The sequence below is a fragment of the Amia ocellicauda genome, chromosome 7 (assembly GCF_036373705.1).
Source record: "Amia ocellicauda isolate fAmiCal2 chromosome 7, fAmiCal2.hap1, whole genome shotgun sequence".
Taxonomy (NCBI): domain Eukaryota; kingdom Metazoa; phylum Chordata; class Actinopteri; order Amiiformes; family Amiidae; genus Amia; species Amia ocellicauda.
The window spans coordinates 19,292,871-19,364,959 of record NC_089856.1 but is presented as its reverse complement, the minus strand read 5'-3'; the positions used below and the strand labels follow the sequence as shown (position 1 = coordinate 19,364,959).

General features: G+C 39.4%; 1 protein-coding gene across 1 annotated transcript; it reads left to right on the top strand.

Moving 5' to 3' along the window:
- Positions 1-17,685: 17,685 nt before the first annotated feature.
- LOC136753035 (sarcoplasmic reticulum histidine-rich calcium-binding protein) lies at positions 17,686-46,067 on the top strand. The gene is made up of 6 exons (XM_066708829.1): positions 17,686-18,798; positions 25,330-25,415; positions 27,513-27,581; positions 28,323-28,377; positions 30,763-30,799; positions 45,660-46,067. Exons 1-6 carry the CDS (start codon positions 18,231-18,233, stop codon positions 45,694-45,696), a joined length of 852 nt encoding a protein of 283 aa, XP_066564926.1. The 5' UTR covers positions 17,686-18,230; the 3' UTR covers positions 45,697-46,067.
- The last annotated feature ends 26,022 nt before the right edge of the window (positions 46,068-72,089 follow it).

Below are 72,089 nucleotides of genomic sequence, written 5' to 3'. Positions count from 1 at the left end.
ATATTAACAAACCTAAAGGCCAAACACCCTTCTGTGAAACTAGCAATGACAGAAAAGGAAAGAGGAGCAACAAACAAACTAATATTATTAAAACACACACAGCCAGCTATTGCTAAATATTTTGTTTTCACTGGAGCTTGAATGTACAGGTATGTTTCCGAATTTATTTAATAAAGTTGTGTTAGATGAGTATTATAAAATAATATAATTTGCAAAAATGTTCACCTTGCATTATTTTGCATTTAATGTATTTTTTGTTAATGCGTTTCCAAAATATTGTAGCAGAGTCCTGGCGAGCTCATTTCCCACCACTCGACATTTTGGAGTTGCAAGTTATTATGTATTCCGTACCCCATATAAACTGCTGTGTACTTCTCCCTGACTATCCTCTATTCTGATTGGCCATGACTGGATATGGAAGAATCCAATAACCGAGACCCAATTTCTCTTGTGAAACATGACATGACAGTACAGTTTGTTTTTAATGTGTGTAAGTATAGAAAAAATCATTTCACAGAGATAGGTCGATGCAAAAGATATCAGTTTATCCAATGCGATTTCAGCGGGGTGGCAACCAGCAGTTGTTAGATCCCCTCGTGGATTATTTTGTATCTCGTCTTGACTTTTTACCTGTTCAGCTCTTTCACACCATTAAACACACGCATAATGTGTTCCCAAACTTTTTCTGCCCAAGGATGCCTTTGCCAAACTGATTCTGGCTGAGGACCCCGACCTACAAAAAATGTTGTAACTGCCTCATTATACTACGTTAATAAAAGGAAAAATTGATAACATAGAACCTTATTCTTAGCTGACAAGTTCAGATTCAAAGAATAGTTCAACTCACTCCTAATGAAATGGATGGGCTTGTACGTTCTTTCATAATTTATCAACTAAAATATATATACATTTTTTTTTATTAATGACATTTCTTTTTTCTGGGGGGATTTTAATTTTTAAGATTTTGCCACAGACCCCCTAGCACCCCCTCACAGACCCCTGGGGGGTCATGGACCCCAGTTTGGGAACCTCTGATGTAACGCACATTACTCATTTACTCACAGACATGCACACATACTGAAACACACATTTACACACATACACGATCCCTCTACACTTTCTCTCTCCCTTCCTATTTCTCTCATCATCTCCACGTTCCCATTCACCCCTCTTTCTCCTTTCTTCTCTTGCACCTCTTCTCCACACCTCTCTCTCTCATCCTCTCCCCTCTCCCTCTCCTCCTCCTCCTCTCCCCCTCTTCTTCTCTTCCTCTCTCCTTCTCCCTCTCCCCTCTTTCCCTACCACTTTCTACCTCTCTCTCTCTCCCTCAGGTTCTCCCTCTTCTTCTCCACCTCTCCTGCTCTCTCTTTCCCTCTGTGTGAATTCCTGAGACAGATTAGACTGTGAGTTTCGAGTTTCTCTTTCTCCAGCAGTTTTTTCTCCCCCTTTCCCTCCCCCGTCCAAGAAGATGACGAGAAAGGGAGAGAGAGAGAGAGAGAGAGAGAGAGAGAAGGAGGAGGAAAGTAAAATGCTTCTCTCCCCTTTTTCCTCCCTCTCTCAGCACATTCCCTCCCTCAGCTGCAAAACCCACTGTCAGATTTTGTGCTCCAGTGTGCTGGTCATGAAGCTCTCCTCCATTCTGATGTACTGAGAAAAGCCTACACACTGATAACTGCAGTAGCTGTAGAGTCTGGGAGGGATAAGAAGAAGACAATAATTTAAATAAGGCCTAGCAGGGGCTTTAAAGCTCAGCATTTGATAATGATAATGATAACGATAATGATGACACATACACATTCACATAAGCATACACACGCACACAATCACAAAAACACACCAATGAATAATGACAACTTAATCTGCAACCCAAACTTATCCTGTGAATCACAGAATGTGTTGAGATCTTCCTTCCTACAGCTTAGAAACATTGCTAAGTTAAGACAATTCCTTTCATTGCATGACACTGGGAAATTTATACATTTGTAACATTTGTTGCATCTAGATTGGATTACTGTAATACCATTCCATCAGATTGCTCAAATAGAGATATTTCTGCACAAAATAAATAAACATTAATATATCACCCCGGTTTTATCTTCTCTTCACTGTTTCCCATTGTGCTACAGCAGGGGTTTTCAAACCGGTCCTGGAGTAACCCCTGCCCTGCTGGTAATTGGATGGTAAATATTGGAACCCGTATGTTGAGTATATATAAGGTATAGACTTTTCTGGAAGAGTGCAGTAAAACGGTAGCTGTGAACAGCATACACTACGTCCTGCTGATGCCTTTTTGAAGTCCGAATAAAGCAGTTCATTCTTTGGAAGTTTTTGTCTCTTTTATTTTATTTTCACTTTTGCCTACTATTGGTTGTTAACAAATGACTGACATCTCTGAACACGTCAACAGATAATTGGGGAGGTCTTATTTTGTTGGGGAATTCAACATTTGCAACAAAAAAATGTTGTGCGACCTGAAGGGAGGGTTTAGGATTAAAATGACAGCAAATGGGGACGTAATGCGAAGGGCGAGTGACAGTGATGGGTCACAGAACATTGCCACAGAAATAAAAGCACATCAGTTAAGATTATTTATATTTTACTGTAATAGTTTTGTAAATGAGTTATTCAGTTGTGGCACTGAATGTACACACACATATCAGAAGTGGGAATAAAATATAACAACTAGAGAGGGGGCTGAAAAAAGCAGAAGGGGGTAAAATCCCCATCATCCCCAGCAGCAAATCACACCAACCTGATCACACTTGTTGGTATAGCAAAGGATCACATGAGCACGTTGAACTTCATTGCCATTGCTCAACACTACTTTTTGTTTGTACTATTGCAAAGGTCACAATGAATACACAGAGCTGCCTCCAAATGCCTATAAATACAGTTGATTTTTTTTTTTTTCTGTCAAGTGCAGGTACAGTTAGGTCCATAAATATTTGGACAGTGACAAAATTGTCATAATTGTGGCTCTGTACACCACCACAATGGATTTGAAAGGAAAGAATTGAGATGTGTTTTAAGTGTAGACTTTCATCTTTAATTTGAGGGTAGATACATCCAAATTGGGTGATCGGTGTAGGAATTACATCAATATATGTTCCCCCCAGTTTTAGGGGTTCAATTAAATTGTGAGTGTCAATACTTGGTTGCAAATCCTTTGCAGTGAATGATTACCTGAAGTCTGGAACCCATAGACATCACCAGAAGTTGGGTTTCTTCGATGGTGATGCTCTGCCAATCCTGTACTGCAGCTTTCTTTAGTTCCTGCTTTTTCTTGGGGCAGTTTGCCATATATATATATATATATACACTCACCTAAAGGATTATTAGGAACACCTGTTCAATTTCTCATTAATGCAATTATCTAACCAACCAATCACATGGCAGTTCCTTCAATGCATTTAGGGGTGTGGTCCTGGTCAAGACAATCTCCTGAACTCCAAACTGAATGTCTGAATGGGAAAGAAAGGTGATTTAAGCAATTTTGAGCATGGCATGGTTGTTGGTGCCAGACGGGCCGGTCTGAGTATTTCACAATCTGCTCAGTTACTGGGATTTTCACGCACAACCATTTCTAGGGTTTACAAAGAATGGTGTGAAAAGGGAAAAACATCCAGTATGCGGCAGTCCTGTGGGCGAAAATGCCTTGTTGATGCTAGAGGTCAGAGGAGAATGGGCCGACTGATTCAAGCTGATAGAAGAGCAACTTTGACTGAAATAACCACTCGTTACAACCGAGGTATGCAGCAAAGCATTTGTGAAGCCACAACATGTACAACCTTGAGGCGGATGGGCTACAACAGCAGAAGACCCCACCGGGTACCACTCATCTCCACTACAAATAGGAAAAAGAGGCTACAATTTGCACAAGCTCTCCAAAATTGGACAGTTGAGACTGGAAAAATGTTGCCTGGTCTGATGAGTCTCGATTTCTGTTGAGACATTCAGATGGTAGAGTCAGAATTTGGCGTAAACAGAATGAGAACATGGATCCATCATGCCTTGTTACCACTGTGCAGGCTGGTGGTGGTGGTGTAATGGTGTGGGGGATGTTTTCTTGGCACACTTTAGGCCCCTTAGTGCCAATTGGGCATCGTTTAAATGCCACAGCCTACCTGAGCATTGTTTCTGACCATGTCCATCCCTTTATGACCACCATGTACCCATCCTCTGATGGCTACTTCCAGCAGGATAATGCACCATGTCACAAAGGTCGAATCATTTCAAATTGGTTTCTTGAACATGACAATGAGTTCACTGTACTAAACTGGCCCCCACAGTCACCAGATCTCAACCCAATAGAGTATCTTTGGGATGTGGTGGAACGGGAGCTTCGTGCCCTGGATGTGCATCCCACAAATCTCCATCAACTGCAAGATGCTATCCTATCAATATGGGCCAACATTTCTAAAGAATGCTTTCAGCACCTTGTTGAATCAATGCCACGTAGAATTAAGGCAGTTCTGAAGGCGAAAGGGGGTCAAACACAGTATTAGTATGGTGTTCCTAATAATCCTTTAGGTGAGTGTATATATTGTGATAAACCAAGGGGCAGGGTCATACATGGCAGATATGTCAGGCCAGGTCTGCTGCAAGGTCTGTACTCTAGGGTAGAATACCGACCCTAGACAACTACACTTCCCAGAAACCCTCAGGCAGCCATTCTACCACCTAATGTGGTCACCTGGTGCTACTTCCTCAATTATTCACCAGGTATATAAGGCGGGCCTGAGAGAGAGAGAAGAGAGAGACAATAGAGTGAGTGATCTGGAAAACAGAGGTAGTGCATAAGGAGAAAGCCAAGACATATTTATTCCAGACTTTGTTTAAAATAGAACGATTATGTAAGATTAGTTACAACTCCAGTGGGAGTTAGGTTTTGTTTTCTGATTTGTTTTGTTTGAAGTAAACATACAGGCACAGCCCTGTTTTTGCAACCTCCTCCCTGGGTCATGACTTGTTTTTACTCCTAAGAAGATCACAGAGAAGACCCGCACATGTGTACAGCCAAGGCGGTTTGTCACAATATATATATATACTGCTGGTAAAATTTTTTGAACACCCCAAGTTTTCCAGTTTATATTGAAATTAAAGCAGTTCAAGTACAGTGAATAACCTGAAATGGTACAAAGGTAAGTGGTAAACTGCTAGAGGTTAAAAAAAAAAAATCAGAGTTTTTCAGGAACAAGTAATGGATTAACAATTTACAGCTGTTCTGCAGCAGTGGAAATAAATTAAGCCTTGAAAGTTGATACTAACAAGTATCCTACAGGTGTCCCAACTTTTAGGAGTATAAAAGTCTGTATAAAAGCAGTGTTGGAACAGATTGTGTTTCTATACCCTCTTAAGCATTATTTGGACAGTATTGTACTGCAGGTAGTAGTATATTGCTATCATAATGGCAAGAAAAAGACAATTGACAAAGGAAGACAGACAGACCATTATAACCCTTAAAAGTGTAGCTCTTTCCTTTAGAGAAATTGCAAAGAAAGCCAAGGTGTCAGTGAGTACAGTTTCCTACACCATCAAAAGGCACTAGGAAACTGGTGGAAACTCTGACAAGAAGAAGTCTGGCAGACCCAAAGCCACAACAGAATCAGAAGACAAGTTTCTGAGAGTCAACAGCTTGTGTGATAGGCGGCTAACAGGACAACAGCTTCAAGCACAGCTTAACACTGGTCGGAGTAAGCAAATCTCAGTTTCAGAAAGATATTGCTAAGATGGCAAAATAAGAAAAAGAGGCTTGCCTGGGCCATGAAGCACCACCAGTAAACTACTGAAGACTGGAAGAAGGTCTTATGAACCAATTAATCAAAATGAATCAACACGCAGGGTTTTTGTACACCGTCAAGTAGACAAAAGGATCGTTCCTCAGTGTATGTCACCAACTGTCAAACGTGGAGGAGGAAGTGTGATGGTCTGGGGCTCTTTTGCTGGATCCAGAGTTGGCGACTTGCACAGACTGAGTGGCACCCTGAACCAAAACGGCTACCACAGCATTTTGCAGTGCCATGCAATACCCTCTGGTATATGCCTAGCTGGTCAGGGGTTCATCCTACAGCAAGATAATGACCCAAAACATACCTCCAGGCTATGTCAGAACTACCTTAGAAGAAAAGAACAAGACTTTAAAGGCTTACAAGGCTTTAAATCATGGAATGGCAGGCACAGTCTCCAGACAAACACCATCGAGCTATTTTGGGATGAACTGGACAGAAGGGTGAAAGCAAAGCAACATACGCATAAGTGCAACACATTTTTGGGCACTTCTGCAACAGTGTTGGGAAGAACTTTCTGAACAATATTTGATTTCCATTGTAGAAAGAATGCCACAAGTGTGTTTGGCTGTTATATCTGCAAAAGGTGGCCACTTCGATGAATCAAAAAAATTGATAAAAGTTTGTTAAATGATTCCAATGATTTATTTTTTATCTCCAATTATACATTTGTTCTATGCTTTAATTTCAGAGTACATTGAGGTGTTCTAAAACTTTTGAACAGTAGTGTATATATACACCGATCAGCCATAACATTATGACCACTGGGTCATAGGCAGCCAAGGCTCATTGATGCATGTGGGGAGTGAAGGCTGGCCCGTGTGGTCCGATCCAACAGACGAGCTACTGTAGCTCAAATTGCTGAAAAAGTTAATGCTGGTTCTGATAGAAAGGTGTCAGAACACACAGTGCATCGCAGTTTGTTGCGTATGGGGCTGCGTAGCCGCAGACCAGTCAGGGTGCCCATGCTGACCCCTGTCCACTGCCGAAAGCGCCTACAATGGGCATGTGAGCATCAGAACTGGACCATGGAGCAATGGAAGAAGGTGGCCTGGTCTGATGAATCACGAGTTCAAGGTGTTGAATTTCCCAGATCTCAATCCAATCGAGCATCTGTGGGATGTGCTGGACAAACAAGTCCGATCCATGGAGGCCCCACCTTGTAACTTACAGGACTTAAAGGATCTGCTGCTAACGTCTTGGTGCCAGATTTACTTCAATTAAGGCAAAGCTAAAACAAGATTAGGAATGCTAAGGCTTTCTCAAAGTAAAAACATAACAAAATGACTTGCTCTATCTCACCTGTCCTGTGACTGACTTGGGTAACTCCTGAACACTTATTTTTTTCTTACTAGGTGTTGATATTACAGTATAACAACACCGAAAGGGAATGTTAAAAAAAAAACACAAAATAATTAAGAACATAAGAACATAACAAACTTCACAAACAAGAGGATGCCATTGTGCTTGTTTGGTGTCCATTAATAACTAAGTGATCCAAGGATCCTATCCTGTCTATTTTTTAATGTTCCCAAGTTTCAGCTTCAACCACAACGCTGGGGAGTTTGTTCCAGATTGTAACGATTCTCTGCCTGAAGAAGTGTCTACTGTTTTCTGTCTTGAATGCCTTGAAGCCCAGTTTCTATTTATGTCGCCAGGTTCATGTGTCCCTGCTGATCTGGAAAAGCTCCTCTGGTTTCATGTGGTCGATGCCTTTCATGAAGGTCCCCACTTAGTCTCCTCTGTTCCAGGGTGAAAAGGTTCAGTTCCCTCAGTCTCTCCGAGTAGGACATTCCCTTCAAACCTGGAATAAGTCTGGTTGCTCTCCTCTGAACTGCCTCTAGAGCAGTGATATCTTTCTTGAAATGTGCCCAGAACTGTATACAGTATTCCAGATGAGGGGCCGGATTAAATCAAAACTTTGCTAATAGCAAACTACAGAACTGTACTCAGTTGCGGCTGCATTTTTAGTAAGTTGCCACTTTCTTCTAATCATAAATGTAACCGCTATGATGTACAGGTTTGAAAGTTTGCTATTAGTTTTGATTTAATCCGGCCTGAGGTCTAACCAGTGCAATGCAGTCTTAACATTACTTTAACATAACATTCCCTTGTTTTAAATTCTACACTTTTGACAATATACCCTAGCATTTTGTTTGCCTTTTTTATTGCTTCCCTACATTGTTTGGATGGGGAAAGTGAGGAGCCCACATAAACTCCTAGGTCTTTCTCATGTGTTCTTCTTCAAGTTCTATTCCTCCCATAGTGTAATTACAGTGGACATTTTTTATTGCCTGCATGTTATACCTTGCACTTGTCCACATTGAATTTCAAGTCCCTTTGAATAACCTGTGCTGCCGAGATTGTATGCTTTCACATGATATACAGCTGCAGTTGCATGTTCAAAAAACTCTAATAGATTACTAAGATATGATCTGCCTCATCTAAACCCATGTTGACTATCACCAAGAATATGGTTTTCATTAAGATGCTCCTCTATTTTCTGTCTAATCATTTTTTCCAACATTTTACAAGTAATGCAGGTGAGACTGATTGGTCTGTAATTTCCTGGCTCAGTTTTGTCCCCTCTTCTGTGGATTGGTATGACATTTGCCGTCTTCCAGTCAGTTGGCACATCCCCCGTGTCATTTGGAATATTTGAGTTAGCGGCCTATAATTTCCCTCATTCTTTAAGTACTATTGGAAATATACCATCTGGCCCAAGTGATTTGTTTGTTTTTAATTCTGCTAGTCCCTTTAGTACCTCCTTCTCATTTATTCTGATCTCTCTCTTAGGGTTTGACTGGACTGATTGTTAACCTATGGCATGTTATCAATTTTTTCTTTTGTACAAACCTCTGTGAAATTCTCATTTAGAACATTTGCCACATCTTGTTCATTTTCCAAGATACTTCTATTTTGCCCTTTATCTGTTCAACTCCCTCCTTTAGTGCCCTCTTGCTGTTGTAGTATTGAAAAAAGCATTAGTATTAGTAAAGCTAGCAAAGCATTTGCATTAGTTTTAGCTCCAATGGCTATGTTTCTTATTATTTCCCTCTTTGCTTTCCTGATCCCTTTCTTAACATCTCTTTGGAGTTCTATATATTCTTTGTATTTTTTTCTCTATTTTTTCTATGCACTACACAACATTTTCTTTCTCTTTATATTTTTTTGTATACTTCTAATGAACCATTTTGGCCACTGTTTTGTGGTCCTCAGTATGCCACGTTTTGGCACACATTTCTCCTGGGGCTCTAGTAGTATATTCTTAGTATATCATTTTTCTAATGTGGTTGACTTTGCTATTGAAATGATCAATAAAGTCATTGCAGGTGATTTTGGGGCGGATAACCTCTGAAGGCTTTACCTGCTGATTAGTAAGTTTTGCTATTGTGTTAAAAAGAAAACATGGGTTATTCTTATGTGTCAACAATCTAATAAAAGTTAATATTAATATTCTGTTAATATAACAGAAATTACCTGCTCACACTACTTCTCCTATATATAAGCTTGCAGTCTTAAATATCCGCTCACTACCTAGCAAGCCAGCCTTAATAAATGTCACAATAACTGACACACACATAGATGTACTCATCAGTCATGTACTTGACTGAAACCTGGTTAAGACCAGACAACACTATTCCATTAGTAGAAGCCTCCCCTAATTACTTCTCTTACTGCCAGAAGGTCGGTACAACAGGCCATGGGGGGTGGTGTATTTTTAATATCAAGAATACAATTGTTGATATCAACACATTTATTTTTGATATCAAAAATTGTATTCTTGATATCAGAAATTGAACTTTTGATATCAAAAATGCATACTACATAGATTAAATTCAATGTGGACAAGTGCAAGGTATTACATGCAGGTAACAAAAATGTCCACTATAATTACACTCTGGGAGGAACAGAACTAAAGGGAGTAATGCATGAGAAAGACCTAGGAGTTTATGTGGACTCCTCACTTTCTCCATCCAAACAATGGAAAAGTGGGGAAGCAATAAAAAAGGTAAACAGAATGTTAGGCTATATTGTCAAAAGTGTAGAATTTAAATCAAGGGGATTAATGCTAAGACTGTACAATGCACTAGTTAGACCTCATCTGGAATAGTGTGTACTGTGCTGTGCTCCACACTTCAAGAAAGATATCGCTGCTTTAGAGGCAGATGTGATGAGGGGGCACAGGGAGCGAGTGCAGAGAGAACAGGAGGGGGCTCAGGACAGAACCTTGGGGTAAGCCTGTGAGGAGAGGTTAGGGGTGGATGAAAAACCTCGCCATGTCACTTGGTAGAAGTAAGAGGAGATCCAGGTGAGAGCAGTCCCAGAGATTCCAAGGTCAGTGAGGCAGGAGAGGAGGATGGAGTGTTCGATGGTGTCAAATGCTGCGGAGATCAAGGATGATGAGGACTGAGGAGAGGGAGGCCATCCGAGCACTGCTGAGGGAGTCAGTGACTGCTAGGAGAGCAGTCTTGGTTGAGTGAGCTGGTTGAGTGAGCTGTTCAGAGGATCAAGAAGTGAGTGATGGGAAAGAAATGCAGAGAGCTGACGGTGGACAGGGCGGTAGTTCTGAGGAGAGGTAGGGTCAAGGGTAGGTTTCTTGAGGAGTGGGATGATGGCAGCTTGTTTAAAAGCAGAGGGAAAACAGCCACAGAGGAGTGAGGAGTTGAGGAGGGAGGAGATGAAGGGGAGTAGATCAGGAGCAATCGCTTTGAGGAAGCGAGTGAGGAGAGGGTCCAGTGCACAGGTTGTGGGTTTGTGACCTAGTAGAAGAGAGGAAAGTTTCGAGTCCAAGAGAGGTGAGAATGAAGAAAAGGATGCTTGATCGGTGGGAGACTTGGGCAGGATGGGAGAGAAGGGGGAAGTTGAAGAGTTTGCGGATGTCTGTGATCTTGGAGGAGAAGAAGGAGGCAAAATTATCAGCAGAGATGAGGGAGGTAGGGCGAAGAGGGAGGGGAGGAGAAGGTGGAGTTGAGTTTGCAGGGGTTGTTGACAGAGGATTCAAAGAGTGAGGAAGTGAGTGAAGAGGAGAATGTGGACAGTAGAGAGTTCGATGGCAGCTGGGAGTTTGGACCTCTTCCACTTCTGTTCAGCGGCACACAGAGTGGAGCGGATTGAGCAGAGAACGGAAGAAATCCAAGGCTGAGGAGGGGAGGGACGTACATGATGAGACGTGAGAGGGCAGAGAATCAACTTATCGACTTATCAACTTATCGAAGGGAGGAGGTGCGGGAGGAGAAAAAAGAGGAGGTAGCACAGTTAACAGACAGATGGAAAAACAGTCAATGGAAGGTAAGAGAGTGAGAGCAGTGGAGGCAAGGGTGGAGGGGGAGATGGAGTGAAGGAGAAAGAAAGAGCGAAAGAGATGAAGTGGTGGTCTGAGATGTCCAGGGGTGTCACGGAGAGGATCAAATGGGAGCAGCCTCTAGAGAAGATGAAATCTAGCTGGCAGCATGTCCTGTGGGTTGGGGGAGTTGGGGAGAGAGAGATGTTAAGAGTGGAGGGGGGAAGTAATCCGGCAGAGTGGGAGGGGTTGGAGAGGTGGATGTTGAAATCTCCCAGGAGGATTGTAGGTGAGGACAGTGAGTGGAGGGAGGAGAGAAGAAAGTAAAGTTCATCCAGGAATGAGGTGAGTGGACTGGGAGGGCGATAGAGAACTAGAAGGAAGAGGTGAGAGGGAGATGTGAGTTCTACTGTGTGGAATTCAAAGCTGTTAGTTGTGATAGAGTAGAGAAAGGGGGACAAAGAAGAGGAGAGAAGGGGAGAGCAGGGGCCCTGTTCCTCCTCCCTGCTCGGTAAAACGAGGGGAGTGGGACAGGACAAACAGAGAGGACCGCTGGGCACTCGGGCTGGGTGGTGGAGGCGGCGACCACTAGGTACTTGGGCTGGGCGGCAGCAGCGGCGGCGGCGACCACTGGGCACTCATGACGAGAAAGATCCAATCATTTCTTGTTAGCACAATTCTCCCTAATTGATTACTGTTCAATGATTAAGGATAGGCAGGGCCACCTATAATCTAGTGTCTATAATGTGTGTCAATTTCAGACTAAACAGTTAAACAGGAATGAGAAGATATTTCTCGGCATTGACACATTTTATTTCTAAAATTGTCAAACAAAACAGTTTAATGCAGCACTCATTTTTATTTAAGAGAATACAAAATGATATTACCCTTTATAAAGTTTATGACTCACAGAATAACATTTCTAATTGATTTCTCAAATGTCATGAATAATAAACTCCAAACTGTTAAACTTATCTGAACTTCATCGCAGAGTGGCCTCTCTGTCTTCGGGATCAGATAAAAACACGGCACGAGGTCCGTGTGGTTTGGAACAAAGGCAGTCCAGTTCGGCTTAGTCCAATAACTTCCACTTCGATGCTCCTGGAAGTTGGGGTTTCGGATTTTCCAAACAGATTTTCCACTGGTTTGAAGGCTCCAAGGTTGTGCACAGGATGTCTTCTTGGCAAGTAGGGTTTTCCACCGTAGTTACTTGAAGACAAAGTCTTTGAGGAAAGCAGGGCCCTGTTTGTTTCCAAGGGTCGAGTTTCTTTAGACTCAATAGCTATTTAAATGACTGAACACTTCTGTATTACAGTCAACTTAGTCAATTGTCCTGCTGTAGTAACTCCACTGATCAGATGGGTACAGGCGGGCAGGCGCAGTTTCTAAAGTTCTTTACTTAATTAAGTTCTTTAAAGAATTCTTCGTACGGCTCAATCTCCTTCTCCCAGTTCAACTCTTCTGTTGCCGGCAAAGACTTGGTTTCTGGTTTTGGTTCTGGCAACAGAGCTACAGGTTGAGCTGTGGCAGCGAGTTACTGGTTCAGGTGAGAGAGAGAGAGAGATAGATGCGGTGCTACCCTTTATACCTGTCAGATCAATAGACAATTGGTTTTTGAGTTTGAGATTGGATTTCGGTTATGACTGATGTCAATCCATGCCATCTTTTGGAAATGCCGGTTGGCCTGGGTTCGTAGCTCTGTGTCGGGATTTCAGCTCTCGCCTGCTTCAAAGGGTTTTTATTACCTATAGGCCCTATTCCCCAGACATTTCACAGCAGGGATTCCAAGCCATTTGGCCCATTCTCGGTGCCATCCTCCCAAGACTGCCACTTTGATATAGAACAGTTCACGTGCCAATGAGCTCAGGAAATCTGATAACTTTGGGGGAGAGGTCTTCTTAAGATCAGAGCTTCAGCTCAGAGCTAGAATGCTCTATCAAAATACACCCCCACTTAACACTACATATATATGTATATAACGATAGGTTGCGTATGCAACCCCGGTTATCTGAAAATGGAAGCACTGCCCAAGGGGGAGGGGTTTCTGCGCACTTCTGTAAGAACCCGATCGAAATGTCTGCCATTGGCCCCTGCGCTCGTCACTCAGAACAGGTCCTTTCCCACTTCCTGTTCTATATAACGTGACGTCAGCACAGGTTCATCCTCTTTTCCGGGAGCCAGGACTCCCGCGAGACCTTGCAACCCTTGGGCAGTGCTTCCTTTTTCAGATAACCTGGGTTACTGTATAAGGGGGAGGGGTTACTGTATAACAAAACCATCACTAGGGAGGAGGCAGCGAGCTGATAAGGGAGCCTGCCCCGAGGTGCCTCAGCAACACAACTCCAGACAGTAACCTCAGGAGCCCCATAGGGCCGCACCTGAGCCACCCAGGAGCGAGGACCGTAGTCACGCTCTTACCGGGAACTGTCTGCAATCAGCATATACAAAGCGGGGCTACAGAGGTAAACTCTTACGCCCTACGCTTACAAGAGCAAAACCGTCTGCTCTACTAGTGCAACTAGGAGCGAGGCCGTAATCTACTTGCACAATGTCTGGCGTGGGCAATCAAGCACCTGTGTGGCCTCTGCGTAATATGATGGCAGTGGACCCCTGACCCAATAGGAGCGGGGCCACAGACCCAATGAGAAAAATACAATATAATACATAGCTGTTTTTTCAACAGAGTAGCCGAGCTGAACAATATATAATATAAACGTATCGCGTGACAGCAAGACCTCCATGCTGTCAGCGCGCAGCACAAGAGCATCCAACTCAACTAAATAGTACAGAGTGGAAGAGCTCCATTGTGCTGACAATTTAGATTTCGTACAAACTAACTATATACACCACGGGGCGCAGGAACGAACTCATGCACCACCCAAAGAACACAGGAGCAGTCGCCGCCTGCTGGTTAGACCATCTAACGCAGGGCAACATTAGCTCTACTGTGTTAACAAAGGAACTATATACACAGCGAGGCAGCGAAACTCAAGCACCATCAGCTGGGAACAGCGGCAGTGAACTCCATTCTACAATTTTAGAACGGAGCCACAGTCCTGCTGTTTAACACATACTACATATATACACATATATACATCACAGGGTGCAGGAGCTGGCTCATGACCCACACGTGGAACACAGGAGCAGTTGACACCTGTCGAATACCACAGCTAACACAGGGCAACTACAGCTCTTACCGTGTGAATAAATTAACTATGTACACAGCGGGGCACTGGAGAACTCAAGTGCCCTCCGCTGGAGGACAACAGCAGCGGTCCCCTGCTCTATGGCGTAATACAACCAGAACGGGCCACAGACCTGCTGACCAATATACAGAGCTGGGTACAGGCCAATGCCTGCACCACCGCAACACAATTATAATGAACGAACTACATACAGGGCGGCCTCGTAAGGCAACATGCCTGTAGGCCGCATGACAAGCCCTGGGAATACATCGACAGGGCTGTCCGTACATCCAGGAGCAGCTCATGTGGGTGCTCGACTGGAAGGCATAGTCCGGTGGAAGGGAAAAACACGGTTCACTAGCTCCCTCAGGATGCACTTACAGGGGCAGACTGGGAGAGGAAAGGCAGGAGCCAGAGCCCATAGGCTACTGGGGCTCGACTGCAGCCAACACCGGGTTCCCAATGGAAGGGACCGGATCCCGTCACATCCAAACTGTAGAACCGGGCAAATGTAAGCGGCGAAGCCCAAGCTGCAGCCGCACAAATGTCTGCCAAGGGGGCACCTTGAAAAAGGGCCCACGATGTGGCAACGCCTCGAGTCGAGTGGGCCACCAGGCGATCAGGCACCAGGGTCCCGGTGGACTCGTAGGCCGTGGTAATGGTGTCCACAATCCAATGCGAGAGGCGCTGCTTTGAAAGCGCCTGGCCCTGTGTCCACGCTCCATAAGACACAAACAGTTGATCTGAAGCCGACTTTCTTGCTCTGAAGCGAAGGGAGGAGGATGAAAAGCCATCAACTCAATAGGCCTGTTGACATGAAATGGAGACAGCACTTTCAGGAGGAAAAAACGCAATCTTAAGTGACACCAGCTTCAGCTCAGCTGAGTTCAGTGGCTCAAATGGAGCTTGGGAAAGTGTGTCCAGCACTACATCAAGGCGCCATGCGGGCAGTGAAAGGGCTCGAGGAGGCCGTAGCTGTCGAGCTCCCTTTAAAAACTGCACAGCCAGAAAATGAGACCCAGGAGGCTCGCCATCAATACGGACATGACATGCGGAGATGGCTGCCAGATACACTTTGAGCATGGACGGGGACTTGCCCTGTTCCAACAGCTCTTGTAGAAATTGCAATATGACCCCGATGGGGCAATTAATTGGGTCTTGACCGCCGTCTTGGCACCAGGTGCTAAATGTCCACCAGCGGTAGGCATACTGCGACCTCGTAGAGGGAGCTCTCGCCGACTGAATAGTGGCAACTACCGCGTCCGACAGACCCCAGGCAATCAATCGCTCCCACTCAGGGGCCAGGCCCAGAGCTGGAGGAGGCCTGGATTGGGGTGCCAAAGCGTGCCCTGCACCTGGGACAACAAGTCCGTTCTCACTGGGAGCTGCCAAGGCTCTCCTTGCAGGAGGGCGATCAGGTCCACGAACCAGAATCTGCGAGGCCACCGTGGGGCTATTAGCAGAACTGTCGCTCGTTCTCTCTTGACCTTCTCCAGGACCACCGGGAGAAGGGGGAACGGTGGGAACACGTAAAGGAGACAGCGCGGCCATGTGTGGGCTAGCATGTCGATCCCTAGGGTTCCTGAGCGGTCTCGGATGGAGAACCATAGTGGGCAGAGTGTGGACTCTGCCGAGGCAAAGAGATCCACGTCCGCCCTGCCGAACCGGCTCCACAGTTGTTGTACCACAAAGGGGTGGAGGCACCATTCCGAGACCCGGGGGCCTCCCCGAGAGAGGAGGTCCACTGCCATGTTGGACAGGCCTGGAAGGTGAACTGCTCTGATGGAGCGGAACTGCGGCTGCGCCCACAGAAGCATGTTTTATAGAACAGGAAGTGGGAAGGGACCTGTTCTGAGTGACGAGCGCAGGGGCCAATGGCAGCTTTGATAGAGTGACGTTTCGATCGGGTTCCTACGGAAGTGCACAGAAACCCCTCCCCCTTTGGCAGTGCTTCCGACTTGAAAGATAACATTGTATTTTTATTGAAAATCATTCGGTTGTGAAAAGTAAATGGCTTGTTATTTTATGAAAGCAAAACATAGAATAATTCAGAATAAGATAAAACAAAAGTTTTTGATATAGCTCTTTGTTCTAAAGCATTAATTTAATAAATACATATATTAAACTGCTGATAGTTCATTCTGATCAAATTGCAGTGTAGATACCACTGATCCTGATCAAATGTAGTGATGCATTCAATCCGGATTAGAAATGGCAGTGTAAAAAAGCCTTCTGTCTCTCTCTCTCTCTTTCCCTCCCTTCTCCATTTGTATATTTCAAGTGTCATTCTTGAGGTGTTCATATCATTTTAAAGTGGGACACTTTGTTGTTATTATTATTATTATTATTATTAGTAGTAGTAGTAGTAGTAGTAGTAGTAGTAGTAGTAGTAGTAGTATTTTATTTTTGTTAATAATAATAATATATTTTTTTTAAAAACAAGTTGTTATTATTATTATTTGCATTGTACTGTTTATGTAAATAAGTATTCAGACACACAGGATTTTCATTAGGATGATTATGAAATTGAATTACTGTATGGAAATCATACAGCACATACAATTCAATTGACTCTGTCCCAGATGTCTGTAAATCCCAGATTGAATTATTGTGCCAAACTCATTTTAACAAGTTTGTCATACATCACAGAATGGGTTATTTCAGTGCTTATCAACTATTATTATTATTATTATTATTATTATTATTATTATTATTATTATTATTATTATTATTATTAACATTTGCTTATTTATGCTATGTGAAAGCAAGGGAAGACAGAATCATAACAGGATGAGGAAATTACATTTCTGCTCAGTACTTTAACATTGCCTGCAATAATGAAGAGCTGTAGCTCTGAGTCTATTTGTCTGAAAAAAAATATATAGAAAAAAGTTACAGATGAAGGAGAAGAAAGAAATGTGTGGGGGGAGGGGGGGAGAGAGGAGAGAGACAGAAAGAGAGAGGGGAGAGAGAACCTTGTAGACAGAGAGGGCTGGAAGTCAAATGAGCAGGCCAGAGAGGGAGGGTAGGAGGGCAAGGTCACATTACACTGAGCTGGAGAATCTAAGTGAGAGAGAGAGAGAAAGAGAGGGGGCGAGCGTGTTGAAATACTCTTTAAATAGCCCACACCGCAATGACACATGTTTCTATTAAAACTTCAACCTACACTCCTGTGCGTGTTGCTCCCCAGGCTCAAATATGGGCAACAGGGACCTGCAACAGGTCCTCCTCCTACTCTGCTAACCCCCCACACACACTCCCCTCCTCCTCTATGTCCTCCTGACTTTTGATGAGTCGGAGAAAATGAAAAAAGCCAAACTCAATTTACTGCCGGGCTGCCATTGGCTGTGTGTTAAGGGATGGGCACCACAGCGACAGGTGGGGTTGTCAATCATGGGGCTGCTACTCCATGGAAGATCAAACAGCCCAAAGCTGCTCAGTTCTCTCTGGGAGACCCTGGCAGCCAGTCTGCTCTTTCAGTCCTTCTTAGTTTGGGGGAATATATCATTCCATTCCTGACAAGAGAGATCCCTGAGGGAGCTTACTTGCCTGGTGGGAAAATATCATTTTTTTCTTGGTGGTTGTTCTTCAGTTTTATTACATTTGTGGCTTTTTTTCTTTTTTCCTTATTCTTGGACAAAAAAAAAAAACTCTAAACAGTCAACACTAAGTTTCTTGGAGCGTGGAGCTTCGTCTTTTGGCTTTTTTTTATTTCTTGGGGTGCTTTTGTTCCTTGCAATTATCTCTGCTTTTTCCTGGACCAGGACACAAGTGACATAGTCTGACACTGTGGATTTTTTTTTTCGCCCCTCGCCCGCCCCTGCTAGCACATTGTTTCGGGGCCTGCCTTGACCTGAGGATCGGCTTTCTCATTGCATTCTAGTTTTTTGCTGGGATTCGTCTTTCCATCTCTCTCTGTTTCTTGCTCTCTTTCTCTCCCTGCTTCCCTCCCTTTCCCCCATCTCTCTCCCAGCAATGGCTTCTCAGAAGACATGGTTGCTAGGGCTCCTGTTGGCCCTGCTATGCTCCTTCCACACACCCCTGGTCCTGGGGGTGCAGGCACAAGAGCACAATGATGATGACAATGATGATGAGAATCATGTAGAGTATGATAACGATGATGATAGTAAAGAGAATGATGACAACGATGACAATGACGATGACGACGATGATGACGACGATAAAGATGATGACGACGATGAAGACAATGACGACGACGATGAGGATGACGACGATGATGATGACGATGACGATGAAGACAATGATGACGACGATGATGATGAAGGCAATGACGACGATGATGATGATGATGATGATGATGATGACGACGATGATGACGACGACGACGATGATGATGATGATGAAGGCAATGACGACAACGATGATGATGACGATGATGAAGGCGATGATGACGACGACGACGATGATGATAAAAATGATGATGATGACAAAGACAATGATAATGATGACGACGACGACGATAATGATGATGACGATGATGACAACAATGATGACAGTAAAGAGGACAATGACGATGGAGAAGGTAATTAACCGCTCTTACTCCTCTGGTTAAGACTAAACTAGGGATCAGTTTGTGTTGTTTGAGCCTTCCACAAAACTCCCCCCCAGCCCCTCCAAAAACTCCCAGCAGCCCTTGGACCAGAACACACACAACTCAGAGTTCCTGTGCACTGGGTGACATGGGACTGTGCTAAATGCACCTCCCGTGCTCTCTCTCTGCCTCCCTCCCCCCCTTCATCCCTCTCTCTCTCTGTCTTTCTCCCCCTCCCTTTAAAACAATCTCTGGCTCCTAACCCCTTGACAAGAGCACAGTTCTTGGAGGAACATGGGGGAGGTGATTTTTTTTTTTTCCTCCTCCTCCTCCTCTCCCTCCCATTCTCCCTCTCTCTTTCCCTCTCTCTTTCTCTCTCTCTCATTTTGGATTACAAAGTTGGCTTTTTGCAAGCTGGATGAGACTGTTTCCACTGGGCATGATCTGGTTGCAGCGGGTATGAACTGAGACTTGGGCAAAGCAAAGACAACCAAAACTAAACCATAAAACACCAACCACCCAAAAGAAATCATTGAGACAACTATTTAACTTTGCATTGGTTTTATTTGGCATCTCTCTGTCTCTATTTCTCTCTATATATCTCTGTGCCTCTGTCCCTCTCTCTCTCTCGGTCTGTGTGTGTGTCTTGCTCTCTCTCACAATATGTGCAAATTCAGTGTGTATTGAAGTATGGACAATGCTGGAAGAATTCTGCCAACTTCTGTCAACTGATGTCCCCTATCTTTTGGCCTTAATCTCTCTGAAAAAGAAAAATTAACTTTCACAAAATCAGACAATCCATCAATTTGCCACACTCAATTATTAAGAAAAAAGCCACAAACAAGAATGTAAATGAGAAAACTAAAAATTGTGTGGACTATGATTATTTTGTAATTTTCTTCATTTTTGTTTTAGTATTTTTTTCCCCTGCTTGGAAAGTGACTCTTATCAGGACTTCTTATATTTCTCCTGAGTATGTTTGCAGTCCTGCTTAAGTCCAGTTCACACCTCTTGTGCTGTTATTGCGATGACCAATTCACCACCAGTAGGGAACAGTAATCAGACCTGTCAAGAATTTCAACACATCCATCCCTCCCTCTCTCTTGCTTTTGCATTCATTTTTTGGGTTATTATTATTATTATTATTAACAATAATAATAATAATAATAATAATAATAATAATAATAATAATAATAATAATAATAACAATATTGTTTAAATATCCATTGGAATCCTCCCCCTTCTCTTTCCTTCTGTCCTGAATCTCTCTCTCTTTCTATATATATTTTTTTCCTTTTTAATATCTGTTTTGGCTTCAAGTAAAACTCAGAAACTCTACTGTGCTGAGACACAGATACACTAGACACACTGAACACATGGGGCATCCATTTTTATAAGTTAATATATAAACTGTTTCGGGATAGTGTTAGTTTTCATACTGAGCACTAAAACAGTTATTGGCAGCAGAGAGTACACCTTGACATGACTGGATATACTTTGAATGGCACATGCATGTATTTTCAATATGTGGTAAAAGAGTGTGATCCTTATGTTAGTCAAGTGGCACCTTTGTGTATACATTCTTAATGTATTATAGTCTGCAATCCATATATGTATTTTATCTGTTCGGAATAGATGATGAGGTACCATATAATTTCAATGTGAAAAAATACATGCATGGAATACCGACTGAATATATAGTTGAAACGTACCCCATGTGTTCTTGTTATAATTAATTATTAATAATAAAAATAATATATTATTTCAAATATTTAAACTGTTAAATATATACGGATTATATGGATCTATTATATATTAAAATATATGAGTGTATCTCATAAGGGTTATACGTTTAATTGGTTAAATAAAAGAAGCCTATAATTATATGTATTATTATTATTATTATTATTATTATTATTATTATGCTGCCACAGTGTTATATTTTGTAATACTTTGTGTGGCTGCACTGTATGTATGTAACTCACTTTATGTATGAGGATGTGCAAACGGCTAAATTAATTAATAGGTAGACTGAATCAGTCAATCTCTAGTGTGTAGCAAAGACCAGTTTTAGAAAGCACTGAGAACTGACTTAAACCAAAGGAGAGTATTCCCCTGACAATCTGACCCACAGAGAATAGTGCATTTGGAATTTTACCAGTCTTTAAATACCCCAGAAACATATCAGAGATTAAGCAGATTAACAAAAAACATTTTAAAAGTAATTAAAATAGACTGTTGTCAATTCCCATATGGAAAACTCCCATATGTCTACTATCTATTATTTGGAATATATTTAGAATACTATACAAATGTGTAAAGACGTATCATGAATCAGTGAGTTTGCTGACCTGTATATATTTATATGTCGGTAAAAGCATATAGATAAATAGCATTGTCCTGGATTAAAACAAAAACTGATCTCCTGTACTATGTGATGGGTTGATTTCTGAAACAGCTAGATTCCAATCCAGTCACTTCTAACACTAAAACAAATTCACAACTGATGGACTTAACTCTCAGTGTGCCAGGTCCATCACATCACATCTGTCACTGACCCATTCTGTGCCCTGGCTGTTCTATTCCCATCACACCCCATTAAATGTAAGAATAAGAATAATTAAAATTATCATCATCACAGTCTCTGCCTTCAAAAGCCTGCCACTGTTCCTAATGAACATGACGGTTTGCTCACTGGCGCCCACTAATGGTGGTGGTGGTGCTGGTACTGTTAATGAACTGCCTAGTTCGTTGCTGTCTAGCCTTTGACACGGTTTGTCAATGTGCTTTCCTTTTGATGCAGACAATGCTATAACAAACATCCTCTGAATAAATGTGTAATTAACACTGACTGGACTCGACTCTAGCATGGATCTGTGTGTATGTGTGCACATATGTGCGTGTGTGTGTGTGTGTGTGGAGGGGGGGTAATTCCTGTCTCTGTATTGGTCAACTGTAAATTGTGTATGGACTCCAGGCATCCAGATGTCAAATCTATCATCAGTGGTCATCTCCACAACTATTTGTGGTCTCTTCCACTTTCCCACAGATATCAGCTTGTGTCATTGATTCAGTTGCCAATAAACTTGAAATGCGTCAACACAACACTGTTGCAAATAGCAGCCCTTCTGAATTCCATGTAGACACTTCATAGGACTTAATGTCCAGATGCATGAATGTTAAACTATTCAAACAGACTTAACAGATTTGTTCCCCTGTCTAAATAGACAGATACCTGAAACTCTCCTGATCAGTACTGGCTGTTTTATGGATTTTGTTTTTATATCATACCATACTGCTGGGGAGGACAGACAGGGTTCAGGTTTGGTCGACAGAGCCTCAGTGCTACAATTGCATGACATTAAGTGGTGACAAATGACAACTGTGACACATGCTTTTTATTTATTATTATTATTATTATTATTATTATTATTATTATTATTATTATTATTATTAATAATAATAATAATAATAATAATAATAATAATATGATGATGATGATGATGATGATTATTATTATTACCTTGCTGCCCTTACATTCAAAAAGGAAATTATCTATCATGATAAGATTTCATATGCAGTGATATACCACATCTTAATAATAATAATACTAGTTAGCAATTCAGAGCATTTTTATGTAATATGATCTGCTTTTATTAGTAGTAAAATGTAGTAATAGTATCAGTATTAGTAGAAGTACTAATAGTAGTTCATAGTAGTAGTATTTAGAATACAGTAGACCATGAAAATGACTCATTAACTCATTAATCATGGGTTCAATTAAGGATTCAGTTAATGAAGTGCATAAGAGCTCAGTTGGGTCAGAATATTGCAGGAGAGAGCCACTGATTTGGGGAAGAGAGCTGGGTTGGTTGGTTGGAGGGGGCTGAAAGGAGAGAGAGAGAGAGAGAGAGAGAGAGAGAGAGAGAGAGAGAGAGAGAGAGAGAGAGAGAGAGAGAGAGAGAGAGAGAGAGAGAGAGAGAGAGAGAGAGCTTGTGTTAAAAGGTAGTGGAATTCTCCCACTCTGCTGAACCACTGAACATGTCTCATGGAGTCACAGAGAGATGGGAAACTTTCAAATCTCCAGAGTCTAGACAACTCTTGCCCTCCCTGAAAGGAGCTAAACTGACACAGGATGTGACCTTCAGATAAGCACAAACAGTCATATTACACTGAAAATATGTTCCTTAGTTACTTTTATTGTTAAAAGTAGTAGTAGAATGAATTGTAATTGTAGTAGTAGTATAATAAATAGTTGTGGTAGTAGTATTAAATATGGCGCAAATTTAAACAAAGGTATTATAATCTCAACCATCATTATGTCTTGGCACAGACTCAGGAATGCTGTAGTGAACATCTTTAAAAAACCTGCACTATTGTTACTGTAACTGTATAAATTATTTATTTATTAGCAGACACCCTTAGCGACTTACAAAATATAAGAGCATTACAAAAGTGAAATAATATAGTACAGATCAAAACATAATACAATTACAATCAAAATTGCACAAGTGCATAGGAAAATATACAGTTAATACAAAACACAAGTTTTACATCCTAGAATGTAATAGCAAATAAGTGCAGAGAAGATGTGAAGTCATAGTTAAGAGCTAATGGGAAGGGGGCATAGGGGAAATCCAAATAAATAACATGATTACTAGCAATGTAAAAATAAGTAGTATGATGAAAAACCATATAGTGTCACAGTGTTTTCCTATTGGGTTCAGCTCCATTTGCCTTCACTGTGCTGTACTACACTGGCCTCCTGTGTGAACCCCAGTATATAGTCCCCCATAGTCAGCACAATTTAGAAACACTGATACTAGTAAAATTGTGGTTTAAAAATCATATTAAAATACTAATTGCTCAGTAAATTAATTATAAAACATTCCAGGAACAATTATTTACCATTACTACTTCTACTACAACTACTACTAATAATAATAATACAAAAACTCTCAGCACCTTTCTCGCTCTGTGGATGCAAAATCCTCTCACTTTAAGACTCTGCATCCTCCTCCATGTCTGCAATCAGGGTCTGAGGTCTGACCCCACCACCCTTCAACACAGGGCAGGGGAGTAATGGTTAGAGCTCTGCACTCTAGAGCACAGGGTTGTGGGTTCAATCCCAGTTGTAGGCATTGCTGTTGTACCCTTGAGCAAGGTACTTTACCTACATTGCTCCAGCTCTATAAATGGGTAAATAAAAAAAACAGAATGTGATATCTAGTAACAATTGTAAGTCACCCTGGATAAGGGTGTCTACTAAGAAATTGAGTGATAATATTAAGACATCATAGCCAGATACTATTGTGTCTTACATTTCAGGTGGCTAGAGGCATACTTTTGCCACAGTGCTTACCCAGGATTTGGGACCACTGATGCATTCCCGCCCCACTCCCCACCACCACCATCTGCCCAAATCAGTCTTCAGTCTGCTTCCATTTATGACTACCGTTGCATGCTATTTAAGTAGCTGGGTTTTAAACTCTTAGGCAGTCAATCTGCAAAGTCCTTTAAATAGCAGAGAAGCAGAGACACACACACACACACTCTTACACTCCCACCCTCACACATACACACTTCTGGATGTTATTTATAAAGTGCCCTCCCCCCTATAAGTGCCAAGCTGACTCTTGGTACATTCTTCAGGGTGATGTTTCCAAACCTTACTGACTGACTGACTGACTGACTGAATTAATGATACATTGACTGATTCACTGATTGAGACACTGACTGACTCCCAGTCAGTCAAAATTATCAAAGGGCTAAAATGTCAATATATAACATGCCAGTGACCAGTCCAGTTTGATTTTGTTGCTTTTTACTCCCCCTGCACTGTTAAGGCTTTTGAAAGCCTTTAATTTGCAACACGCTGCATTACACAGTCAGCACTGAGGAGTCAGAGGGGCAGGGGGGACATGATGCCACCTCATTGGCTTTATTCAGTGTTGTCACCTCACTGAATTGGGTCAATTTCCTAAAGTAATTATGCCATCTGATGAGGATGGACCCAGGGACAGTTCAGGGATCTCTACTTGATCTATATTTGGTCTAGAACAGTTCCACCAATGACAGTCTCTGATGGAGATGCATGGAAGTGGATTCTCAGAATCCACTGGTTGTTCATCCACATGACCTTTGACCTCAGACATGAACAATAACCAAGATCTGGACCTGCTGGAGTGTGGTGGGACACATTGTTTTGACAGAAGAGAAGGGAATATAGTACTAGGCATTGCTATAGTATTTTTGATTGTTTGGTACATGTTTACACAGAATTGAATACAATTCATTGGACAGGATTAAAAGTGAGGGTGTAAGAACAGGTTTTAAGACAGGATTTTAAAACAGAAAAGGCTGGCTGTCTTGCTTGATAATAATTCTGCATAATTCTGCAGCCTGGCAGCAAAAGCACAGAAAACACCCAGGGTACTTGGATTTGGCCCTGTAAGACGTCCAGAGTCCAAGAAGGGCTAATGGCTGGTATGGCAAATAAACAGACTATGCGGTCTCTTTCAGATGATGATGACAATATTGATGATGATGATGACGATGATGATGAATACCATTTGGGCTCAATCTGCAGCTACTGCTCTTTCTGTGAGGTAAAGTAATCCCAACCCCCCCCCCCACCCCCAGGCGACCACATAACATTAACAGCGAATGCCTCGTTAAAAATGCATTTCCAGGTGCATTTGCATTAGGTACAGCTGCCCCAGGGTGTGAATGTGAGACACCAAAGGTCAAAACATATTATGGGACACTTGGCATTCTTGGATTTAGTGTTCAAAAACTGGAAGCTGAAAACTATTCATACCTTAAACATTAGAATGTAATAAACTGAACCGAGATGTTTTTTGCAATATCTAAGATACAGTGAGGGAAAAAAGTATTTGTTCCCCTGCTGATTTTGTACATTTGCCCACTGACAAAGAAATGATCAGTCTATAATTTTAATGGTAGGTGTATTTTAACAGTGAGAGACAGAATAACAGCAAAAAAATCCAGAAAAACGCATTTCAAAAAAGTTATAAATTGATTTGCATGTTAATGAGGGAAATAAGTATTTGATCCCCTATCAATCAGCAAGATTTCTGGCTCCCAGGTGTCTTTTATACAGGTAACGAGCTGAGATTAGGAGCACTCTCTTAAAGGGAGAGCTCCTAATCTCAGCTTGTTACCTGTATAAAAGACACCTGTCCACAGAAGGAATCAAACAATCAGATTCCAAACTCTCCATGGCCAAGACCAAAGAGCTGTCCAAGGTTGTCAGGGACAAGATTGTAGACCTACACAAGGCTGGAATGGGCTACAAGACCATCGCCAAGCAGCTTGGTGAGAAGGTGACAACAGTTGGTGCGATTATTCGCAAATGGAAGAAACACAAAATAACTGTCAGTCTCCCTCGGTCTGGGGCTCCATGCAAGATCTCACCTCGTGGAGTTTCAATGATCATGAGAATGGTGAGGAATCAGCCCAGAACTACACATATTGTTAATGATCTCAAGGCAGCTGGGACCATAGTCACCAAGAAAACAATTGGTAACACACTATGCCATGAAGGACTGAAATCCTGCAGCGCCCGCAAGGTCCCCCTGCTCAAGAAAGCACATGTACAGCCCCGTCTAAAGTTTGCCAATATCTGAATGATTCAGAGGAGAACTAGGTGAAAGTGTTGTGGTCAGATGAGACCAAAATCAAGCTCTTTGGCATCAACTCAACTCACCGTGTTTGGAGGAGGAGGAATGACCCCAAGAACACCAACCCCACCGTCAAACATGGAGGTGGAAACCTTATGCTTTGGGGGTGTTTTTCTGCTAAGGGGACAGGACAACTGCACCACATCAAAGGGACGATGGACTGGGCCATGTACCATCAAATCTTGGGTGAGAACCTCCTTCCCTCAGCCAGGGCATTGAAAATGGGTCGTGGATGGGTATTCCAGCATGACAATGACCCAAAACACACAGCCAAGGCAACAAAGGAGTGGCTCAAGAAGAAGCACATTAAGGTCCTGGAGTGGCCTAGCCAGTCTCCAGACCTTAATCCCATAGAAAATCTGTGGAGGGAGCTGAAAGTTTGAGTTGCCAAACGTCAGCCTCGAAACCTTAATGACTTGGAGAGGATCTGCAAAGAGGAGTGGGACAAAATCCCTCCAGAGATGTGTGCAAACCTGGTGGCCAACTACAAGAAACGTCTGACCTCTGTGATTGCCAACAAGGGTTTTGCCACCAAGTACTAAGTCGAAGGGGTCAAATACTTATTTCCCTCATTAACATGCAAATCAATGTATAACTTTTTTGAAATGCGTTTTTTCTGGATTTTTTTGTTGTTATTCTGTCTCTCACTGCTAAAATACACCTACCATTAAAATTATAGAGTGATCATTTCTTTGTCAGTGGGCAAACGTACAAAATCAGCAGGGGATCAAATACTTTTTTCCCCCACTGTACTTCTAAACAATTTTTTGCCAATGTTTTTTGGTCCTCAATTTGCTACGTTTTGGTACAAATTTCTTCTGAGCCTCAAGTAGTATATTCTTAAAATATAACCATCAATTTTCAACTGACTCTGTATCCAGTGTGCTCCAGTCTAACTCTTCTAAGTGCCACCTCATACCTTCAAGGTTTGCTTTTCTAAAATTGTAGACCATTGTTTAAACTTGGTCCACCTGAATCTCTCTCTCTCTGTCCTCCCCACAGTACTGTGACAAATGTGACAAGTGTCCCTGTCCAGAGGGGGCCAAGTCTGCGCACTGTGAACACTGTGATGTGAGTCCCCAATTTATTTAACATATTAGATTGGATTATGTTTAAAATTGTGTTTGAATGTTGGGGTCAGCCTGGTGCAAGTTTACCTTATTATTATTATTATTATTATTATTATTATTATTATTATTATTATTATTATTATTATTATTATTATATTAGTATTTATTAACAGACACCCTTGTCCAGGGTGAATTACAAAATATAAGGGCAATACAAAGTGCAATAATGCAGTGCAGTTCAGGCATAATACATTTTACACATTTTGAATTTACGCAAGTGTATATGAGATACAGTAAGCAATATATAAGTTTTTACATCCTAGATTGTAACAGCTGATAAGTGCAGACAAGATGTTAAGTCAAAGTTAAGAACTAAGGGAGAGGGAGCATATGGGAAATCAAAATAAACAATACAAGTGCTATTAATGCAATGGCAAGAGTATGACAAAACAATGTGTAAGTGCAATCTTACAGGAGAATTAAAGACTAAATTACAAGTACAGTCTGAAAAGATGTCTTGAGTAAATTAATAAATCACTACAAACTTCGGGGGAAAAGTGTCCAGTGCAATTTAATTGGAAATCCTGACCAGTAAGGACACTTATCTTATTGTTAATATTATAGAATAATGTAATTGATTGTTTGACTTTGATCAATAACTTCAGTCACTCTACAGACCAATTAATAATACTGTCAGTAAAATATTTTCATTAATCCTCTTTCTCTCTCTCCTTCTCCCCAGGTGTGCAATTTCTGTTATGTCTGTCCGGTAATATGCGAGACAGTCTGTAAACCAGGTGAGATCTTATAAACATATTCAATCAGTCTTCACCTATATTTTATTTATAATACAGGGGGATTTTCTAAAGTGACCACAGGACAATATGGCCACATTGTAATAAAGTGACCCCAGGACAATATAATGTTGTCTGGACTGGGTTAGACTGGATGGTAAGTGAGTGTTGAAGACTTTACTCTCAGACCACTACTGCAAAGTTATTTATATCAGCCATTTCACAATGACACAGTCAACACTAATCTTGAGCATCAGTATGACATGGTCAGGCCTGAGTACTTGTGCTCTTCATCTTCTTCTGCTTGTTTGTAAATAAGTGTAAATAGTCAAACATTTCACCCCAACACGAGCTATATTCATGTTCTCTGAGTGACTCATATCCAGATGACCAAAGTAGAATGACTTTCACTCAACAGCCCAAGAAAATTGGACAAAATGTTTTATTTTACTAATTTACAGTAGCACTCCTGATAAATTGAATGATGCTGGAAATTACAGTACACATAAATCAAGTCCACTGAAGATAAATACAAAACACATTTGCCTCAAGAGAAACACAAAATGAACATGGATAGCCATTCTACCTGTCTGCAAGTAAATATTGTAAGGAAATCCTTTACTGTAATGAACCCTTACCTGTACAGACTGGTACCTAATCTCCTTCACTCGGTAACTATTCCTGTCAAAAGGTACCTGTACAGCTGTTTCATCCTTAGTTGGTGTCGATTCAAGACCTGGTCAGTAGTCGCCAGACTGACAATATGTAATGTATGTATCCAGTCACCTGCAGTTCAGTGTTGAAGATTCTTCTTATACCACCAGAACGAGGTTGTCCTTCAGTTCTATAAATCAATATAATTAAATGGTCAAGGAAGATGATGGAAAAACTCCTTAAATGTGTATTGCTTAGTATTGTAATACAGTGAAGTAATATATGGTTTCTTGCCTATTCTCATTGCTGAATACTATATTATGAATTGCTTTTTGATTGAATAATTGAGCAATGAGGATTTGCAGATGTGCAGTAGAGATTCACAGTTGTGGGAGTACACCGATCAGCCATAAAATTATGACCACTGACAGGTGAAGTGAATAACACTAATAATCTTGTTATCATGGCATCTGTCATTGGGTGGGATATATTAGGCAGCAAGTGAACATTTTGTCCTCGAAGTTGATGTGTTAGAAGCAGGAAAAATGGGCAAGCGTAAGGATCTGAGTGACTTTGACAAGGGCCAAATTGTGATGGCTAGACGACTGGGTCAGAGCATCTCCAAAACTGCAGATCTCGTGGGGTGTTCCCGGTCTGTAGTTGTCAGTACCTATCAAAAGTGGTCCAAGGAAGGACAAATCTCTGATAGAAAGGTGTCAGAACACAGTGCATCGCAGTTTGTTGCGTATGGGGCTACGTAGCCGCAGACCAGTCAGGGTGCCCATGCTGACCCCTGTCCACTGCATAAAGCACCTACAATGGGCACGTGGGCATCAGAACTGGACCACGGAGCAATGGAAGAAGGTGGTCTTGTCTGATGAAATCATGAGTTCAAGGTGTTCACTTGGCCTCCAAATTCCCCAGATCTCAATCCAATCGAGCATCTGTGGGATGTGCTGGACAAACAAGTCAGATCCATGGACCATCCTCGCAACTTACAGGACTTAAAGGATCTGCTGCTAACGTCTTGGTGCCAGATACCACAGCCCACCTTCAGAGGTCTAGTGGAGTCCATGCCTCGACAGGTCAGGGCTGTTTTGGCGGTCAATGGGGGACCTACACAAAATTAGGCAGGTGGTCATAATGTTATGGCTGATTGGTGTATGTGTTATCTGCTGTGAACAGATTATCTAATTTTGTTTCACAAGACCCAATTGATTTTTGTGTAATGTGTAGAGAGTTGTGAGTTGAGTTTGCACTGTTGTTCACAAATGTGCTTCGCATTTACATTTTGTCTGAAAGCAACCAAAAATGACTTACTATTTTGCAAAAATGTATACTGTTCTGCTTATTTAGGTTACGGTCTTGGTCATGTGGACCACAGTTTCATTCACTTTGACTTGTAATATCTGTAATAACTGTAATATCTATTAGAAATTTTCTATGTCACAAATCACCCCTTTTATGATATTTAAATCATATGGGATGCATTTGAAATCTGTTGTAGTCTGTAACCCATACACTTCTTGGATAGGTTGAACAATATATCAGAGAAATTAACGTGGCCATATATTTTGAGCATAGAAAATGAATAGATGAATTGCAGGCTAAAATATAGTCCAGATACATCTCACATTAAACAGATGGCATAGGGAGAGACAGGTAGTTGGAAATGCAGCTTTGGTGTCTCAACACTACTGATATGATCATCTCTCTGTTCATCTGTTCCTTCAGGTGGATATGTAGATGAGCTGACTGCCACACTCTATCAGTAAGGCTTTCTGACATTTAAATATTTATATTTGCATGCAATATGTGCCTGTGCATGTCTGCATGTCGTGTGTGCCTCAGTCTGTTTGTATGTGTTTGTGTGTGAGTCTGTTTGTCTGTGTGTGAGAGAGAGAGTTTGTGTGTGTATTTGCAAATGTATTTTCTGAGATTAGGACACTCATTATACAGAGATCTCCTGAATGGAGTTACTACGTGTGACACTAAAGTGATGTGAAGGCTACATCTATTGTAGCACATAAGCCATCTATATACAATTTATTGTAGTTCAGAAAACGTGTAGATCAAATCCAAACAGGATTATTAACCACCTCAGGTAGCTGGCTGCATTGGACTAAATATCACTTTATGCAGGCCAGAATATGAAGCCTAATAAAATTGCAGCACAGTGTATACATTGGTTTGCTTCTTTCTCAACTAACACCATTAACTATAATATTCATATTCACACACAACAACACAGTGGCGCTATTTAGTCAATCGTTATTTTAATTAAAAGACCCCAGTCAAAACAATAGAGAAATCTGCTCCCTGCTGGTAAAACTTATTTTATTTAATGTTACGTGTTGGGCTCTTGGTGAAAAGCTCTGAAGAAGGTCAATATGCTGAGATGCATAATGTTTTAATAAAATAAGAAATCAGTTGTATCCACAAACTACAAATTTAAGTGCAAAAATTAAGTACTCTGGAAATATAACAAAGGGGATGTGTAATGTAGATAATGAGAAAAATAAAAAATGATCACTTTTGCTTGTTTGATTTTTATTTGAGATGATTACTGTTATAATAACTCTGCAACATCTTCTATTAGACTCAGATAATTATATGTATACATGTACACTACCAGTCAAAAGTTTTAGAACACCCCCATTTTTCCAGTTTTTATTGAAATGTAAGCAGTTCAAGTCCAGCAAATAACCTGAAATGGTACAAAGGTAAGCTGCCTGAGGTTAAATCATTTAATCACTGTATTCCTACAATGTGCACATCGTTTGACAGCTTATTATATTGGCTACCAGGGCATTTCACTCTCAAACACATCTGATTTACTGTTCCCATGTCACCCGCCGTCATTCAGAGCCCAGGGGGGAGACGCGCTGTCTGCTGGGGGGGGTTCATTCACAGATCACTCAGTTTCAATTTGATTTCTTTGCAAATAGGCTTGTTTTGTTCAGAACACCCTAACAATTAATATATATTAATTTATATAAAGTATATCAATCAACCAATCCATTTTTATTTGTATAGCGCCCTTCGCAGGGTAGCCACAGAGCGATTTACAGACTGGTAAACATACAACAAAGTACAGCAAAATAAAATACATAAATACAATTAAGTAAAAAATATATATAAAGACCTGTAAACAGTTTACATGATCTAAAATAAAGTAAGTGAACATTTAAATAAATAAACCATTTAGGTACGGAGGAGAGAAAAACAAAAATACTCCTATGGATGGCATGTAGGAGAAAAATAAATCTCTGGGGGTCCACATCTTAGGGCCTAGGCAGTATAGTTGTTACAGCAGCAAGGAGATCAGAAAGTTCTTAATCGGTGCTGCTGGCTGTGGTCTTCCCTCTGGTGGGGGGCTCTAGCCGACCATCGGGGGTGGGGGGGTTGGACCATCAACAAGCCTTTGGGTGGCGATGGCTCATCAGACCTTGGGTGTGGATGCCCAATTTGCCTTCCGTGATGGGGTGCAACAGAGTAGGGTTGTGCCTTGTCAGACTTCCATGGAGGAGGACGAGGCGCCTCATAGGCCTCTCAGAGTGGGGTGTTGCTGGAAGACAAGAAGACAGTTGTGCTCAGATACTGGTCATGCAATGCAGGACATTTCCAGTTGTGCATTGCATGTCCATGGCACACCAGCAGCACTATGGGCTAGAAAAACAGAGAATAAACAGATGAGTCTTCAGTCGTGATTTAAAGGCTAGGACAGAGGAGGCATCTCTTACGTTGGCTGGAAGATCGTTCCACAGTTTTGGGGCCCAATAACTGAATGCTCTACCACCTGCGGTTTTTCTTGTGTATTTTAGGGACCACTAAGTAACCGGCTTGCTGTGATCTCAATGGCCGACCTGGAGTGTAATCGATAAGGAGATCTTTTAAGTAGAGGGGTACCAGTCCCTTTAGTGCTTTAAATGTTAGTAAGAGAACTTTAAAGTCTATCATGTAGGGCACGGGCAGCCTGTGAAGAGAAGCCAATACTGGAGTGATGTGTTCATGTTTTTTGGTTTTAGTAAGAATTCTTGCAGCAGCATTTTGGACAGAATGGCATTACAGTAATCCAATCTAGATGTAACAAATGCGTGTATCAATTTCTCAGTGTCCTGTGATGGGAGGAATTGTCTCAGTCTAGCAATGTTTCTAAGCTGGAGAAATGAAGATCGTGACACATTCTGGATATGTGGTTCAAAGGATAGATTCAGATCACAGATGACACCCAGGTTTCGTGCCATCTCCTTAGGGGAGAAATTAAATTATTATTAAGTTATCATTACTCAGATTTGTTAGTGCATGATGAACAGGTTTGATTTTTGTCCCCTTAAATTAGGACTTCTGTTTTGTCAGAATTAAGCATAAGAACATTTCTTGTCATCCAATGTTTTAATCTCGGACAGACAGCAGATTAGTTTTTCTAGGTCTATGGTATTGTTAGGATGTACTGACAAATATAATTGTGTGTCGTCTGTGTAACTGTGAAAGTTAGTATTATGTCGTCGAATGATATCACCTAAAGGGAGCATGTACAGTGAAAAAAGTATAGGTCCGAGGACTGAACCTTGTGGCACTCCGTACTTAACCTCACTTACGTTTGAGTGGTTCTCATTAATCTGTAACATATTGGAGTCTGTTTGACAGATATGATTTAAACCATGACAGCACATTGTGAGACAGGCCAACAAGGTTTTCTAAGTGGTGTAAAAAGATTTTGTGGTCGATTGTGTCAAAACCCGCACTTAAGTCTAATAAAATAATAACAGTGGTGTGCCCAGTCGGTGGACTGAAACGCATCAATTAATACTTTTAACAGGGCCGTTTCTGTACTATGGCCGGAACGGAAGCCTGATTTAAATTTTTCATAAAGATGATTGTCAGTTAAAAAAGCTTGCAATTGGTTTGCAACTACTTTCTCTAGAACCTTAGAAAGGAAGGGAAGGTAGGAAGGGAAGGAAGGGAGATAGTCGATAGTGTTTTAGTAGGTTAGGGTCTGCACTGGATTTCTTAAGAAGTGGTTTAATTACAGCTATTTTATATGATTCGGGAACAGATCCTGAGGATAAAGAGGCATTAATAATATTGTGTATTAGGTGAATAATTAATTTCAGAGATTGTTTTAGCAGTTTAGTGGGTATAGGGTCTAGTGCGCAGGTTGTAGTTTTCATTTTAGTAATTACGGAGACCAATTCCTGGTGATTTACTGCATTAAACGAGTCCAAGGTAGGCAGGGGCTGAGAAGGACTGCAGGCATCGGCTATAGTATTTGTGTATGTTTCCAGTTCTATCTGTTTTCTAATGCCGTTAACTTTGCTATTGAAATGATCCATGAAGTCATTGCAGGTGATATTGGGGGGGATGACCACTGAAGGCTTTACCTGCTGATTAGTAAGTGTTGTGGGTTATTCTTATGCATCTCTATTAAATTAGAGTAGTAGGCAGTCCTAGCAGAGGACAGGGCCTGCTTGTATCTTATTATACTGTCATTCCATGCCATATGGAAAACCTCTAGTTTTGTTGCTCTCCATTTACGTTCATATCTACGGCATTCTGTTTTAAGTGAGGGAGTGTGCTCGTTAAACCATGGTGAGTGTTTCGTTGGTTTAATTTGTCGTGTCCTTAATGGAGCTACTGTATCTAAAGCAGTGCTTAGTGTATTGTTGAAATTATTTAATAATTCATCTACAGATCCTGTTTTGATAAAGCTAACATTAGGCAACAGAGTAGTACATTTATGAATGCCAGTAGGATTTAGGCAACGAGTTTCTATGTTCCTCTCCTGTGCATCTGATTCTACTCCAGTCAGCTCAAATGTAATAAGGCAGTGGTCAGAAATCAGTGGTTTTGTGGTGATATTATTACGTTGTGAATCTGTACCCCACGGGTAATAACTAGATCTAGTGTGTGATTGTGATAATGTGTGGGTCCTGACAAATGCTGAGTGAAGCCTACAGACTCCAATAGGGACAAGAAACTAACAGTGAGGGGGTCGTCTTTAATGCCAATATGTATGTTAAAGTCCCCCAAACTAATGAGTTTATCATAGTGTATGGCTAAGTTAGATAAGAGATCGCTAAATTTGGTCATAAAGATGGAATAGGGGCCTGGTGGCCTATAAACAGCCTAAATTCTACCTGGGTGAATTTCAAAAGATGTGAAGCTGTCTAATGGCTTAAAAGATAGGCGCAGGTCTGTGTGGTAGATGGTGGCTAGCCCCCCCACCAAGGCCTGTTGTACGGGCCTTCTGGCAGTAAGAGAAGTCAATAGGGGAGGCTTCTACTGTCGTCTGGTCTTAACCAGGTCTCAGTCAAGGTGAGCATATCTATTTGTGTGTCAATTATGGTGTCATTTAATTAAGGTTGCTTTGCTAGGTAGTGAGCAGCGTCACGATTTTAAACAACTAGCTTTATTATAAGATAACATTAGGGCTCCTCTCCAGCTGGGATGGAGCCCATCTGTATAAGCCAGGCCTTTCCCAAAAACAATCCCAATTGTTCACAAAAGTTTGATTTGATACACACCAGCTTGTCAACCAGCAATTTAGAGAGCACAGCCTGCTAAAGGCCTCATCCCCTCTGTGCAATGTTGGTAGCGGGCCAGAGACAATTATATTCTGACATCGTTTTTTCGCTGTTTTGCAGAGTGATGTAAAGTTTATTTTTAAAATCTCTGATTATCTATGTCTAATATCATTAGTGCCAGTGTGAATGACCAGAGTAGAAACTTTACTGCTGGGCAGTTCATCTAATTTAGCTTCGATGTCAGAGACTCTGGCTCCCGGGAGGCATTTTACTTCTACTGCTGGTGACACACTACTGCTGAGAGGCTCGAATCTGTTTGCAACCCGAATGGACTATATCATTTGATGTTCTGTCAAACACAGAGTTCAGATCCAATTATAAACAGGGTTTATATTGACATTTTGTGCTCTCTATGGGTGTGTGTTGCTTCTACCAAAACGTGGATGGTCTTGTTTTAATCAGAATTTAATTAGAATCAGAATATTACCTGATTATGACATAAAATTAACACCCGCCACCCGCCAAATGCAGGTAGATTTAGCCAGTGGCAGGCAAATCTGTCACTTTGGCGGGTGGCCAACAAGTGTACGCGACTCAACTTTTAGTTTCTGATAGAGTATTTGTCGGTATGTTTCAAAATACGAATTAATTTGTTGATGTTACTAATTACTGACTTTTTAATTACCTGGATCAAAGTGTCTTAGAATTATAATATGACAGAAAAGGAAAGAGGAGCAACAAACATATGAATACACACACAGCCAGCTATTGCTGTTTATTCTGTATTCGCTGGAACTCGAGCGCACACTTATGTTTCTGAACGCAGAGCGGCAGTCTGAGTGTGGTGTGGAGAGGGAAAGTCAATCGTTTAGTCAAGTAGATTGTATAAATTAGCTAGCTAGATAGGTCTTATACATTTTGTATTTCGCTGTTGTGACCGGAAAACATTGCCACAAGGACGCTAATGTTAAGGTATTTTCATTGCAGCTCACATTGCTAAACTGGCAAATGAATGAAAATGTATAAAAAAATTAAAATAAAAACATATTGGTAGGTCAATTACAACTGTAATTGCAAAATATTCCATTATAAACAAATAGTCACAACCTTTATAGTTAATTTGAAATTGTGACAATAAAAAGTTGTGATAATGTCGGGAAACAATATATCTAGCCAATCCAATGATATCCTTTAATGACGTGCAGAGACCCAGAGAAGGGAGTAGCACTGAAGAGGAAGAGGAGTATGAAGAGCAATAATGTGTCACCATATAACACCCCTTCTCATGTGTTAGTTTAGTGTGTTATACAGATCCCCATTAGCTGCCATGTTATTGCATATGTGATTGATTCATGTGAAAAAGATGCTCCCGCACTGTCTCTACTAGCAAGTGTTATAATTCAATAGAATGCAGTGTTTTGATCAGAGACCTTATAACACTTGCAAGTAGAAACTGTGTGGGAGCATATTTTTCTATCCAGATCCTTTTGCACCTATGCACCTGTGTGCACATATGCACCTGTCTAGTCTATACAGGTGTGCAATTAGCTTTTGTTATAGTGATTGATAAATTACCTGAATAAATGCCACGTCTTAACATGTTCACCACACATGTACGCAACCTCATGCATTTTTGGTGATGTTTGCCTTTGGCTGGTAAAAATACCAAGTGGCTGGTAACTTTTTTCCTTCTACCAGACACAGTGGCTAGTGGCCAAAAAAGCTAATTTTATCTGGTCATAATTGTCAATATTTTCTGAGAATTTATATTCCTACTGAGACCAAGAATCCCCCCACCCCCCATTTCAAAACGTGGAGGGGGGGTGTATGAAAAACAGATTTTTCACATCATTAGAAAGCTGAGTGTCTCAGCTTTAGTGGGATACCAGACACTTAGCAAACAACACAACAGTGAAGAGTACACATGGGATTAAAGTGAAGCACACTGATTTGGTGCCCTTTTAAGGGTACAAGAGGGGTTTGTCAGCTTAAGGGGTTACATTTTGTTAAACAGAACAATTCCATGATTTTTTTTTTATCTCCAATTGTGTATTTGTTGTATGCTTTAATTTCAGAGTACATTGAGATATTAAACTGTGTAAATTTCAATAAAAACTGGAAAAAGTGAGGTGTTCTAAAACATTTGACCGGTAGAGCACTCAAAAAAATTAAACATTGACTTTAATTACATTTATTTTGTCAACAGGTTCCACAAAATTGTATTAGGTTATTTAAAAGCAAAAATGTTAAGTTCATCTAACTTAATGAACTTGTGTTAAAGTAACACAATGATTGTGAAGTGAGCAAACTAAAAAAAAATAACTTCTGATCAACAAGAGATATTTAAGCTTACCCAAATTAAGTCAGTTATGTTATATGGACTTAAAGAATAGATTTACAGGCTACATATTTTACATTTGTCTTTTCAACATGTATCTTATTTGTACATTCAAGTTCAATTAATTAAAACATTAGGTTTTCATCCAATTTATTTTTTACTAATTAGTTTGACATAATTCTAGTTTGTCAACAGGTTCCACACAAATTAATTTGGTACACCCAACATATTTTTGTTATTTCCTTTATTCACCAACACAGCACTGATTCAGTTAACAATTTTGGTGCACTTGGTAACATTTTTGGCACCATAAGTGTAACGCATATAATTGGAGCTGCAACTATTAGTCGATTAATCGATTAGTCAATTGACAGAAAATTAATCGCCAACTATTTTCATTTACCAATTGATTTGAGCCATTTTTAAAGAAGAAACAAAAAGGTACAATTTTCTGGTTCCAGTTTCGTAAATGTCAATATTTTCTGATTTATTTAGTCCTCTTTGACAGTAAACTGAATATCTTTGGTTTGTGGACTGTTGGTCGGGACAAAATAAGATACTTTAGGTTGCACCTTGGTGTATAAAAATTCAGAAAATGGTCAACAATGTCAATCACAGCTTCCCAAACCCCAAACGACTAATCAATTAAAAAAAAAAAAATCAACAGATTTATTGATAATGAAAACAATCCTTAGTTGCAGCTCTACATATAATAAACCATACTTCTAGTTGGCAACATTATGGTGCAGCATGGTCCAACACTAACAGTTGTAAACTGCCATGATGCAGCAATGAAATCCAACAAAACATCCCTTTGTCAATATTATCGTCTTAACAATACGGCTTGCCGTTTTCAATTTTTTTGTAACAGCATAATGGTCTAAACATCTATCGATGCACTTGCCACTTTCAACATTTATTTTAGCATTGTGTGGGAAAAAAAACCTGAGATGTAAACATTTGAACAAACATGTCAACTCGTGTTGCAGCATTCTGTTAAAGTAGTGTTTGTTGTCAGTATATGCGAGATGGTCTGACAATCCAACTTCCTTGCAGTTGTTTTGGTGCAGCTTGGTGTTAAAAAGTCTGCAAAATATCCATTCAGTTGTCAACAATTTTGGTGCAGCATGGTCTCTCAATTCAATATCCTTTCACTTGTCAATTAGTAATACCACTAGACTACCACTTTTCACTTCACAGTTTTCCAAAAGTTTTCCAAATCATCATTTTTTTCAGTTTCGGCCCAAAATATAATTTTGCCTATTCCACAGAATATTCAGCATCCAAATCAATGGTTGGCTCATTCATACAGTTTGTTCTTGAGCATCTGTACCTTGGTTGAGAGTCTGCAAGCATCCATTTAAAGGAAGAGCTTCTGAAGTACTTCAAAGATGCTTTCAGTTCCTGAGGATAACTGAGGTTCAGTGCATATATTACACCCATTAAGCGATGTCTCCCAAGTCATGCAGAACTTCAACACCCTTGATCACTATTCCATCATCGGCTGGAGGAGTGGTGGCATCCCCTCCCTCAACATTGATGTTGTAGATGCCAAGGATAACTTGTTGAAGCTCCCTCTCAACAGCTGTAGAATCGGAATCCTTTACATAAGAGAGAAAGAAAGGACAAAACCAAACTATGAAATCACAAACAGATTTTGCATAATTCCAAAGAGTAACTTTTGCATTTCAGGTTTCCTTTATATAATAATTTAATGAAAATATCATGATACTTCAAACAGTGCTATGTGTATTAAAATAACAAGATGAAGTAGTATTGGGTGATTCTATTAAACTATAGAGATATAATTTTATATTATTTAATATCCTCACCAAGCACTTTATTAGCAACACCTGTGCTATCTAATGCAGTCCAATACATAATGCCATACATTTTTACTTTTACTAAGCTTAGACATTTTCAGTTTTTGTTTACATTGTGTCAACAAGTGTTCCTAATATTTTCCCCCCCTCATGTATGTTAATGGGGTAGACACATAATTAGGAACACTTTGCAATATAATGCACTCCACAATGACCAATTAATCATCACATGGACATTAATGTTTACCTTGTCAAACAAGGTTACCACCACTTTATAGATGTCCACATTAAGCAGGGAAGGGAAAGAAAAACCAGTAAAGCATTTTCCTTCTTTGTTTTAACATCTCGTTCACATCCAAAAAATTAGATTTTCAAGCCTAACTTTTCACAACACTCACTAATGGATAAACCTGAAAACAGAGGCCTCAAATTTTTGTGTGGATCAGGGAAATGTCATCGTGCAGTATGTCGAGATGCAACCTTTCTGTTGCTCATTCCAAATGTCAATACATCCGATCACTAAACACAGCTACGGACACTGATCTGTGTTTAAAATGTGAGGTGACTGCAAATAAAAAATAGCAATTTGTTTGAAATAAGCACAGGTGTTGCTGTTTAGGCTTTGTGAGCAACAATCAAGTCAATTCTAACAATAGCAAAACATACCTGTGTAATTGGGGACAAAATGATGCAAATTTTTCTCCCTGCAGAGCCTCCTTTCTTCTTGAACACTTTGATGAGCTGGGAAGTGTGTTGGTCATGTTGTGCAAGGAACTCTGAGACCAGAGGGGTGTACTACGAAGCGAGTTTAACCTACTCAGAGTTAACTCGGGGTTATCAAGGAAAGTCAGGGTTGACAAACTCTGATTGCCTACACTGGTGTTAAACAGTACTACGAAGGTGATTAAGATGTCGGTTAGTTGACTCTGTGTTAACTTAACTGGAGTTAGTGTGCGTTCGCGTGAAGTGGGTGCACATGCTCAGTGTGTGCACAGTGTCTGTGTACCGGACTGTCCCCGGAATAATGCAGCTGATAATGTCAGGATATGAGAGTTTAAAGAAAGGTTAGCACCTAAATGTAACACTGTGGAGGCCAACAAAGCCAGGGAGGCTTGCTGGCAGCGCATTGCTGACAGCGTAAATTCGTAAGAACAGTATTCTTGTCATATGTTCTCTATTTTGTCTTACGGATTCTTCTTTCATTTGTAATATGATTGAGATGAAAGGACACGTAATATAGTCTATCTAAATATGTGACAACAATTAGGATAATTCAATTATAGCCTACACATGGGCTACATCTCTGAAATTTACCCGTTACTCACTGTTAATGAATTAAGATCTACTAAAGCACTAGGCTGTAGGGCTGCCTGTATGAATTGAATGCTATTGCGTTCAGAATAACTTCATTCTAACAATCATTTCAGCTGCAGCCCCAGTGGAAAGCGCACCTGCAACAAGTCCGGATGAAATATAAAAATACTCTATCAAGTGGTGTGTATTAATACTTCTTATCAGTAATACACAGTACAGATGTGCTGTGTAGCTTTAGTAGCCTATTCATGTGTTCACAACACAACAGAAAAAGGCATAGAGTGAAAACTGGACATGATTCACACATATTTCAGGAATCCACTCTTGGTCGTGGCTCACCACCTAATGTATCTTTAAAAGTTTTAAGGAGAAAATAATGTAGACTAGCCTACATGTCAGATCAAATATGATATGATCAAATACCTAAACACTGATGCTGTGAAATGACTTCCTATTCACTTAATCCCCCTCATGTTCACCCAGGGGTGCTCTAATGGGGATGTGCATGCAGTCAATTGCACCAATCACCGTCGGGATTCCAATGGAAAACATGTGTTCTGCATATAGGCCCAGCATATGCATATTAAAAATAGACCAAGTATTTTTATATTGTGAATTCTTGCGATCGCATAAAAAGCCTCTTTGATCTTTAGAAGGCTTATATGGCTAGGGAACACAACACAGGCATCCAGCAGTTTAGAGAGAACAAGTGCCACCTTGCAAACTGCACGGCACACAGTATTCCTGCTCAGAGGTTCAGCATCACAGATGGAATACATGAAGCTGGCAAAATACCGCACAGCAAGGCACACTGTCTGCTCAACAGTGAGGGCATCACTCCGGCGAGTGGCATTGAGACGTCTGGCCCTAGAAGCCGGCAAAGACACTGAATTCCCGCAGATGTGAATCGATATCTTTCATAGAGAGCATCATCAGGGTAAGATAGAGGATTTGCACGATCTCTAAACACCTCGCCCTGCGGAGTGAGCCTCTCACAACCCATGCCCAATGTCGTTTGCGTATCGCAAATGTGCCAGCATTTTTCTCGACCAGATTGTGGGCGGAGAGGCGTTGCTTATACAGGGTAACACCGAGTTAACCACGAACATAACCTGCTCGGAGGAGTGTAGAGATTCCGCGTATATTGCCATGACAACATACCTCGGGTAAAACGTATCCACCTTCGTAGTACGGGTTAACCGGGAAGTTACTCCCAACCTCGCAAAGTTACCCCTGAACTTACCTGGATAAGCCAGTTACCTTGCTTCGTAGTACAGCCCTCAGGGGAGCAGTAGTAATCCTCACAAATTCTGCTTCCACCTGAAAACATAATGTCCACAAACACAACATATTATTGGTACCTACTAACACATTCAACGTTTTTCTACAGCACTTGATTTCTGCAGCTGTAACTAATAAACTAAAATCATAACAATGGTGAACTGTGGCAATACCTATTTCTAATCTTCACTGACAGCACAACATTGCAGGACCACAATACATAGCTTCTCATTAGGCCTATGGCATTAACTGTCCATGTCACACTTGAAAAATAAGCCTAAAGCCCCTTTAGCTAAGCATGGTGTAAAAAAAACAACAACCTTGTAATACAAAAACAAAACGGTTAGTTTACAGTTAATATACTTACATATAACGTTAAAGCCAGACATGTGCTTAAAAATAAATACAAGGTTGAAGAGCAGACTTAAGTTCTATCCTTCACCTGCAAAAGGGAGGAGTTGCGATTAACTTTTTGAAATTCAGAGAGGGAAAAAGAGGCACATTAAATATCGTAATTTGTAGGATTAAATTTACCTAAAACCCATGTCTGCTTTGTGACGCACTCTTTTTCAATTTATGTTAGCATCTAGCTTACACAACTTTAGGCTAATAACGTTAGCGGTTCATTCAAGTTCATAAACACTATAAACGTAACGTATTGGCCGAATACAAGACAACCGTAATTATAAGACATGAGCGGAATGTGCGGTGGTAACGTCACCTCAAGCCTACAGCCACTTTCCGGTACTTTATTTCAGTATGTTACGGTCCGCTAACCGAATAGCCCAAAATATCTTGTTATTTAAAAGTACCTGTTTGTACTCGCATGCCAACACGTTGCATTTCCTGTACCTGCTTCAGAATAAAAGCAGCGTTGCAAGATTTGATTGACAGTATACCGCACAATCACAACATAAATCCCGCAGACTCCACTAAACCCCGCCCAAAATCAATTGTTGATAGAAAACCATATCTATAGCGCAATAAAAACAGTACAACAAACGATATGAAAATACTACAAAAAATAGGTACAGGTGAAAAGAAATGTCCTCTTTACCTCTTCCAACTCAGAAAACGAAGACCAACAGCAACTTGCCCGCCAAAATGAACGCAGGGAAGATTTGAACTAGAAGCAGTCAAGTATCGTATCCTTGAGCATGTGCAGTCTGAAGCATCTTAATCTTCTTCTTCATTGGGGTTTTATGGCAACTGCCTCCTTCTGAATGCAATAAGTATCTCAGTCCTAATTCACTTAACTTAAATGTTACATGGACTTTATTAGAAAAAAGTATTTTAACTTAACAAAGACATGTATTTTAAGTAAACTGACAATAAAAAAATTATATAAAGTGCACAACACACCTCATTCGCTTTTTTGAGTGTGGCAGGTGACCTCAGAGACATGTGGGTTGGGAAAAGCTTCATGTAATATTACTAGAACTGTGTATAAATATTAGCAGTACCATATCTTATTAATAAAATATTTGTTTTAATTTAGTTTTGTTTAAAACTGTGCAACAAACATAACTCATAATTGACAAAAATGTTAATTTAATGTTGTTGAAAAGTGACTGTTACCAATAAATAAATATTAGTACTGTAAATTATATGGATTACTAAAATAAAATCAAGAGACTGTCACGAAATAGTAAAAAAAAAAAAAAAAAAAAAAAAACATTCACGTTGTAAGTCTGTTAAAATTTGTTACATTAATACTTTGTGAACATCTCCACCTAAACTAAAGTTTATATAATATTATATATGGGTTACAAGGTTTACATTATCTGAACAATTGAGCACTTTGTCAGCAATGATAAACATTCATTAAAAAAAATCTGTATTTTACTGAAATCTACTGAAATAATGTGAAATGATACAGTGATTGAAGTGTGATACCTCTGGCTATCTGTAAATAAAACGCTGAGAAAGAGGCTGGACCCCAGTGGCTGGGGAGGATGAAATAATCTCAAGCACAGTCTACAGTTCGTTTTGTGCTGGTTTGAAGTCCCTTTAAACACAGTTGCTGTTTTCAAATGTGCTTCCATTGAACTGCCTATACGAGACACAAAACCTACACAGCTCTACTACACTCCTGGGTTCACAGATTATTCGGTTCCGTCACGTCCATGCAAGGATGGCTGAAAAGCACCACAAAATCATACTCAGTCGATCTATTGTGACAGGATGTACCTGTTTTTATCCATTGTGTTTGTTTATTCCTACAAGGTATCTTTCATCCAGTTGCGTAGTGATGTTTACATTTCCCAGCATTGCAAGATTTAGTCACATCTTTTCCTCCAAACTCATTCTTATGATTTAATACTTCAACAAGTGTCCAGCGCTATTCTCTGCAGTCCTACTGTACTGAGTTCAGCCCATCAGAGTGAAGTGCATGCTCTTGCCATTTCCTAGGTAACTATGTGCCGGGCGTAAAAAAAGTACACCCCAATCGGCAATGGAAATGCGGGCACTGGCACCCATGCAAGGAGCTCAGAGGTCGCTACTGCACTTGCGTTACTGGGGTATTCTCGATAACACCCCTGTAATGCAAGGGCAGTAGTTACATCTGAAGGTGCTTACAGCACATGCACACTCATTTTGCGGCTGTAGCTTAAGGCAATGTAAGTGTACTGTAATGATTACTGTTAGCACACATTGGTACTGTAATGAGTGTTACTAGCGACCATCGATAAAATAGAAACGTAATATTAATATTATATTTGTATTTATTTATTTATTTATTTTAAATATTTGATACATTTTTTTTTTATTACATTTAAATAGGTGGTGTGGCGCCCCAACGCCCCCTATAGACTGGCCACCAGTGGATAGAACTCTAATGTGTCTCTGCACTTTTTAGTTCATTTGTACAAGGAAGTCTGTGTATTGTATTTTACACTGGTTGTATGTACTGCACTTTGTAATGTTTTGAAAATGTTTCCTCACTGGGCCCCATTCCTTGTATCTTACTAACTGAGTCTGTCTTTTTCCGTTCCTCAAAGCAAGCTTAAAGCCCAGCTGAGTAAGATACCATAGAGGTAGCTTGATTTAAATGATCAGATTAACAGAATCCGTATGATTAGCCTGAATTAGTTAAACCAGGTACGAGCAATGGGGCCCTGGGTAAGTCTACTAATAAATAAATAATCAATTATAAAACTGTTGGCCATTCTGAATGTATTAAAAATCCATTAAATAATAATTAAAATTATATTAAGTGAACATGGGTAGATAAGTGTGGTTTTGAAAATTACTCTTCTTGCCCAAATTATATTTGTTCCCTATTTATTCCCTTTGTTCCCTGTTAGTTTCCTTTTGACCTCCTGACCTGTTCCTTTTCTCCTGCAGGACCGTGGCCAATGTCTTTGATCAGCCTGGGAACTGAGATTGCCACCGTGTGGCCGGGACGTAGTACTGCAAATGGAGATGATTAATATTATCATCATTATCAATATTTTAAATATATTTATGTTTGTGTTTATTGGAAGACCTGATTTAAATAAAATGAAATAAAATAATAATAATGATAATAACTGAAGCTCATTTCAGAGTTTACAATCATAGTTATAAATCAGAGTTCATATTCCATTTGATGGAAATCAGAGAGAGAGGAAGAATAAAATGTAACAAACTATTTATTGTATATGATGAATACACTGGTCATGATATGACATAGATAATAATAATACGTAAGGTAAATACATATTTGTTTTGTTGTTGGTACTAAAACTTGACTGAATAAAGCCATAAAACCATGGTTGTTTCCTGCGGCCACTAGGGAGGCAGTCCCATATACTGAAGAATGTTGTGTACCTCTCCATCGCTGTGTGGTTCACCTTCTTATCTGCTCTTGTTATTTCTTTATTTGTGGATTATTTCATCTTATATATGGTACCAGTTTTGACAAACACATCGACTCTCACACACATATACACACATATGCCCAGACACACACACACACACACACACTCACACTCACACATACACACTGGGGGACCCAAGACACAAAGTCTACCACTGCTGTACTACTGCATCTCTAACTATTGCTACCACTGCTGCTACTACTACCACTACTACTACTACTAGTACTACAATGAGATAAAACAAGAACTGGCCTATATTATTATTAGGCTTCCATGCACATAGCACAGATTTGTCTTCTTATTAGGCTTCCAGTACCAGCATGGACTGGAAGCCTATTGTTGTTGTTAGGATTTTTATTTTTATTTTCTTCCGCCAACATTCCAAACAAATGTCTATAACTTTAAAACTGCTGCTTAAAAACTAACCAAACTTGGCATGGATTTAGAGGTCTATGGTATGGTCATATGTCATATGTATCTTGAATAAAAAAAAAAACAAATTCAAACAATTTATCAGGAATGGTAAAGAGTTGAGTTCTGAAACTTTTTCTACATAGTGCACTTATGTTAGTACTTGATTTGGCTATTTCCAAAAATGTATTAGTCACATGATGTGGCCATCATTTTTGATTATGCTGAAAACACTTCAGCGACAACTCCTCATAAACCGTTTGGCTGATGTGTGCATTGGTACACAGTATCTTTGGACTGTGTTCTAGAAAATTAAAGAAAAGTTCCTACATAAAGAAACATGGCAGTAATGAACAAAATACTTAGATTACTGTACATTTTTGTCAATTTTAAGACTGCAATGACAAACTGTCACCACTGGTGACAGCATATACCACAAACAGCACTGAGAAAACAAAACAAATCCGCAATATTTGGTATGCACATCGTAAAAACAAAGAACTATCAGTTCTTTGCAACAGTATTATAGTGGAACGTATTAGTTTAAACACAGAGGCACTTTTGCAAGCAAATACAGAGTGTAAACTGAGATTTGTTAATAGTGAGGGATTGTTTCAGCTGCAACCGTAAGAAAAGCAAGAGAGAAACCGAAAATGAAACTAAAAAATAGAATTAAATGTGATTCATAACAAACACGAATACAAGTTTTATTAAATAAATACATGAAAATGACAACTGGTAAAACAGCAATGATGTTGCTGAATCTGTAGCAGTGCGTTATTTTTTTCAATTTAAAGTAATTTCAAAGTGAGATCGAATGCCATCACAAAGTCCAAGACTTCCTCTTTAAATAATGTTAAGGATGCATACACGGGGTGGCGTGATTTTGTCCTATTCTCTCTCAGTGAAATCGTAACTTATGGTAACATACGGTGGCCCTGAAGTGCAAAACACAACAACAAAAAGGAAAAAGAATTAACAAAATGAAAAACAAATTAATGAAACGAAAAACAAATTAACAAAATGAAAAACAACAATGAAAAGGAAAACAAATGAACAAAAAGGAAAACACAACAACACAAAGGAAAACAAATTAACCAATCAGAAAACACAATGACATTAACGGAAAACACAATGACACATGGAAACCACTGTATGTTTCTTTTGATTATCATAGTACAGTTTAATAAGATTGTTTAGCTTTGTCCTTCACACAGACACACACATACATAGGCCTATACTTTATATCTAAATATATAACCATATGAATATAATTTTTTTCCAGCTTATGATGTATTGCCTTTTTTGCGGAGTACATATTGATACTGCAAGTGCATTCTGCAGTTCTTGTGGAAAATCGCTGGAATTTTTAAAAGACACTGTCAGGACTCCAGATCCAGATCCAGAAGGCTCTATGCATGTTCCATGTCAGTGGTATGGGCAACCCTGGTCTAGATGGATACAAATACTGGGTAGTAATGCAATAGTGTCTTGATCTTTGGTGTAAGGACAGATTTATGCAGGTACATATTGCACTAACATTACCTTTGAATTGCAAAATGGTTTCTGTAGATTATGTACCACATAAGATAATCCTTCACAATTCTGTCCATGGCCTCCAGATCTTGGGCATGATGGAAACATCCAGCTGTTTGCAGCACAATGCTGTTTTGCATAATTGTGTTTTGAAGACTGTCCACAGTATTGGCATCCTGTATCTGTAGCAAATTAGAAATATTAGAAAATAGTGTTATTGCATGCTGTAAAAATAAAAATAAAAATAAATAAACATATTTAACAAAATGTTAATTTGCATGATGTCTGGTAAACTGCTCGTCCCGAGTGCAATTAACTAAAACCATGTAAATCTGAGAGGGAGAGGGTTATTTGATCTGTGATTCAAGCAAAACACACATAATCTCCGACATTGTAATTCAATTGTATTCAATACAAGACTCATGGCCACTGAAAACCATCTTAAATTCAAACGAGTCCATATTTTTTTGCTGACTGAAGTCTAACCTGAAATTATACATAGTAGTAACTATGGGCTCAAATTAGTGCCATAAGTATCACATTAAAAATATATATATATTGTAAACAAAACAAAAAAACTTGAGAAAAAATTGATGTTGAGATCAAAAATAAAAAAATTGAATGCAAAATGTATAGAATTGTAAACAAAACAAAAATTATCGAAAGCAAAAAAAAAAACTTGAAAGCAAAAAATATTAAATCGAGAGCAAAACTCACCTGCAGCCCCTGTCTTTGCTTGCGATGCTGCAATTTTTGCTTTCGCCACCAGTTTCTTTGCTTTCAATTTATTATATATATATATATATATATATATATATATATATGCACACTGTTAAGGTACAACGCAACCCTTCGGATTCCCCAGTGAATCAGGCACCCCAGTGAGCGCTTCCAGTAACAGTTTAGACTCTCGGCAGGAGACAGGCCCGGGAAGTAAAGTCACCGACACAATGTCTGTTCGTTTATCTTCGTTTATTGAAAGTTTCACACAGCCTTTTATACATCTACAAGCAATATTTCAAAGGAGGTTTCGGGGCAGTCCCGAACCTGAACGACATTCTCTTGGCATATGTCCCGGGGCAGTTCCGAGACATGGGAAGAAATTATTGATAAGGTATTCTTTATAACAGGGGAAAACAACATTTCATCCAGACAGGGAGGCACTGGTACCAAGGACACAGCACACATTGTACTGATAAAAAAGCAATTTTACCCCAACAGACACTACAAAATGACTGGCGCCATTGATAAAGATGCGAATAAAAGCTGTATGAAATAAACACATGTAATTTGTAGAAAGCGATTGTCCACAACTTTTATTAAAAGCATGCTTTGTTTATAATTAAATTCTGAGGCCATGTAGTTGCGCCACTCAGTCTGTGTCAGTCAGCAGTGAAGTCAGATGTGTTGCAGAGTGACTGTCAGACCAGCCCACCCTGATCACTGATTGGGTTAGCAAGAACTGTCACTCAAACATACTGGACCAATGGAGACCCATGATCCACGCCTCCCTGTAAATCCCGCCCTCACGACAAAACAGCACCAAAACTCATAAACAAAAATAAATAAATCGAAAGCAAAGAAACTCGTGGCGAAAGCAAAAATTGCAGCATAGCAAGCAAAGACAGGGACTGCAGGTGAGTTTTGCTCTCGATTTAAATTTTTTGCTTTCAAGTTTTTTTTTTTTTGCTATCGATACATTTTTTTTGTTTACAATTCTATACATTTTGCATTCGATTTTTTTATTTTTGATCTCAACATCAATTTTTTCTCAAGTTTTTTGTTTTGTTTACAATATATATTTTTTTGAATGCGATACTTATGGCGCTAATTTGAGCCCATAAGTAACACTTCTAAATTTAGCGACTGTCATTTCCCCTCCAACAGCAGATTTATAAATGAAGAATAAATGCTCTTATTATTATTATTATTATTATTATTATTATTATTATTATTATTATTATTATTGTAGCGTTATGTTGGGTGTATTTTGATAAGAGCATTTTAGCTCTGAGCTGAAGCACTGATCTAAAGAAGACCTCTCCCCCGCAAAGTTATCAGATTTCCTTAACTCATCAGCTTGGAACTGGTTTACAACAAAGTGACAGTTTTGGGGAGGATGACACCGAGAATAGGCCAAATAATTTGGAATCCTGCTATGAGATGTCTGGAGAAAGGGGCCTGTAGGTAATAAAAAACTCTTTGAAGTGGACGAGAGCCGAAATCCCGACATAGAGCTACGAAACCAGGCCAACCGGCATTTCCAAAAGATGGCATGGATTGACATCAGTCATAAATCAAGCCTCCCTCCAGGAGGGCTGAAACCGAAATCCAATCTCAAAAACTCAAGAACCAATCACCTATTGATCTGACAGACTATAAAGAACAGCGCACAGTCTCTTTCTCTCTCTCTCTCACCTGAACCAGCAACTCGCTGCCACAGCTCAACCTGTAGCTCTGTTGCCAGAACCAGAACCAGAAACCAACTAAGTCTTTGCCGGCAACAGAAGAGTTAAACTGGGAGAAGGAGATTGAGCCGTACGAAGAATTATTTTAAAGGACTTTATTAAATAAAGAACTTTACAGACTGCGCATGCCCGCCTGTGCCCACCTGATCAGTGGAGTTTTACAGCTGGACAATTGACTAAGTCGACTGTATACGAAAGTGTCAGTCATTTAAATAGCTATTTGAGTCTTAAGAAACTTGACCCTTGGAACAAACAGGGCCCTGCTTTCCTCAAAGACTTTGTCTTCAAGTAACTACGGTGGAACCCTGCTTACAAAGAAGATTTTGTGCACAACCTTGGAGCCTTCAAACCAGTGGAAAATCTGTTTGGAAAAGACACTACATTCGCGAAACCCCAACTTCCAGGTGCATCGACTGAGTGGAAGTTCTTGGACAAAGCCGAACCGGACTGCCTTTGTTACAAACCACACGGACCTCGTGCCGTGTGCTGTTATCTGAGTCCGAAGCCAGAGAGGCCTCTCTGCGACGAAGTTCAGATAAGTTTAACAGTTTGGAGTTTGTGATTCATGACATTTGAGAAATCAATTAGAAATGTTAATCTGTGATTCATAACTCTAGAATGTGTAATATCATTTAGTTTTCTTAAATATAAATGTGTGTTGCATTAAACTGTTTTGTTGATAATTTTAGAAATAAAACGTGTCAAACGCCGAGAAATATCTTCTCATTCCTGTTTAACTGTTTAGTCTGAAATTGACACAAGTTAATAGACATTAGATTATTGGTGGCCTTGCCTATCCTTAATCATTGAATGATAATCAGTTAAGGGAAATTGTGGTAACAAGTAATGATAGGATCTTTCTTGGCACCTAAACGTAAATGAGACTGATATATATATATAACGAGAAGTTACCTGACATAAATACTAACCTGCGTAGTTATTTAATGTCCGACTAACAACACTAATGAGAGACTCACCTTCGTCTTACTAACCGGTATTGTAGTCAATGTGTTTATAACCTTTTTTGTTTAACGATTTGTGTGTTATCATATGCGATCCCATGGTCTTTGATTTGGTCACGGAAGTGATTTGTTGAATTTTAATTAGTTTTTCCCTTTTGTATAATTAGTGTAGTGCTACATTTAGTCTTTGTTTTTGAATAAATTTGACAATTTATATCTTTGGAATTGGTGTCTGCGTCCAATTATTACAGAAATTGAGTTCTACAAGATTCCAGGATTCGTGATAAGGTGATACTATAAATTAACTTCTTTAATTGAAATGTATAAGTGTACCTTATGCTACATTTTTATTATTATTATTATTATTATTATTATTATTATTATTATTATTATTATTATTATTATTATTATTATTTCTTGGCAGGTGCCCTTATCCAGAGCGACTAACAACATAAGTGCAAACAAAGTGCAAATTATTAGATGCTGAGTGCTTTTATAAAATTATTATTCATAATTACTCCTGCTTTTTCCTCTGTCCTGAGATCTGGAGTCCTGACAGTGTCTTTTAAAAATTCCAGCGAGTTTCCACAAGAACTGCAGAATGCACTTGCAGTATCAATATGTACTCTGCAAAAAGGGCAATACATCATAAGCTGGAAAAAAAAAATATTCATATGGTTATACATTTAGATACAGTATAGGCCTATATATGTGTGTGTCTGTGTGAAGGACAAAAGCAATGACATCTTATTAAACTGTACTACGATAATCAAAAGAAACATACCATGGTTTCTTGTACTTCCAGCTGTTCTGCTGCATAGTGATTGACATGTTCCTCCAATCAGTGATGTGGCAACCTTTTGCCAAATGCCCAATCCGGTTTAGAGTTAATGTCATTGTGTTTTCCCTTAATGTCATTGTGTTTTCTCTTAATGTCGTTGTGTTTTCCCTTAATTGTGTTTTCTGATTTGTTAATTTGTTTTCCTTTTTGTCATTGTGTTTTTCTTTTTGTTAATTTGTTTTTCTTTTTGTTAATTCGTTTTCTTTTTGTTAATTCGTTTTCCTTTTTGTTGTTGTGTTTTGCACTTCAGGGCCACCATAGTAACATGTTATATACTGAACTGTGCAGAATCGCTGACTCTATACAGTACAGATGAAAAGGTGAATGTAAGACATTTCCTGTGCGAGCTACACCCGAATAAACAGACATGGAGGCCAGGATCCAGGAGCTATAATATAAATAATTGGAGCTATTTTCCAGTATTAAAAACATTGCTTTTAAAGCTGGAATTATATATAATGTGCACATCGATAATCAATGTAACAACCAAATGAAACAGAAAGTAAGCAAATAAACATGGTTCAGAAGGTAACTGCGAATTGAAAAGCTGCAGCAGTTCAAAGCTATACAGTAAGTTTTATTTTGATGTTTTTTTAAAGCAGTACACAAACAAGACTTAGATAATAAAGTGTTTACTAATTTATCATGGTACCAGAGCTATGTATATTATAACTATATATATATAAATATATATTTAAATCAAATAAGGGTAGTTGTTTTTTTTAGATTAATACTTGTACTTTCAAATTTTTGACCAGAAGAGGGCAAGTTTGTTAAATCGGATGAAGGCACATTTTGACACAATTGTGTCAAAACGTGCCTTCATCCGATTAAAATATTTAGGAGTCTGAAACCATACATTTCTTGACTGGAAACACCTGGAAGCCTCAAATTTGCCTTTAACTTATATGTATTATTATATTATTATGATTTAGCAGACACTCTTATCCAGGGCAACTTACATTTGTACCCATTTATACAGCTGGGGATTTTACTGGAGCAATCTAAGTAAAGTACCTTGCTCAAGTGTACAACAGCATTGCCCCACCCAGGATTTGAACCCACATAACCTTCAGTTATGAGTCCAGAGCCCTAACCACTACACCACAGTGCTTCCTATTATTATTATTATTATGATTACACCTTTATTTTCAAAAATATAAAAAATATAAAAAACTAAAAACTTTGTACAGTCATAGAAGGCTATGTTGAGCGATATGTCATATGTCACATGGGCTGGTGGCCAGATTGGTTTATATGACACATTTTGTTCATCTTCTCTGAAACCACGTGTGATTGATGTGGAATTTTGAACACATGCCCTTGGCTAGGTCCTCCATCAGATTTGTTAAATGCAATATGATTGATGAAACAAGATGGTTTCCATGAGCCAATCAAATGTCAGCAATGTTTAAATTGCATTAGTAGTGATATAGGGTGCTTTTGTGAAAGGGGGGCTGCGGGGGATTTGACCTTTGTCCTTGAACTTGAGTTGAACGTTGAGGGCCCCTTCCTAGGGGGCGTGTACCATGTCACTGAATAATTAGCATATATGTGAGCGGGGTTGAGAGGGCACTGACATTATAATATTAGAGTGCGGGGTTGACAGGGCACTGACATTATAATATTAGAGGGCGGAGGTGACAGGGCACTGAAATTATAATATTAGAGGGCGGAGTTGACAGGGCACTGAAATTATAATATTAGAGGGTGGAGCTGAAAAGAGTTCTATTTAAGCCTATTTATTCTTTAGTAAAATAGCTCTTTTTCTCTATACGAATGAAGCTCCAAAAGAAATCTATTTATGCCCTCCTGATTCTTTAGTAAAACAGATATTCGTCCCTATGTGAGAGCTGCAAGGCTGTCTCTTCAACAGGGTCAAAGGGGTTACCGTTTTCAAATGGACAAGGGTTATGTCGATGTGATGCTTTTTGAGCTAGGAGGATGGTGAGGAGATGTCTAAGCCTTTTATAACCTTTTGAGGTGATGTTCCAGGACCCCTTTAGAGCAGAATGTGCTGAGAGATAGCGCTCTGTAGAAGCGGTGGGGGCTGTGGGAAGTTTAAGAGGAACAAGTAATTTTGAGGTGATGTTCCAGGGCCACTTTAGAGCGTAATGTGCCAAGAGATAGCACTCTGTAGAAGCGGTGGGGGGGCTGTGTAGTTTAAGAGGAATAAGTAATTTTCCCCAAACAGATTGTATTAGGAACGTCCAAAGACCCCAAACAGCCATGTATAAAATGTTAAAATAAGAAGAAATAACAACATATATAAAGAATGAAAAATAAAACAGATTCTTTAGGGAGAAAATAAAGAAAGAAAGTAAGAAAGAAAGAAAAGAGAAACTGTATTAAAAAAGTAATTTCTTCACACAGAGCTACTTAGTAATAATGAGAAATGTCTAGAGATCTCAACTGTTTTAAAAGTGCTCTTCTCACCAAGAGGTGAGATACCCTGAAAATATATTAAATTAAAAGAAATGGAAAGCCAAATAAATAATAAAAAGCAATGTAATCTACTACTACACAGTACTATGAATTTCTATAGTTACAGACAATATCAAAACGTCTTATTTAAAGAGAAGGTTAATATAAAGCTTAAATAAATACAATGATTATGATATGTGTGTGTGTGTGTGTGTGTATGTGTGTGTGTGTGTGTGTGTGTGTGTGTGTGTGTGTGTGTGAGAGAGAGAGAGAGAGAGAGAGAGAGAGTCTGTTTAATTTATGTTTGAATACAGGATTGCCGGGGGTCCCCGCGGTAGAGTGGTTTTGCTGCGCGCAGGCTGGCGCTCTTATCTCAATGTCTCAGATTATGATGAGAACGAGCTGTTGTCTAGTCACTAGCATAAAAAAAAAAAAGTTTAACTTAACACAATAATTTATCGGATTCTATCCAAAATGATGTTTCAAACCTGTAACTATAAGGCTATCAACATATAAACATGAATCTTAACCATTAGGTTGTATGAAGATATAAAACCATGATGTCGATTTAATTAAGGAATGATGGCTACTGCAAAACTTTTTGGAATCAGGAGACACGATACAGCCTAAAGATAAGGAAATATGTTTCAAGGTCGTGAACAAAAAGGTGGCGTGAAATACACTGTATGTCACGTACGTATACAAAGCGTGTTATTTAAATGCGTGGCCGTGGGTGAGATAAAGTCCATTTGGTCATGTTTCACTCTGGTCCAAATAAGACAAGCACTGTGAAGATCTCCGGACCAGCAGAGCGGAGACTAACCTTCTCAAACTTTGATGGTAAGTATAATTAAAGTAATCAAGAAATATAATTGCAAAGTATTTAGATAGCCGTACACTTGTTCAGAAAGGGTGTAATACAATGTGTTACATTTAAATACATATTTAAGAAATATAATATTTGAAATATAATTAATATTCGAAATGTATTTCATATAATATTTGAAATGTATATAAACATTTAAAATTCGTCTTATAGGAATCGATGATTTTCAAACATCTCAAGAGCCTTTTACACTAGGTATTGTTTATTTATATATTTTATATTTCATAAAGTAATGCATGAGAAAGACCTAGGAGTCTATGTGGACTCCTCACTTTCTGGGGAATCAATAAAAAAGGCAAACAGGATGTTAGGGTATATTGTCAAAAGTGTACAATTTGAAACAAGGGAAGCAATGTTTAGAATGTACAATGCGCTAGTTAGACCTCATCTGGAATACTGTGTACAGTTCTGGGATCCACACTTCAAGAAGGATATCGCTGCTCTAGAGGCAGTTCAGAGGAGAGCAACCAGACTTATTCCTGGTCTGAAGGGAATGTCCTACTCGGAGAGACTGAGGGAACTGAACCTTTTCACCCTGGAACAGAGGAGACTACGTGGGGATTTGATCCAAGTCTTCAAAATCATGAAAGGCATCGACCACATCAAACCAGAGGAGCTTTTCCAGATCAGCAGGGACACACGCACCCGGGGACACAAATGGAAATTGGGTTTCAAAGCATTCATAATGGAAAACAGGAGACATTCTTTACACAGAGAGTAGTCACAATCTGGAATAAACTACCCAGCGATGTGGTAGAAGCTGAAAGTTTGGGAACATTTAAAAATAGACTGGATAAGATCCTTGGATCACTTAGATATTAATGGACACCAAACGAGCACGATGGGTCGAATGGCCTCCTCTCATTTGTAAACTTTCTTATGTTCTTATGTTCTTATAAATATTATCTTAGCCACACCACAATGTTTCTGACAAGCCCCATGTATCTGCAGGATTACAGAGCGCCCCATCCAATGTGCTCGATTTCTGCCCGAATGAATCGCTTAATACAGGTAAGATTTAATAATGAATAGAACATATTAATTATATGTGTTATGAATGTATGTGTGACAGGCCGCTGTCTGTCACGGCATGGCTGCTGCTGACGTCCGCTGATTAGGTGCTCATGTGCCGCAGCTGTGCAGTTGTCCACTCCCTCACTAACAGGCTGCGGGCAATGAGCACCGTGGTGATTGTGACGTCAGCGGCAGCTGTGCCCTGTCTATTTAATCCCTCTCCCTCCCTGACGGAGGCAGCTAACCATAGAGAAGGAGAACTACTTCTACAACCCCTGACTGCCCGGAGCACCCTGTTTTGTGGACGTTTGTGTCTTTGTTTTGCTTTAGTTTTTCCCCTGTTTGTCTGTGTCCCCTGAACGGACCTGAATGTCAATAAAGCCCGGACACTACCGAAAATCGAGACTCTCTCTCACTCCCCTTTGTGTCCGGCGTTCACAGTATGTATATTTATTTATTTATTTATTTTCATATTATCATATTTACTTTCAGATTTGTTCACGACATTAGATGACGAAAGACCCAGCATTTGACACTGAGCCAAGTAAGTTATACTTTTCATTTTATACATGTAATATCTCCCCAAGATGTGGGATGTTAAATTATGGATCCAGCTAAAACGCTGTAGGCATGGTTCATACATATATTTAGGAAAAGTCACAAACGGGTATGCACAGTATATTTAGGAACACAGAGTAAACTATGGTATTAACACATAGTTATACCATGTTTCGATCTAAGACGCCGAAAGTGCTGATGAATTTGAATCAGGAACGCAAGATCTAAGAAGACGTCTGCATTTAAATGGTCTGTTTGAATCGTTTATACATTTTTACTACCAGAATTATTTATGAAATGGTAATATTATCCGTGTGGTTGTCATTTTACATTGTACTTACTTAGACCATTATTATTCCATTATTTTTAACAGTTTACGTAGCTTTATTGAGGCATTTATTAACATTGTTTATTATTATTGTAATACAGACATCTAGAGTGTCTTTATTCTTTTAAAACATATTTGTATATATTTTATTGTGAATACCCTATAATATTCTGAACACATTATTGTATTAATAATAAAATTATAAGGATAGTCCATTTAAACACTATAGGTTTACATAAATCTAATAATGATATATTGTTTGATTAAGGTTATTATTATTATTATTATTATTATTATTATTATTATTATTATTATTATTATTATTTTATTTATTTTTAACTGGGAGGTGATTAAATATATCCGATCTCATGTGATTCCAATGAACCTGAAAATTTTTCAGACAGTTCATTACTGCGTCTGATTACACAGCAAGGCAGCCCCACCAGTTATCTGCCAACAAGACTCTAAGAAACCGCCCAGGTGTCGCCACGAGTTAGGAGCCAGGATTCCCCACTGCATATCCAAACACCGCCTGGACCGCCCACATCACCGACCAGCATTGTATCGAGTGAAGAAGAAGAAGAAGAAGAGCTAACTACAACCTTGCAGCAGACTATCAATCTACAGGTTGAGTTGGCATCTACAGACCTGTGTGAGTTGCTGCATATAGTGTTGAATAATCAAAGACAGGTCATAGAAGGTCAAACAACCTTAATTAATGCCTTAGAACACTATATAAACAGGACCAGGGATTAAACATGTCTGAAAGCAATAAAAGGGCCAATGACACAGGCATTCATGAGCAGAAGACCAAAAGACCTAGAGAGAATGATCCTGAAACGGATGATGCCGAGGCCTTGGCAAATGTACCGATTAGTCCCGAACTATTAGAAATGGTGGGTGAAATAAACAACTGACTGGTCCCTCCTACAGACTTGAATCCCTCTGTAAATTCTGCTTTGTTAGAAATGGTTGAATCCTTACATCACATCACCTACCTGCTTTTTTAGGGTGTTCATACGTCTGTGATTTTCGTTACAATGGCTTTAACGATCGGAAGAACCATCAATGCGCTGGTTACTATAATGTGTGTTAGTAGTCAAGATGGTGGCATATATTGCACTGACAATAAGTCCCGACCTCCGTACCATAGACCGGAAGTCCTGCCTTAGGCTGTCAGCCATTTTGGATGTCAGCCATTTTTGTAAGGTCACAAGGTCATCTGGTAAGATGGTAGCCATTTTGTTAGGATGACATCCATCTTGGTGAGGGTCCAAGGGTACCTCACCCTGCTAGTGTTGAGGTGTAATGTTTAATAGCATAAACTGTGTTTTTTAAGGTTATATTGTTTTATGATACTGTGTTGGTAAATTAAAAAAGAAAAAAGAAAGGTAAAGACAATTAAAAAAATGAGACTCCGTAAAATATGCATCAATGTCAGTCTTTTATTGTGACAAATCTAAGCATGACAACATGGTATCAGGTCATAAGTAGACAGTGAGATTAGATACTGACACAGGTGACCAATGATCTCCCATGTCCAACGCCTACAGCAGACAGGAAGAAACAGCTGAACTGTACTGCACTAGCAACTCCCTCAACTTGTTTATTTGGCAAGGGCTGTGACACAGATCATAGCTATTTTGTCTAGCACAGTGTAAAAATTGGACTTGGTCATGATAGGGATAGTATTTCCAAAATAACTCTGGAGAACTTTTTGGACAGCTGTAAAAGCAGGTACACCAGGTCATGGATCTTTGTACAGCATTCTCTTGAGCATACTGGGGAGGGCCTCCACTGTTTTCTCAACATCCTCAACTAGTGATTTCACATTAGAATTACCAGTATTATAAAAATCACCAAACTTGTGAGATATTAGAGTGAGGATGACATCTTCAAGCAGAGATTCCTCAAACATACGTAAACATAAAAAATATATATAACGTCTTATTGAACAAAAATGCAGAGCATACACAAATAGTATTTTATTCATGTTTGTAAAACACCTGATAAGGCTTGTTATTTATAACCTTCTCAACGAATTGTATTACTTGCTCATCTACACTTTCCAACAAGTCACTAAACCATCTTGAAGGTAGAGGACATGTTTCAAGGTGATGCAAAAGAGATTTAATTTCTTTCTCAGTCTGTCTGGTGATACACATTCCACATAGGGCACATGCAACACATAACACAACGTTTAGAAAGCGGGTGACACTTATTTTGTCACATATAAGAGCTATACTACTCCAGACACTTCCTTGCTCATGATCTAAAGTTAGACAGAGATGCTGTGCTTGGCTGGGCTCGCCTATCAGACAGGCCTCATATTTATCAACTACTTCATGGCCTATACAATGTTTTAACACTAGAGCGACACTGGCTTTTACAGTATGTGTTATCACTAGTCTTACATATTCATCATGGTTTTTACAATTATATCTCACACCTTCCCTCTCTGAATCAAAACTCTTGTTGTTTCTAGCAAGGCAAGAACAGAAGCATGCAATGTTCAGTCTTCAATATCACTGGTGTCAGGGACTCCATTATTCTAATGAAGAGCAAATAAAATAACACTTAAAACTGTAATGAGTGTCGGTAAGTAAAGAATTACATGACTATACAAGGTTCTAGGACCTCTATATTTACCTCTCTTTCCACTGATGGTCCAACTCCACCATCAGTGTCTGAGGTGTTATTTTTATCCTCGCTGCCGTGCTGACGATCCTTGTCATCATCTTCAGACTCGTCACCAGTGTTGACACCTTCATCTTCATCAGACATTGGGGCAGCTTCACTGGGGCTCGGAGGAGGGGTGCTGACACCATTCTTTTGTTAAACATACAAATAAGAAAAAATGTATTTAAATTAACTTTTCATTGAAATTCATATATACATACATACAGCCTAACAACATGTAAACACGTGGGGGTAAGTTTTTATAAAATAATCTAAACACATTTTTTAAAGTAAAATAAAGTGTTACGTCTTTAGGGTCTCCATCTTCAGTCCTTCAAAATTTTGTGTTAGGTGCACCAGCATCTTCATCAGCAGTGTGGTCGCTAGGGGGGATCTTCTTAGCAAGTGTAGCCATAGTGCGCTATGAGATTTCCACCGGTTACCACAGAACTGTTCTGTCTCGATCTGGTGACATGTTTACAACGTTTATGAGCACGTACTTTATACTGTAAATGGGGGGCGGTGACTCTTCAGAGGAGGCGTGGTGTGGGCGGAGTTGGGTGCGTGTATGGGGACACATGGCTAAATGGGGGGCTGTGGCTCTTCAGAGGAGGTGGGGTGTGGGCGGAGTTGGGTGCATGTATGGGGGAAACGTGGGTACAGTCAGCATTTGGGCCCATGACGCTCGTGTCCAGAACGAATATGTACAGTTTCATCTCTCCAAACGGTCACCCCCACCCTGTGTCCACATTTTGTTTTTAACAAGGTTATGTGAAGACACGCATGCTCTACATGTTGGCTATTACCATCGCAGGCACAGATACAGATGTATGCTGAGATAAACTTTATCGGAGTGAAATGGACACCAGCATACCACCCCAACAGAATTCTGTTATGAGAATAACATTTTTGGTGGTTTCTTGGTATGTCCTGTGCAATAACATTTTGTGTGATACTTAGAATAAATATGAAATACCATTTTGCCCCCTGATAAATAAGCAACTCCATGTAGCTAATTTACATGTCAGACACAGCCACTGTTATACGTGTCACATTTTCAACATAATATATTAACGGACACAGTCTTCATGGCATCTGACTGGGACGCCTTTGATGAGACAGAGCTATTAAATGTATTATCATGTATTGATGGTAAGTATGTTTTTTATAGTAATAGAGTTGGGTTTAAAAGTGTTAGTATATCATGCATAGTTCATGTATAGGTGTTTGTATAATTTCAGCTGAAATACCGGACTTGCAAAGATCCGAGATACTACAGCATAGAATAACAGACCCGAGACTGTTGGACCGAGTGCCCAGCAGTACACCACGTAGAGTGGAACTCACAACCCCTAACGCCTACGTCCCAAATAGCGCATTCCAAACCACAGGAGACACAAGTTCTGATGGAAGGCAAAAGTGATATGTTCAATGCCCCGTTTGATTCAGATTGTATGGTATGGCATAGAACAAGTTGTTACATATTATGAATTAATTACATCTTCTAAAACATAATAACAAATGATGTGTAAAGTTACGGTACCAATGTTTGTTTTCACTTTTCATGTTGACAGTTTTGTGGGATAAACACACTGATCATAAACAACACACATTTACAGAGAGTGAGAGGAAAGTCAGCGAGACATCATTTAACCCGCATAACTACGCACTCCACCACCCAGTCCAAGTCACAGAGCAAATTTTTAATGGAGGTATGTAGCATTCACTGTTTTTTACAGATGTTATTATTATTATTATTATTATTATTATTATTATTATTATTATTTTCTAAATGTTGTGAAAAGTCACTGTATAAAGTGTAAATACTATGACACTGTCTGTTTTCTTATAGCTGCAGGGCCCTGTGAGAGGTGTGTCAAGAGGCAAACGGCTGAAGAAACCTGATTGTGTTGATAAGGGAATGGGCGGTCTACAGCAGGGCAAGCAGCCACCAGCAACACACCGGGTAAACACAGGGCAAAGAAAAGCACTACGTAAGACAGACCATGTTGCTCATGATACCTCTGATGAGGAGCCGGCTTGTTAAAGACAACGGGTTATTGATGGTGCCTCTGATGTGGAGGGGCAATGTGCGAACGTGATCAAACCGAGCCCCACTACTGTAAAAAGAGGTAAGCGGGGCAATAACTCTGCTAACACTAGCCCGAGTGGGGATACAGAGATTAAATGTGATCAATCACCCTGTGTAGACATACAGACCCCTGGTGATTCTAGGGCCCTGGTGTTTAGCAAGATATGCCGTATTTTCTGGCAGCTTGTGGAGGGGTTAAACACAGCTCAGTGCAAAATACATGTTTTGACAAATTTGTTAAAACAAAAAGGGTATTACCCTGTTTCTGATGAGAGTTTGGTGAATGGGGCCACTGTGAGTCAATCAGTCTCTCTGCAAGATCTAGAAGTGCTGTTTCAGAAAACAACCAATTCTGAAAACAACAATTGACAAACAATGAAACAAGTAAAGCCCAAAACAGTCAGTCTGCTCTTGTAATCAGGGCAATAATGAGAAAGAAAATTAATGCTGCCAAAAGAATGCTGCGTAGGCTTAAATTTAGAATGGATGTGTCACAATCAGTATGATCACAGACACCGTTACACGCTGATAATGTAAGCACTGTCCCGGCTGATGACCACTCTTCAAACTTGGAAATTCAGGAATATATAGATTTGGATTTGTCTGATGAATTAACATTACAAGGTTATAATAATGACCAACCAAACTTGGAAATTCAGGAATATATAGATTTGGATTTGTCTGATGAATTAGCATTACAAGATGACAATAATGTTAATCAGATTGGCGGTGGTGATGCTGTGATGTTTGAGGTGAATAATTAAAATAACAATCTACAAATGGGGGTGGCTGGTGATGATGGGGGCCCGTCTTGGGTGTTTTTGGAGCATATTTGTCACTATGACTGGGAAATTAATAGGTTTCGGGGTATGGAGTTTTATGAAGAATTCAGGTTTGTGAATCTTGATCTGGTAGAATCTTACACAGAGGTTGTCCGTATTGTGCGTGGAGCTGTGCAAGGGCTTTTAAATGAAATATCACACAATGTGGATCCTAATGATTTTGTACAGCATAGACTGAGCTCAGGGTCATTAAATAATCCTTTCTATTCGAGGAGGCGAAATTTGGGGGAGCTGGATGCAGCAGATTTCTTAGAGAGCATAGCTAATTTACTAAAAAGTCACACCAAAATTCTAACAGATGGGAGTTTGAGAATAACGGTCACCATAATTAGAAATATGCAAGGTGGTGGTGGTGCACGGAGGCATCTAAAAGGTATTTTGTTTAGCAAGATAATAGACAAAAAAAGGGCTTGCCTCATTGATTTCAAAAACCAAGGTAACAATTTATGTTTCGCTGCCAGTGTGTACCAATTGTGGAAAGGGAAAGAATGCTCAGATGCCGAAATGTTAGGTGGTGCCAAACAAATGCATAGCCAGCTAGGGTTTAAAAAAAAAAAAAAAAAAAGATATTCAGGCATTTGAAAGACTATTGGGGGTCGTTATCAAAGTATTGTACCATGAAAACGGGTGGGAATATTTTACTACAGCCTACACCTACACGAACAACATTACCATGGGATTTTAAACATCAGAACGTTTATAGGCGCTAGCTATTTGTGTGAGTATTGTCACGCGGTGTATGGTGTTTAGACCCCAACTGTTTTGAGGTTAAAGAGACCATCACCAGATTGCGTGTATGTAAAATATTATGTAGAGGCAGTGCGTGTCTCAGGAAACACAGGGCATTTTAAACACTCATCCAACATGTTGTTCAGTGACTATATTAAAATGCATCTAAAAGGCAAACAGGAGGCTTCAGGCTACCCTGAGTGGTGCAAAAATGACACAGACCACGAACGCTACATCAGAGACTATTTTGCTAAAAAGGGTGTACACTTAGATCATTTCAACATTACTAAGAATCCGGCCAAAACACAGATTTCAAAATGGTTTTGAATTCTTTATGGGGAAAATTTGGACAGCGCCCTGATTTACAAAACACCAGTATTGTGAGAGACCTCAACAAATTATTTAAATATGTGTTTGCCCCATACCACGAGGTCTCTTCTGGTGATTTTATTGACGATGACTGTGCGTGTGTCACCTGGAAACAGGCAAAAGAGCACTACACTACACTATCAAATGTAAATATTTTTATCGCCAGTTTCTAGGTTAGAACTGTACTCTCTTCTGGATGCATTACAAGATCGTTGTTTGTATTATAACACTGATTCAATCATTTATGTAAGCAGGTCAAACAAGTGGGACCCCGAATTAGGAGATTATCTGGGTCAATTGACAAGTGAACTGCCTCTAGGTCAACACATTACTGAGTTTGTTACAACAGGACCTAAATCCTATGGATATAAGCTCTCAGGAGGGAAGCATGCACAGTGAGGGAAAAAAGTATTTGATCCCCTGCTGATTTTGTACGTTTGTCCACTGACAAAGAAATGATCAGTCTATAATTTTAATGGTAGGTGTATTTTAACAGTGAGAGACAGAATAACAACAAAAAAATCCAGAAAAACGCATTTCAAAAAAGTTATAAATTGATTTGCATGTTAATGAGGGAAATAAGTATTTGATCCACTATCAATCAGCAATATGTCTGGCTCCCAGGTGTCTTTTATACAGGTAATGAGCTGAGATTAGGAGCACTCTCTTAAAGGGTGTGCTCCTAATCTCAGCTCGTTACCTGTATAAAAGACACCTGTCCACAGAAGCAATCAGTCAATCAGATTCCAAACTCTCCACCATGGCCAAGACCAAAGAGCTGTCCAAGGATGTCAGGGACAAGATTGTAGACCTACACAAGGCTGGAATGGGCTACAAGACCATCGACAAGCAGCTTGGTGAGAAGGTGACAACAGTTGGTGTGATTATTCACGAATGGAAGAAACCCAAAATAACTGTCAGTCTCCCTCGGTCTGGGGCTCCATGCAAGATCTCACCTTGTGGAGTTTCAATGATCATGAGAACGGTGAGGAATCAGCCCAGAACCACACGGGAGGATTTTGTTAATGATTTCAAGGCAGCTGGGACCATAGTCACCAAGAAAACAATTGGTAACACACTACGCCGTGAAGGACTGTAATCCTGCATTGCCCGCAAGGTCCCCCTGCTCAAGAAAGCACATGTACAGGCCTATCTGAAGTTTGAACATCAATGAACATGTGAATGATTCAGAGGAGAACTGGGTGAAAGTGTTGTGGTCAGATGAGACCAAAATCGAGCTCTTTGGCATCAACTCAACTCGCCGTGTTTGGAGGAGGAGGAATGACCCCAAGAACACCATCCCCACCGTCAAACATGGCGGTGGAAACATTATGCTTTGGGGGTGTTTTTCTGCTAAGGGTACAGGACAACTGCACCACATCAAAGGGACGATGGACGGGGCCATGTACCGTCAAATCTGGGTGAGAACCTCCTTCCCTCAGCCAGGGCATTGAAAATGGGTCGTGGATGGGTATTCCAGCATGACAATGACCCAAAACACACAGCCAAGGCAACAAAGGAGTGGCTCAAGAAGAAGCACATTAAGGTCCTGGAGTGGCCTAGCCAGTCTCCAGACATTAATCCCATAGAAAATCTGTGGAGGGAGCTGAAGGTTCGAGTTGCCAAACGTCAGCCTCGAAACCTTAGTGACTTGGAGAGGATCTGCAAAGAGGAGTGGGACAAAATCCTTCCTGAGATGTGTGCAAACCTGGTGGCCAACTACAAGAAACGTCTGACCTCTGTGATTGCCAACAAGGGTTTTGCCACCAAGTACTAAGTCGAAGGGGTCAAATACTTATTTCCCTCATTAACATGCAAATCAATTTATAACTTTTTTGAAATGCGTTTTTCTGGATTTTTTGTTGTTATTCTGTCTCTCACTGTTAAAATACACCTACCATTTAAATTATAGACTGATCATTTCTTTGTCAGTGGGCAAACGTACAAAATCAGCAGGGGATCAAGTACTTTTTTCCCTCACTGTATCAAGGTAAAAGGGATCACATTAAATGTGGCTAATAGTGAGAAAATTAATTTCGATAGCCTAAAAGATTTGATACTTGACTATGTGGATAAGGTGGCTGGTACAAATGGTGAAATAAAAGACATTACACTGCGGCAACCGGGTATAGTGTGTATTCAGCGCAACTGGCACCTAGAAATGAGAACACTGCAAAAGACACTGAAAGTAGTGTATGATAAACGTGTCCTGAGACCAGACCTTACATCCTTGCCCTACGGGTATTGAACAAAGGATTTTAGAGTGCAGCACCTGTTTTCATGTATTTTTTCAGGGCCCTCTAACTGCGGCAAGAGTTTTTTTTTAACAGACAATTATTAGACAATAGTAGCCATGTGTTATTGTGCATGCCTGTAGAACCCGTCTCTGAAATAACTGGAAAAGTCGTTGAGATAAAGCAAATAGAACTTTAATTTAGCCGGCTTGGAAGCACCACGTCAGGAAATTCCTCAAGTGAGAATTTTATGTTTACAAACATGAGTGCAACTTTATAGGAAAATTACGTAGAATCTTGTGGCCATTCATCCAATCAGAAGCTTCAAAAGACGCAAGTTCTGGAAAGTTTGTAGGCTGCCCTTCCCAAGGGAGGAGGTCATCATAGAGGCAGATGTCTGGTCCTGTTACAGCATACAAACAGTACGATATTGTGGTTTTCTTAACAATGAGGTAACATCTTTAGCTTTGAGAGGAGAAACAGGAAATCCACACACAGACAAACCCAAGGTTGGATACATTCGGGAAAACCTATGGGCGATACATTCGGAGAAACCCATTTCTCTTATCATACAAAAACAGAAGTGGAAGCAGAGAGAATAATTTCAATAGGATGTATCTTTAACAACCACTTTGTTGGTTTTGCTAGGCTAGATAAAGCTAATTTGCTCAGTCTGTATACAAGCCATTTCTAATGCTAACATCAATATAAAACATCATATAATTATCATAAAACACTTTCTTCAGCTTTCCTATACAGAGTCTTCATTCCCTCCTGTTTGGCAATAGAGCAAAAAAGTCAAAAGAATCATGTTTGTCAGTAATTTCTTCCTCCTGAGGGGCAGGTGGTATAGTGCTGCGTTTTCAGCTCCCATCCATCCCTACCTGCCACCTACAAGGTGTGTATGTATGTACGGGATAGGTATTCAAATAATCAGGGGATATGAATGTCTTTTTCTTTGCCTGGTCAGGCAAACAATTATGTCATAACTACACCTTATCAAATATTGAGCTCTCTTATAGAAATTGCAGTGGCCACCTACAATTTCCTGGAGCTTTACCGTGTATCTCAAATTATGTTTCATCCTGCCCCAGGTCATAAAGGTCAATCCCCAGTTACTAAATACATAATACATTTTGTTGCTTCTAAGAGAATACAAAAGTCAGCAAAATGTTATTTTTACAATTCAGTTATTCACATATATTTCTGTTGCATTTTGATTGTACATTCTACAAATCTCAAGAGAAGGGCAATGGACTTATTCTTACTTCATGGCTCTTATTCTATTCATTTTAATAATTTGACATCTCCACCAAAAGTACATTATAAATTAAACTATCAATACAAGAATATATGCTACTGCAGATGACATCTGAGCTGTTTCACAATGTTTTGTAGATCCCTATAATCTGAAAAACCTTTATTCATAGTATTCGACCATCACTTCAGCATTGTGGACCTCAACATCGGTCTGTTCAAGATGCTGTGAGGATGTCTTTAAAGCCGCACCCTCGGCCTACTGTGTCTCAACGAGAACACCAGTGTCTTCTCCATATGCCACTATGGGTCAGACATCGGTTCCTTCAGGACACGATTCATAATGTGCATTATCTGCCATGTGGAGTAAATTGGTCATCTGAAGACACAATGTGTGGTTTGCACAACATCAGAGATCCTCCTTATAAAAGGCATCTCTATCACATTCGCACAATCTATAAGGTATAGTTGACATTCGCACAATCTATAAGGTTTCCAGTATAGGGACAATTCAAAATAATAATAATATTGATTCCGATTCATCACAAATCATATCTCCTGTGTTTACTGAATCAACTTTACTTCCTAGTGTAAATACTCTTCTGTGTGGAGCTGTCAAACTTTCAAAACAATGTGCGTATCTCTTTCCTTTTTATCTAACTTAAATATCTGAGACTATTTTAATAATTATTACTGCAGTTCCTTCAACAACATAGTTAATAGTTGTTTGGTAAATGATGGCAGTTATTAATCTTTGTTTCTGAATTCATTTTTAACCAATAAACCATAATTTGAAATTATTTCCATAGTTTCATTAGGAAATTATTCCTATTTTCATTATTATTATTTATTTCTCTAAAATTTCCTTCCAATATTGCCATTGTCTTGATTTGTATTTTACCCATTAATGGACATTCATTGTCTCAATATGTGAATTTACTTTTAATGAATCAGTCATCTATAATAATATATTATATAATTCCATCCTTTTTCTACAAAACTAAACCTTGTGATGACTGCTGTACAAATGTTTGCATAAACATTATCATCTATAATTTCCCAAAAGTTAGAACTGAATTGGCACTGATCTAAAGCCAATTCTATCTTTTTTAACTTGAGCAAATATGTAGTTCATTACAAAGCATTGGCTTTGCTATCACATACAATCTTAGAACTAGTTTTTACACAATTCCCATATACAATAATACAATACACCATAGTAGCATTATTCAGGGTGTATCCACTTACATCACATTGAAACATCAAATATCATTTCACATTTCAGTCACACAGCCAAACAGCACAATTCTTTCAATCCAAGTAGTCACTCTATTAAACTATGGAAAGGATAGTTAATGAAATGCACATAGTCCCACCAGACTCTGTATCCTTCAATTGCGCTTAGATTTAAAAGATTTAAAGATTTAAAAGCGGTTGGAGTTGTAGGACTATTCATGTTTCCATTTAATCTATTTCCATATTGTTTCTTCAGGCCTTTCTCCAATTTTTCCTGAAAGATAAAACTGTTATTTTCAGCACCTGTAGAGAAATTAATTGTTAATGCTCTGTCAGTCTATTCCTGGACATTGCCACCCTCCTGTTGTCAGTTGGAATAAGCAGAGTTAGTTAGTTAGTTTATTGCTTTTACCAGAGTATGGTAGGCATAATATGGTTCCACCATCCCCTCCCTCCTGTCCGTCCACAAAGACACTGGCAACAGTGGCCATGAGGATGGATTATGGGCCGCAGCACTAAGAGCGGAGACCAATGTGAGAGGGGAGAATATGCACTTTGATGTGTCATGGCATATGGGTAGAGAACCTGTGGACTAAATGTGAGGGAAATTCATTGTTGCTGGTTCCTGTGAAGACAGATAATAGTAGTTATTCTTCTATTTATCTGTATCAACATCAGTATTATTAGCATTAGTAAAGTAACTAGTCTCGATTGTCCAGGACATTACTGTTACTGTTTGTGGACAATGTTGCTTGGTTTATAGTAGTACACTTGTATTCAGTTACAAGGCAGCTCTCTTATCTCTCTCTCTCAGTGGGGGAGCTGAGCTCACAGACACTTTCACCACCCCCACCCCCTTTCCTTCCTGGGGGGTGAATCCCTTCCTAATTGATAGGGTATTTCTGTTAGTGAAAGGACTATAGCCATACAATTTCATGACTTTAGGCTTTAAACTATATCTCATTCAATTATGTATTTATTTCACGTAAGTTATACCTTCAGTAACATCCTTATTTTCCCTCATATTCCATTCAAGCACCATCACAACTCTCATGCTGAAAGTGGCAGCACGTCTTTCACACATACAAACTCCCTTTTTCCAGCTTCCTAAGCCTTATTAACTCTTAAACCTCTCGTCAACGTCCTCAAACCTTCATCAATATCGCTCAGACCCTCTTAAAACATCGCTCTGTATCCTAACAGCTGTTCTTTCTCCTTTTCCTAATTTATTACTAGACAATTCAAGTTATATTTGATCAATTTGTATTATTACTATTTATACACATATTTCGCTCCATTATTTGAGTTAATGGATTAAGATATTTACCTAACAAAATATCTTTAGAAAATAAGAATTTAATTGATTTCAATAATGATTCCCAGGTACCTCAGGAAAATAAATTTTCCAAAAATGTATCCAGTCAATGTATTCCCCAACGAAGAGTTTGCGTAGGCACTAAGACTGTCCGCCTGCGCGGCTCATATATGTCTTTATTGTGTCAACTTCCTCCTATTGAAGTCCAATCTACACCGGTACAGATTCAGAAGAACTGTTCCCAAAGCCAGATTTAACTGATCAATAGTTCATATCTTACCTACACAGTGTATTTAGGGATATATTTCTAGGGGTTTCAAAAACTCTTCATTGTGGAACTCACATCTACCAAATGACCACATTTTAATTTCCTGGAGTATCTGGTTATCTATGTATTCATATCTTCACCACATTGTTTTACTGTTTCCTCAGATTTTCATTTCAAAAATTAGCTCTAATTCAATTTTCAACATTTTTTTATTTTATTTCTGGTTTGTAAAACTCATTCTAATAGTATTTTTTTTCTTTAATTTATTCAATATTAATTTAGCTCACTTATTCAATGCTTGTAATTTTATATTTCTATAGTATCCTTAAAATTCTTACCCTTTGACTAATTCACTCATCTTAAATCCAAGGTCTAATTTTTTAACTTTTATTTCAGGTAATATTCAGGTATTTTATGCTAGGCACCAAACATTTTTTTGCAAAATAAGACTATAATATGTCACTATACTGTTAACATTCTCCTGCCTGGATTTTACATCAGGCTGTCAGGGCTGCACCAGAGTGCTGCTCCTGTGGATTTCAGCCTTTCGTTTTCCTTTAATTTGACTTTACAGAATTTGTCCATAATATAAATTCTTGTCCTTCTGAGTCTTAGAGGACACCATAACTATTCATTTATTTTTATTATTATTATTATTATTAATCTATTTATTTAGTATATATTTTGTATTACTTTAACATTATTCTTATAATAGAATGTATTATTCATTTCTTATTTCTGATGCTTTATGCACTCTGTATACAGTTAAATGTTTAGATCCTCATTAATCTGTTGTTAAAACATCAATATAATATAACTCTGAAATTATTGGTTACTTCCCTTCTCAGTCTTATTCTGGACTATGCACAATATTAAAAATACAATGTATACAAAACAGACATTTACCTTGCATCACCTATATATATACATAAACACACAAAGCACATACACATTGAAATCCAAAGATAATTCAAACATTAGATTAGTGGCGTGTTGTATTGACCATGCAGTGTCTCAAACAGCCCTTATCATTTATTTATTTTATGTTATCATTATTTAAAATAAGATGTAAAATAATCTCTTTCAATTATTTCACTACTTTGGTGGTTTCTTGATCCATTATGATCAATTTCTTCTCTAAATTCTTATTTTTCAGACAAAGAATTATATAAACTTTGTCAGTTTTTATCTTGTTTTTACCTGGGGGTCCAGTCAGGATTTTAAGTTTAAAATGTATTAAACTTCTCCTGTAGGAATTCACATACAGACACGTATTGTAATGCCATTATGACAATCCTATCTTTGCCAAAGATGGGGCTATATTGTTGGACTTTATTGTACCTCAGGTTCCGTCTGGCTTTGACTGCCACTAACTGCCTTAGCGTACAAGGATTGCCTTGCGTAACATAGGACTCAGTAGGCGTTGCAATGCCACTCAGTTCCCTTGGCATCTCTCCCCGCAGATC

Coding starts and splice junctions, on each gene's coding strand:
- LOC136753035 (XM_066708829.1), top strand. CDS start 18,231: ATGGCTTCTCAGAAGACATGGTTGCTAGGGCTCCTGTTGGCCCTGCTA. Junction 27,582..28,322: donor CGCACTGTGAACACTGTGAT/GTGAGTCCCCAA, acceptor CCTTCTCCCCAG/GTGTGCAATTTCTGTTATGT. Junction 28,378..30,762: donor CGAGACAGTCTGTAAACCAG/GTGAGATCTTAT, acceptor CTGTTCCTTCAG/GTGGATATGTAGATGAGCTG.